The 67,541-nt window shown below is 38.9% G+C and overlaps 1 protein-coding gene across 6 annotated transcripts; it reads left to right on the top strand.

Moving 5' to 3' along the window:
- Positions 1-13,343: 13,343 nt before the first annotated feature.
- On the top strand, positions 13,344-58,369 carry LOC127806115 (putative ABC1 protein At2g40090). Of its 6 annotated transcripts, XM_052343158.1 has the most exons (14): positions 17,036-18,847; positions 18,931-19,049; positions 37,506-37,660; positions 37,854-37,979; positions 38,125-38,220; positions 38,348-38,448; positions 38,943-38,993; positions 39,081-39,117; positions 40,020-40,238; positions 40,603-40,714; positions 55,926-56,017; positions 56,104-56,283; positions 56,495-56,608; positions 57,753-58,369. In XM_052343158.1, exons 4-14 carry the CDS (start codon positions 37,887-37,889, stop codon positions 57,972-57,974), a joined length of 1,317 nt encoding a protein of 438 aa, XP_052199118.1. In that variant the 5' UTR covers positions 17,036-18,847; positions 18,931-19,049; positions 37,506-37,660; positions 37,854-37,886; the 3' UTR covers positions 57,975-58,369. The 6 variants fall into 6 exon arrangements, with proteins under 6 accessions (XP_052199114.1, XP_052199117.1, XP_052199116.1 ...); XM_052343154.1 differs by lacking the exons at positions 17,036-18,847; positions 18,931-19,049 and adding an exon at positions 13,344-13,668; XM_052343157.1 differs by lacking the exons at positions 17,036-18,847; positions 18,931-19,049 and adding an exon at positions 13,344-13,668 and having other exon boundaries at positions 57,700-57,843.
- The last annotated feature ends 9,172 nt before the right edge of the window (positions 58,370-67,541 follow it).

The raw sequence follows: 67,541 nt of genomic DNA, 5'->3' as shown, positions 1-67,541 counted from the left end.
TTCTTGACTATCTCTATAGTCAAAACTTTAATCAACTAAGAGTTATTTGTTAATAGAGAAATATTTTTTTTAGTCGAGTAACATATTCGAATACTTGAGTAACATTTTTAAGTAGTAAGGAACTCAAAAATTAATCGATTAATAGTTATTTGTTAATCAAGTAATATTTTTTTCTAATCAAGTAATGTATTTGAATAATCAAGTAATATTCTTAAGTAGTAAAGTATTCAAAAAGTTAATCGACTAAGAGTTATTTATTAATCGAGCAACATAATCTATACTTGAGTAACAATTCTTGGTCAATAAGGTATTTACAAAGTTAATCGATTAAAAGTGATTTTTAATCTAGTGATAAAATTCTTTAATCGAATAACATAAATATATAATCGAGTAACATTCCTAAAGTTAAAGAGTTAATCGACTAAGACATGTTTTAATTGAGTATTATTTCTTTTAGTTGAGTAATCAAAATTGAATACTCAAGTAATGGCATATATGTCTAGTAATCTTAATTGAGAAAGAATATTTAGTAGTCAAGTAATAAATCACTTAATCGACTAAATGCTAAAATCACTCGAGTAACCTCTGATCTTAGTTGAGTAACACTTAATCTTACTTGAGTACTCGAGTAACCTCTGATCTTACTCGAGTAACACTTAATTTGAAAAATATAGTTATTGAGACTGTATTAAAAGCAATTGTTTTTTATTTTAAGACAATAAGATCTTTATTAAATGTTGTATAAACATTCTTTCATTAAAATTATCTATATTTGAGCTTCAAAATCAATGCTAACTATTGGTATGGACAAGAAATTGAATGTTCTTTACAGGTTTTTAGGTTAAAAGTTTTATCTATTGGATAAATTGCCAGGTGCATTGAAGAAATAAAACTTTAAATATCAAGAGCTTCAAGACAATATATATATATATACATATATGTTGATCTAGAAAACAATATATTGAAGTCTTGATCAAAAAACTCAAAAGCTCTTTCAAGCTATGTCTTTTTACCTTTGTTTCAAAGAGTTAGATCTAAATGTCATATACCTTTATTCTTTGAACCCAAGTGAGAAGCCTATTTTCATATAGTGTGCGAAATACCTGATAGTTTTTCTTAGTGTTTTCTTTGAAAACCTTTATCATTCTCTTTGTTAAAGGTTAAGTGCATGTTCCTAAAAAGACACAAATTGTAAAGGTTCATACTTTACCTCGTTAAAAATTGTGTAAATGTTATATCTTAACTTGTAAAAGGTACTGATAGTAAGTTGATTAAAATCCTTAACAATGTGCAAGTGTTAGATTTGTATAGCAATGGCACTAATACCCAAGAGAAGGGGTAAATTGGGTTGTTTTAAAAATTTGATTGAACTTGAAAATCCTTTTGATGAAAAACGAGATTTTAGAGTAAGTGGGGATTATTGAAATGCTTGGAATAATAAATGAAAGAAATAGTATAAGCAAAAAAGATACACAACAATATATTGTGATTTGGCTTAAACCAAGCCTAATCCACTACTTTAGCTCCTCACTAAGGATTTTTCAACCAATCCACTAAAAATCTCCTATCTCTCCAGACAGGCCTTTTAGCAACAAGTTAGGAATTTACAATCTCTTGCTTAAATAAGTAAGCCTTCTAGCACCAACCTAGGTATTTCTGTTAGGTTTGTATAGCAATTGCACTAATACCCAAAAGGGGGTGAATTGAATTGTTTCAAAAAATTTGATTGAACTTGAAAATTCTTTTGATGAAAAATAAGATTTTAGTGCAAGTGATGATTATTGAAATGTTTAGAACAATAAATGAAAGGAAAATCATAAGCAAAGAAGCGACAAAGTGATATATAGTGGTTCGGCTTAAACCAAGTCTAATCCACTACTCTAACTCCTTACTAAGAATTTTTTAATCAATTTTCTAAATACCTCACATCTCTCTAGATAGGCCTTCTAGCAACAAACTAGGAATTTACAACCTCTTGCTTAGACAAGCAAGCTCTCTAGCACCAAACTAGGTATTTCAACCCCTTGCTTCAATAAGCAAGTCCTCTAGCACAACAAGCTAGGAAAACCAAGAATAATACAAAATGAGAGGATCTAAGAGTAGATACTCTTAGTTACAAGATCTCTCAATATAAATACAAGATTTGAACAAGATAATACAAATGATAATCAAAGCCTTTAGAGAGAAAAATGAAGAACAAATGAAAAAATGAAGCACTTGAAGAATAAACACTTGTAAGCTTGTAATGATCTCTCTTAGTTTTTTTGAATCACCCATTTGTCTTGTATTTATAGTACCTTGAGAGCCCATTCACGAATCTTGTTGTTGGTAATGGAAAAGCCACTTTGAGAGAGTGGATGAACTAGCCGTTACATGCTGTCTACGATGAACCGGTCGACAGGTTAATAATACCGATCAATAGGTCGTGATGCAGAGGCAATCGACAGCAAACAATTGAGAGCATGTCGAGCAATCGGTCGACAGGTCCATATAGCCAATCGACAGGTAGGAACAAACGGTCGATAGATTTAAAATATATATATTAGATTTGCTTGATGATACAATTCATAGCATGTATACATTAGAACATATTTACATTTCTTTAGTTTAAGTAAATGTCCTCATTTTCTTTAATATATATTTTACCTTCCATTTACTTTAATACATAAATGTAAAAAAGAAACTACCCCCAATTTGAATTCAATAAAAATATCTAAAAAATCAAAAATTCATAACAATAAGAAAATAGAATTTTGGTTTTAGTACAAACTCAGAATTTTGTGATTTTACCACCTCTAAAATACATATTTTTTAATTCTTAAAAAATTCATTAAAAATAATTTTAATACCAATGGATATTAGCTATCGAAATACCAAGAGATAGTTTTTCAAAATAAAAATATTTTCAAAAATATGTTCTAGTTGGTCTTTGTTTTAGAATAATTTTAGCTTTATTTTGACTAACGATTTCAAGGCTAATTTTGAAAAATATTTTAGGAGATTTTTTTAAATCTTAATAGTTGTTTTCGCTAATCTTTATATGTATATGAATGAAATTAATTTGGTTTTCATTTGAATAAAATAATACTTGATATTGAAATTGATATATGTTGAAAATCATAAATTTGACTCATGACTTGGGGATCAAAACCAAATGTTATTTTTCATCATCAAAACTAATCACAAGTGTAAAACAAAAATTTCAACCCCTTGCTTCAATAAGTAAGTCCTCCAGCACAACAAGCTAGAAAAATCAAGAATAATACAAAAGGAGAAGATCTAAGAGTAGACACTCTTAGTTATAAGATCTTTCAATATAAATACAAGACTTGAACAAGATAATACAAATGATAATTAAAACCTTTAGAGAGAAAAAAGAAGCACAAATGAAATAATTAAGCTCTTGAAAGATTGAAATCAATCTTCTTGGTTGTCTTGACTCATCCCTTTGATCTCTATTTATAGAGCTTCACGAGATCTTTGAAGAATATGGCCGTTGATAACTTGAATAATGGAGAAACTAACCGTTACATGCTGTCTGCGACGAACCGGTCAACAGCTTCATTCAACCAGTCAACAGGTTAGTTCAAATATTTGAACACCGGTCGACAGGTGGATCAATGCGGTCAACAACTACTTCAGATCAGTCAACAGGTAGTGATGCAGAGGCGGTCGACAGCAAATAACAGAGAGCATGTTGAGCAATCGGTCGACAACATGATTAGAACTGGTCAACATGTCCATATAGCCGGTTGATAGGTTGGAACAAATGGTTGACAGATTAGAATATGTATTAGAATTGCTTGAGGATACAATTCATAGCATGTATACATTATAACATATTTATATTTCTTTAGTTTAAGTAAATGTCCACATTTTCTTTTATTTATATTTTATCTTCCATTTACTTTAATACATAAATATAAATAAGAAAATACCCCTCATTTGAATTCAATAAAAATGTTCAAAAAATCAAAATTCATAAAAATAAGAAAATAGAATTTTAGTTTTAGTACAAATTCAAAATTTAGCAATTTTACCATTCTCAAAATACATATCTTCTATTTATTGAAAAATTCATTAAAAATCATTTTAACAACAATGAATACTAGCTATCAAAATACCGGGAGATAGTTTTTCAAAATAAAAATATTTTCTTATATATCTCCTTATAATGTGTTAATCTTCCAGATTTAGAAAAAAATATAGATCATTTGGTTTTCATTTTCATAAAAATACTTGAAATTGATTTTATTTGAAAACCGTAAATTTGACTCATGATTTAGGGATCAAAACCAAATGTTGTTTTTCATCATCAAAACTAAACACAAGTGTAAAACATCATCAAGGTAGTGAAGTAGTTAGTTAGGTCTGAATCACTCTAAAAATTGTGTTCTACATTCTTATCTTCTTTACATTTAGGTAAATATTTTTTTGGGTGAGCTTAATTCACCCTCCCTCTCTTAAGCTAATCAATCTTTCATTAATCACTAGAGAGTTTCACCCTTTATTCATTTGAAAATACAAACATTTATTCTAAAATCATGACTAAGGGCAAAAAAAAGAGGTTCAACACATCTAAACATGTTTAGATTGAACATCAATGATATTATCATTTTATATTATTTTTTTAGTCATCTTTAGTCCATCCATAGATTTAAGAGACTCCTAGAGTGTTTCTTTATGATTGTTGTTTAATATTACATTGAAGTCAAATATTTAAAATATCCAAATAATCAAAATAAATTCAAACAACTAAAACACTCATAAGGTAACCTTATATAAAAATATCAACCTTAAAAGACATCATTTAACCATTCAAAAAATTATACAAAATTGTTTGTTCATAGTTTTGCTTTTACCATGACACATTTTTGTACATTACGTATTTAACTAATCAAAAAATTCTCGAAATCTTTTGTTTTGGATAGTCTGCCTTGCTTCAATTTTTGGGGAATAAATAACTTTCTTGGGCACATGATTGGAGTATGATGAGAGCCATTGATGGGCTAAGTGATGATACTTCTAGTTGTAATTCCCTGAACGGTTTGAAGAGTCTTATTGAGCATTCTTGATGCATTTTTTTATTCACTAGCCAAGTAGGGCTTGTTACTCCTTACATTTCTTTGTGGAATGATGCCGCACTTTATTGGGATAGGTTCCAGATGGTCGTTGTTGGGTGGGTGTTTGTATTTCAGTTTGTAGTTATATTACATTACATTGTGATATGGGGTCATGGGTTGCATTCATTGGGGGTCATGCAATATATTTGTTGGGAACGTGAGCATTGACATGACACAGTTGGCCTGTGAGTGCTGACTCACATGTGTTAGGCGAACATATGCATGTAGAGCATTTCGCATGTGTGAATTACTATGTGGGCGTAACATGGCTTGATATTTGACTTATGGGGGCATTGTTATCACGTTTATGCTACAAGAACCATTACATTCCTCATATGTTGCATTACATGGTGAGGAAGTGAGTGATTAAATTGAGGGAAAGGAAGCGCAGCTTCCGTGATCTTGATATACGAGCAGAGGCTTGATGTGATATTATTGTGAGTGCTTTGGCACACGTTGATGATGATAGCAGGGGTTTGGTGTGATATGGTGTTGATTTGGTAACATGTTCATGACTGCTAGTAGGTTTGTATACAAGGTCTTAGGCACCAATGTGTGCATCTTATGTAGGCTCCAAGTACCATTATGTGCATATTTATTTATGCGTTTGTTGCATAGCTTGGAATTCATGGTTTGGATGTGTATATGGTGTGCATGAGTCTTGCGAGTAGCTTGGGCTATTTCCTTTCCTACACTTATGTATATGTGGGACTGGTGTATGTGTGTGTTCATGGCATAGTATGCATGATGTTTTGGGGAGATTCAATCCTTAACCATTTCCCGTTCTTTCTTTATGCTTGCTGACTCTTGTAACTCACTCTTGCTTTCCATCATTCTAAGTAAGGGCAGAATGATCGTTGAGGGTGGGTTCAGCTATGTTTGATTTCTTATGGGTAGTGTCATGACTTGATTTCTTATGGGTAGTGTCATGACCTGATTTCTAATAGGTCATGACCGGCATTATTCCTTAGGCCCAACGGGCCCACCGTGGATTAGTAAGCCTCTTCTCTAGCTTGATTTGCTATAACCATTAATACTACTGACAAAATATAGAAACATGAATTAAAATACTATATCAACTTCTCACAAAAATCTCAATATCTCATATACAACAGCTACAAAAAATGAATATCCATCATCCTGCTGTCATAAATACATATACAATCCCATATCACGGGCTTTTGACAGAAATGTGTACCACAAAAATAAAGTACAAAAGGATAGACTCAATAATAAGTGTGTGTCTCCACAGAGCATCCTATATCAAATCAAGAATCAAAAGAGGTCTGACATTATACCAGAAGATTTATTGGACTAGTATTCAAAAGAAGAATCTCTTGAAAATATTTTTTTTTAAAAAATGGTGAATCTTGTGGACTAACAAGTATAAGGTATGTCATGACCACCAAGGGCGGACCCAGCTCATGGGCAGGGTGGGCTGGAGCCCCCCCCCCAGTTTTTTTTAAAAAGTAAATTTTTTAGTATTAAAAAAATAAATTTTTTTCTGAGCCCACCTTAATAAATCAGCCCAAATATTTTTTTTCAAACTTGCCAATCAACCAGCCCAAATATATTATCAGCCCAAGCCCGAATGCATTATCAACCCAAACCTAAAATAAATCCCTAATATTTTAACACTCAAATCTGAAAATTAAACCTAAGCTATTCCTTCAAATTGGCTCCTACGGCGGTAATCAACTTTCTTCTTCAATCTTGCCTCAACAATTAACTTTCTAACATCTTTCGGATTCAAGATTTCTCAGGTAAGCCATCTATTCTTTCTACTTCTTCTATTTATATATTTCTATTTAATAAATTGAATGGGGGGTTTTTGGGGGATGGTTGGGGCGGGTGGCTGCTGCTTCGTACGCCGGCAGCCTGCATCACCCCTCATAATATATTTGGAGATGTTCTGATGCCGACGACGAGCAGCCTGCATCGCCCTTGCTTCGCCATTACTTCTGACTTGGGAGCATACATAATGAACACCATTCATGATTGATTGGCTTTCAATCTAGCTAGGTCTCTCTAGCATTGTTGCATACCCAAGATCTCCATATACTATTCCAACTTTTATTTTTATTTTTTTGGGATTGTTAGAATAGCAGTCTTCATCAAAGCCAATCCATATTCAAAGATTAAATTTTTTTGGGTAGAGAATCTCCATATGAAGACCACAATTTCTAATTCAATTTATGTGGGTAGAATAACATTTTTGTTCATAGTTCATCTTTACTTTGAGCTTATTCTAATATAAAACTAAACTTTACATTAGAATAGCATTTATGGGTATATGCTGAAAATTCTTGTTCTTGGCAAGTAGGCACTAGGCAGTAAGTATCCCTTCATACTTTAAAGACTAAGAGACTAAAGGTAAGTTAATTTATTTGATTATGTTCTTTTTTCTTTTGCCTAATTTAACACCTATGATGGGTTTATGAATTAGGACTTTAGGGTTTAACTTCTACATTTGACTTTTTGTTAATTGTTATTTGACTACTGCATTTAGTTAAGAATTGCCTTAATTGAGATTTGTTAATTGTGATTGAATATTTGAATTGCCCTAGCTGGGATTTGTTATTTGTGTTTGAATATTTGAATTGGCTTGGTTGTGATTTTGTTAATTATGATATACAGGTATATTAAAATGCACAACCAAAATATCTTCCAATACTTCACTAAGAAAACCGATAATCAATCATCAAGTAACCCAAATGGTCCCCGTAATGCTCCTTCTTCAAGTTCTATATCACCATCCAAAACTAAAAGATCAAAACCTTCAGATGAATGTACTATTGAGCCACTTGAAAGTAAAACCTCATATTATGAACGTGATCCTGGAAAACGAATTCCAATATCACAATATCTATTAGACAAACAAGATGAGGTTCAAAGAGCATATATCGATATGGGACCGTGTCAACCTATTTATGAGTATCCTCATGTAAAATTTGGGGCTCAAAATCGTTGATTTCAATCCACTTGGTTCACACAACATCCATGGCTTGAGTTTTATGTGGAGAAAGAAAGTGAATTTTGTTTTCTCTGTTATTTATTTGAAAGTAATGCATCACAACCTAAAACATTCACTGTCAAAGGGTTAAAAAAGTGGAAGAGAGTTAATTGTAAAGATTGTCCATTGAAAAAACATGAAGGAGATGGTAATTCACTACATTACATTGCTATGGGAAAATGGGAAAACTTGAGACATCCAAATCAATATATTGAGAGAAGGATACACAAACAGACTGAAAAAGAAAAGAAACATAATCGTTTGCTTTTAAAGACCTCCATAGAGAGTGTGAAGTGGTTAGCATTGCAAGGTTTTGCATTTAGAGGTCATGATGAGTCTCCCAAGTCTACTAACTGTGGGAATTATATTGAATTAATCAAATTACACGGAAGAGCAGACAAAGAAATTGATGATGTTGTTCTAGAAAATGCAGCTAAAAATGCCAAGTACACATCACCACGTATTCAAAAAGAGATATTAAAAATTATTGCTGATTGTGTGCGACATAAAATTCATGAAGAAATTGGAGATGTTAAATTTTGCATTCTTGTTGATGAAGTAGTTGATGAATCACATAAAGAACAAATGGCTATTATTTTGAGATATGTTGATGGTGATGGATTTGTTAGAGAACGATTTTTTGAAGTTGTGAGTGTCAAAGATACAAATGCTTTGACTTTGAAAAAAGAGATATGTACTGTATTAAACCAATACAATCTGTTGGTTACAAATTTACGAGGTCAGGGGTATGATGGTGCTAGCAACATGCGGGGATAATGGAATGGATTGCAAGCGTTATTTCTTAGAGAATACCCATCTGCTTATTACATTCATTGTTTTGCTCATCGTCTACAGTTAGTTTTAGTTGCAGTAGCTAAGGATGTACATGATGTGTGGTTATTTTTTCAATCATTAAGTTCTATTATCAACTTTGTTGGTGCTTCTGCTAAGCGTCATTCTCAATTAAAGTCAATTTGAGAGGATGAAATTATAGATTTGATAGCAACAGGAGAAATTCCAACCGGTACTGGGGGCTAATCAGGTTTGTACTTTGCAACGAGCTAGAGCTACTCGTTGGAGTTCACATTTTGCCTCTGTTAAAAGATTGATTGAGATGTTTGGTTCTACTTGTACGCTTCTTGCAAATCTTATTAATGAGGGGTCGAACAATAATATACGTGGGGAGGCTAAGGGTGCTTTGAAAGTTATGAAAACATTTGAGTTTGTATTTATCTTCTTGTTGATGGATGAAGTGTTGGAAAAATATGATATTTTGTGTCAAGCATTGCAAATGAAAGATCAAGACATTTTGAATGCAATGAATTTTATCTCAACTACAAAGATTCTTCTTCAAGAGATGCATGATGATCGCTGGGAAAGTTTTATTTGGTATGTGGTGCAATTTTGTAGAAGTAATGATGTTGATATGCCAGAATTAACTGATCGTTATATGGATGGTACAAGACGTTCTTGTCAACAGAAAAATAATATTACAATGGAGGACTACTATCACTTTTAGATATTCAATATTGTAATAGATTTTCAGTTAATGGAGTTGAATAATAGATTTACCGAGAAAACAATAGAACTTCTTAAGTTATGCGAGGCTTTAAGTCCTACAAATGGTTTCAAATCATTCTCTATAGATGCTATTTGTGGTTTAGCTAAGGAATTTTATCCTTTGGATTTTAATAATGAAGAGATAAGTGATTTGAGGAGACAGTTGGATCACTACAAGTTTGATGTAATTCGGCATTCGCAGTTTCAGAATCTTAATTCTCTTCCTCAATTATGTGGGATGTTGGTTGAAACGAATAGGTCATGTCATTATTTCTTGATTGATAGATTGATTTGTCTAGTATTGACTCTTCCAGTTTCTACAGCAACAACAAAACGGACTTTTTCAGGGATGAAACTCATCAAATCATCACTTCGCAATAAAATAGAGAATGACTTCCTAGAATCGTCATGACTATCTACATTGAGAGGGAGATTGCTCTTGGTATTGATACATAAGTACTCATTGACAAGTTTAATCTTTTGAAGAATTGCAAGTTGCGGCTTTAAATAGTTTTATAAGGTATTTGTATTGTATATTTTTTGTATTTTTTGTTTTCTCCTTTTAAGTTAATAAATTATGTTAAATATGCATATAAAATTTGTTAAACTTTTATTTTTATCTTTTTATTTTTTCTATTGATAAAGCTCATGATTAGAAAAAAAAAATTTGAAGCTCCCCAAGTAAAACATTTTAAGTCCGCCCCTGATGACCACTAGGAGAGTATGCAACAAAAATGCTAGGAAGAACATCATGGATATAATAACATAATAGTAAGAAGAACAACAAGTATATGTATCATAAGTTTGCATAATCTAAGGTTCAAAAGAAAAATATAGTGCAGGAAAAATAGGTGTCTAAAGACAACTCCCATAGGTTGCTCACCTTACCACCTAAGTTTCCTATATTTTTTATATGCGATGCATGCACCGATTCTGAGGACCCACTAGTAGAAATTGGCTTAGCACTAATACACACATGCCCATAAGTACATATACTGGCACATACATCATTATCACATTATATTACCATAATAACCCACGTGATAGTAGTGCTAAAATATACTATCCGTGTCTCTCATGGCCTTGGCATGTCAAGCCTCATAGTACCATGATCTTTTCCTGCTGTGAGTCACCAGGGAATCTACCAGTTAGTCCTCTAATAATGCAAATGATATTCTACTTAATGCACAAGTCATAACCATTTATCATTTTTATGTGGTGCCTAAAATGCACCATATCATTTAAGATTTCTCATACTCAAAGACAAGAAATCAGTTAGGGTATCATTTATTCATTTATAATCTTTATGCTTATATCTCTTCTAGTAGGATGAAAATATTTTATGCATTTTAGAAACATTTAAAAGTATTTTTCTATAATCCTCATATAAAAATCATGTACAAGTTATGCATAAACAGTATATATGTGCACAATATAAGGTAAACATAACATATCCAATCTACTCGCCTAGGAAAGAATGACTCAAGTCCGAGTCTGGGGAGAAGATTAAACGAAATCCTGAGAATCCAAGCCTACAATGAATAGAACATGGGGGTTACCTTTGGGTAATAAAAGTAGTGACGTAATAAAAATTATCGAAGATTTTAATCATTGCCTAACACCCTAAATCGGTTATTAAATACCTTAACCCGCACAATTTTTGAATTTGGTGTCATGAAATTCGTCGAGCTTAGCCATTGACTACGTCATCATGCCTTGTCATGCATGTTACGGGTAGTGGGACTACGATTACACACCCACTTATAAGCTACAATAAGAATAATATATATATATATATTCACCCATAACTAGATTTCTTTTAATTTAGATAATATTTTAAAGTTTTTTCAAAAATACATATATATATATTTATGACTTAATTGGTAAATTTTTAAAAGCGTAACAATTAATTAATTAGTGATTTAATAAATGGCTTAAAAAAAGATTTGCAATGTGCTAGCCTCAAAATAAAATGAATCCATCATGAATCAGGATTCAGGATAAACCCAACTCATCATCATAGGCTAGCCTAGAACACACTTGGGGTCAGTCTTGCTCGGTCTCGAATCATTTAATAGGGTATCGTCCTTAGAACTCTGATTAACAAAGTGACTCATCAATCCTTAAGTAGTCAAAATTGTATGAGTGACTCATGGGAAGTTCACGTAGACCTATCAGGGTAAGTTGATTCGATCCTTCTATCGCTCGATACGATATGTTACAGTTATGGAGTATGTAAGTTTTATCGACCCCATGGTGGGTGTCAAATGTTCCTTTTGGCCCAAAGTGGTGGTCAACCAGAGAGCTTGAGGCAATGATAGTCTGCACAACGGGGGTGGCACTTGTAAGCACTCTGACACTCAAGTTAGTGAGAATTCAAAATGGTAGTTTCTTTAAGGTTAAAAAAAATATACATCGACTGGTGATAAGGTGAACTTATATGGGGAAGGGGCGAAGAACCCAATCCCTATGTAATTGCCAACCGCTATTGAAGGATGAGGAGCATAGAATCTTGTAGCCGCTGAGTCCTGTTGCAGGGATCTCGGACGTTATTGAATGAATGAGAATGTTGTTGAGTTAGTGTGAGTCGAGGTTGGGTCTAGAGATTGGCCTGGTGCTGGGTTATGGACCTTATGTCTAGTTGGGCTTCTTGTGGTTAGTACGGTCCAGTATATATTTTTTAATAATATATTAATATTGAATAGTTCTAATTTATTGAATAATTAAATTTATTGAATAAAATGTCATTAAAAATTTATTCTTAAAATTTTAAATAGAATGCATTTTTAATTTTTTATTTTGAGATTTTTTTTTTCAGAATGACAAACACAACGTGTATTTAGTTTTTTAAAAATAAATTATCAAAATAAAAAATTAAAAATAAATTTAAAACTCTAAATTAAAAATTAAAATACAAAAAGAACGGGTCTAAATGTTTGTGGCACAAGCATATATTGACCTACAAATACATTATTGAAATAAACACACATATACTACAAATTGACATTTATTTTAATCACCATATATAATGTATATTAGAATGAAGATTCATATTATAAGCGTTAATTTGGTAGTCAAACAAACCCTCAAACCACGTGTTCATGTATGGTGAAAGTGTATTTGTCCACACATGGTTTTTAAATAACACGTATTTATTATAATTTATTATTAGATTTAAATACTTTTTATTAATTTGTTTTATTATAGTGATAAATGTATTTATTTTAACACTAAAAATAAAAACAGTTAAATTTAAAATTAAAATATAATAATTTTTTTTATCTAAAATATCTATTTATACTGTTATATAAACAAAAACCAGATTTTGATGTTATAAAGTCTATCAATAAAGTATTTTTTTAAATATATTTTATTATTTTCTTAAAAAATAAAAATAAACTATATTAACAAGATTTAAACTCAATCTTTAAACAATAATTAATTTTTTAAATAATTTTATTTCCGTATCAAATCTCCTTTTATTAAAAATTTTACTTAAAAAAATTAAGAAGTAAACTGTCATTGGCAAGTGCCATTATTATAGAATAATAATATTTCTAATTCGTGGTCTTTGAAGCAATTAGTTAAGAGTCAAATTATAATAATAATATTTAAAAAATAAAAACACTCGGACAAATGCTGTCGAAAGTTGAAACCACAGCCCCTAAAATGGAATCGTCGGTTGGTTGGCATCGCCGACTCTGAGAGAAAAGCGGGCAAGGGGTGAGAACCTGGAACGTTCCTTCTCGTCTCTTGCCCTTCCGGAAGATCCCCGCTGGCCGAAAAAGATGACCGCCCGATACTTGTGGCGCGCCACAAAGAAGCTAGCCCTGGCAGCCACAGCCGCCTCGGCCGGAGTGGGGGCGGCGGCTATTGTTACCTCCGATGACCCCGCGACCGCCCTTAGGCTCTGCACCACCGTACCCGTCCGCCTCAGCCGACTCTCCCTCACTGCCGCCGCCATTACTTTCGGTACTGTTACCCACAAACCTTCATGCCTCTATTTTGGGAAATTTATTTGGATCGAAATTCGTGTTATGGTTAGGGTTCTGCGAACTTTCTCATCAACTTGGTTTGTTCATTCCATTGGTAATTGAAGCTATTACAATTCCTAAACAATTCTGATTGATACCCTAACTTTAGATTTTGGAGAGGATCGTGTATGTGTATTTTAAGGAACTGATTGATATATATATCTATATATCTATAGAGGTTTAAGAATCTATTTTATGCATGTTCCCGTAGCTTTGTTGAATTTATCTCCTTTAAAAACTTAAGTTGTTAGATAAAAGGTTAACTTTATCTTTTATATTATTATTTTTACTCTCTATATGTGGCCTCATATATGGTCAGGTTTCATTATATGATTAGTTCAAACTAGTGCTACAATTTGAACATGTGTTAGTGTGAGGTTTAAACTTAGGATTTTTGCTTGCTCTGATACCATGTTAGATTGTTAACCATTATCTTATCTAAAAACTTAAATTGTTAGATATAGAGTTAACTTTTATCTTTTATATTATTATTTTTATTTTCAACAATATAAGGATAATTGGGGTGTGAATTTGGTACACGTACTTATTGTTATCTTCTCATAGATAAAGTACCCTAAAATAAAAATAGAAGCAAAATGTGAAGTTTGGGTGTATCATGTATCTGATAGTTTTCTTTTGTCAAGGTAAGAAGAAGCATAGTATGGGGTGCTCAAATTTTCTTTTTATTAGGTGATGCTATATCTTGTAATCGGTTGAATATTAAAAGTGGTGTCTCCAAATGTGCTTCACTAAAACAAGTTAGACTAGATGACCTCGGGTTGTAACTTTGGTTGGTGGACTATAGCAGAGCAATCCTTTCCTTCTTTATTCTCAAGAAAGGGTCTTCATCTTGTCATTGAGCAATCGCATCCATCAAAGTTGGTCGAGCTATCAATTGTGTTATGCTATTGGTCCTTGACATTGAGCATCCAATGTTAATCTGCTGAAATCATCTAGCATCTGCCACTCACTAATCGTCAAACTTGCTAATGTTCTCACAAGGGATCTGCTTAGGTGATTAATCACTACATTGGCCTTCCCTAAATGATAGAGATAGAGAAGTAAGTCATAATCTTCGAGAAATTCTATCCATCTCTTTTTTCTCATGTTTGGCTATTTTTGAGAGAACAAATCTATCAAATATGAGATTGGTATAAAGCTCAAACTACTCCCCATATAAATAATGGCTAACTCCAAGTCATGAGTAGGATAGTTCTATTCATGCATCTTCAATTGCCTAGATCCATAGGCCACTCCTTGACCGTGCTACATTAGGACACATCCAAGTCCTGTTTTGCAATGCATCACTATATATTACAAGTCCTAATCCTTCAGGTACGATTATAATAGGTGCAATGTGTTAGCTCCTTGAGGATTTGACTAGAAGGATCAAGAGAGAAAGAGGAAGAAATGAGAGAGAATTTAGGGAGAGAAGAAGATAGAAACGAGGGAGGAAGAGAGAAAAGAGAGAATTCAGAATTTTTGTGTATTTTCATATATCCTCTGTGGGAAGGGATCAATTGTATTTATAGCTGATCCTAACCTCCCCCATGTGTGGGTAACTGCTTACATGTGCTGGGAATGTACAAGCTGCCAATGCAGCAACAAACTTAGTACAACCCCTTACAACATACTTTGCTAATATACTACTCTCCCTCTCTATTACATTCTAATTACAATATTTTCCCCCCTACTTTGTTGGTACATGACAATTACCCCTCCTTTCAAAATTTTCTTGTCCTCAAGAAATATTGAGGAGGCTTGTCACTCGAGGAAACTGCTTGAGGATATCTGGAAGATACTCGCAAGTATTATTATCTAGATGGAGGTTAGACCACTGGATGAGAACTTGAGTGATGGGAGCTCCTTGGCTGTAGATTACCCTTCTATCCGCTATAACTGTAGGTTCCTTTATACTGTCACTAGTTTTGGGAAAAGTAGGCAGGGTTGAGTTCATTGGTTGTGCTTCCACTAACTTTTTGAGAAGTGAGACATAAAACACTAGGTGGATGTTGGAGCCCTTCGGTAGTTGCAACCAGTAGGCCACATTTTGCACCTTTGCTGTAATGGGAAATGGCCCATAGAATCTTGGGTTTAACTTTGAGCTGGGGTTCTAGAGTTAGGCCTTTAGGTGACCTAGTTTGAGCTTTAAATACACTACCTCGCCCACTTGAAATTTTCTTTCACTCCTTCTTTTGTCTGTAAACTGTTTTATACGATTCTTGGAGTTAGCCAATTCAGTCTTAAGTACTTGCAAGGCTTACTGCCTTTGCTGTAGGTAAGCATCTAGGGCTGCAACTATAGAGGAGTTTCCCAAGGCTGGTAGTAATAGTGGCTTGTAACCATAAATAGCTTCAAAGGGAGACCTTTTTTTGGAGCTGTGCTGGTTGGTGTTGTACCACCTCTGAGCCATGGAAAGCCATTTGTGCCAAGTCTTAGGCTGTAGGAAATAGCAACACCTCAAGTACATCTCCACACATTGATTGACTCTTTTTGTCTGGCCATCTGATTCAGGGTGGTAGGCAGTGGACATATTGAGCTTAACCCCCAATAATTGTGTCAACTCTTTCCACAATAGGCTGGTGAAAATTTTATCCCGGTCAGATACTATAGCTCTAGGGGTCCCATGGAATTTTACTACCTAATCCAAGAATACTTTTAACTATTTCTTGAGTAGTGTAGGGATGGGTCAACCCAATGAAATGGCCATATTTGGTGAATCTGTTCACCACTCAGTGTTCGAAAATGCCGCCTAAGCGCTGGGCGGCCATTGGCTGTGGTGATTTAGGGCTGCTTGGCAGCCCTATGCGCTAGGCCCGACTAATCGGGCTGCGGCGGCGCCTAGTCGGACCAGGCAGCGCCTAACCGCTTGGGTCGTGCGCGGCCTGGGCCACCTAGGTCGTGCGCGTCTTGGGCCGACCTTATTTCCCCCTCCCTTTCTCTATTTCCCCTTTCCCTTTCTTTCTCTGGTCGTTCATCGCGACTCCTCTCTCTCTCGCCTTCGATCTCCTCTTGGTCATTCGCCGCCGCCATCGATCTCTTCTCTTCGTCTTGCTCTCTCGTTGCCGCCGACCTCACCTGTTGGTCGTTCTCTCTCATCGCCACCAATCTCATCTGTTGGCTGTCATCTCTCGTCGCCGATCTTGTCTTGCTGCAGTAAGTATCCATCTTCCTCCGCCAATGCAAGCTTGCGTTGCTGCTTGTTGCAACAGCAAGCAGCAATGCAAAGCTGCTCGCTGCAGCAACTGTTGATTTCATTAGATGTATTTTTAATTAAATTTCAATGTCAATTATTCAATAATTAGGGAAAAAAAAGAAAACAGGAAGTGAAATGAATGATTCGGATAGGACTGGAAGTACGGGAGCATCGTCTGAGGCCTCCTCAATTCTTGAAAGGAAGTCAAATGATGTCGGATGAGAGTATGGAATGTTAATTGATCCGAAGAATATGGATAAAATTAAATGTAAGTTGTGTGGTAAAATTATGTCTGGAGGTGTTTACAGAGTAAAAGAACACATTGGCCACATTTTTGGAAATGTTTCTGCATGTCCAAAATCTTCTCCGACTGATTAAGTCAAATGTAAGAATGCTATTGCCGAGGCAAAGAATAAGAGGAAAAATAAGGAGGAGGAGGAAGATTTGATGAGATCAACTGTTAATATCTCTGAAAGGGTGGAAAGGGATGATGATGATGAATTGCAAGAGTTAGGTAGCAGAAAAACGTCCCGTACTCTTGGCCCTATGGATAAGTTTGCTAGCTCCATCAACCCTGAAACTTGTTTGAGTGCGAGAATGACCCAAAGGCAACAAACTATTAGTGAAACACTATTTAAAGAGAGAACACAGTCTATTTGTGAATATTGTGCTAGATGAGTGTATGAAGCTGATATACCTTTCAATGCTATTGACCATGATAGCTTCAAATTGTTTGTTGAGGCGGTTGGTCAATTTGGGTCGGGCTTCAAACCTCCCAGTCAATACCAATTGAAGAAACCGCTATTAAAGGGGGAAGTTGACAGAACAAAAGAGTTATTGAAGAAGCATGAAGAAGAGTGGGCACGAAATGGGTGCTCTATTATGACAGATGCTTGGACAGATAGAAAAAGGAGGAGCATCATGAACCTATGTGTTAATTCTAATGCAGGTACTGCTTTCCTTTCTTCCAAAGAGTCTTCAGATGAAGCACATACAAGTGAACTCATCTTTGAGTATGTGGATAAGTGCATTGAGCAAGTTGGGCCACAAAATGTCATCCAAGTAGTAACCGACAATGCTGCCAACAATATGGGAGCGACAAAATTATTGAAGGTGAAGAGGCCAAATATCTTTTGGACCTCATGTGCTACTCACACAATCAATTTGATGCTTGAAAGTATTGGAAAACTGCCAAAGTATAAGAAAGTGATTGATCAGGCCAAGAGTTTCACAATCTTCATTTATACACACCATAAGACCTTGTCCTTAATGAGGTCATTTACAAAGAAGAGGGATATAGTGAGACCAGGAGTCACTAGATTCGTTTTTGCTTTCTTGACTTTTCAGAGTTTGATGGAGAAAAAGGCCCAACTGAGGGCAATGTTTACCAGCTCTGAATGAGAGGAGTGCAAATGGTCGAAGATTGTTAAAGGGAAAGCAGCCTATGCTACTGTGATGAGCATTGCCTTTTGGAATGGTGTGACTATATGCCTTAAGGTTTTTGCACCTTTGGTGAAGGTGCTTTGAATTGTTGATGCGGATAGAAAGCCTTCTATGGGCTTTTTATGTGGAGAGATTAAGCAAGCAAAGGAAGATATTAAGGAGGCCTTAAATAATCTTGAAAAGAACTATAAGCCTATTATGGAGATTATTGAAGCAAGGGTGAAAGATAGGCTAGATAATCCACTACATTTTGTAGCTTATCTTTTGAATCCCTACTACTTTTTCAAGGATATGGATATACAACTTGATAATGAAGTGATGGATGGGCTTTTTAACTGTGTGGAGATGTTTTATGATGGTGAATTGCAAGGCCATGTTATAAATGTTGAGTTGCCAAAGTATACTCGTAAAGATGGAGCTTTTGGAAAATCGTGGGCAACTCAAGGGTGTGCGAAAAATGATGACAATTATAATCCAGGTATAAAATTTCTTTAATCCTTTCTATTGTGTATTAGTGTATAAATTAAATTTGTTTACTTTATACTTGTTTGACCTATGTAGTTACATGGTGGATGACTTATGGAAATCAAACTCCAAACTTGCAACGAATGGCGAGAAAGATTATCTCGTTAACCACTAGTTCATCCGGTTGTGAAAGAAATTGGAGCACTTTTAAAGGGGTTAGTGTATATATGAATTATATTTATTTACTATCAATTAGTTATCCTTATTCAGTTATCATTTATATTGATATTGCTTTTATTTTATTTATGTAGATACATACGAAGAAAAGAAATAAACTAGACGTGAATCGATTGAACAATCTAGTCTATGTTCAATTTAATGCAAAATTGATGAACAAGCACAAAAGGGAGAAGGAAAGGAATGTTGATGTTTCTTGCTAGTGATGCTAGTAATGCACAAGGATGGATCGTTGATGGAGAAGATGATGAAGAAGTTGAGCCTGGTACGGGGCTCACTTGGGAAGTAGTTGGTGAAACATCAGGAGTAGACGAGATGCTTCAAGGTCGAAGAAGTTCTAGGATGAGAGAGCTTCATGAAGATGATTTTCAATCAGAAAAAGAAGATGAGCAAAAAATCAATGAATTTGATTTTGAGTCCGATGAAGATCGTGTATTGGAAGAATATGGAGAGGAAGAAGACCAATTAGATAGTTAGACTTAGATTCTTCGGATATGATTTATGTTGTATTATTGCTGCTTCTACCTTCTTGAACTTATAACTAATATAATAGTTTAGTTTCTGAGTCTTAATTCCATTATTTCACTTGTCTTTTCAACTTTGATTTACCTGAAAATAATATCAAATTACATCAAAAGGTTTTCAGAAAAAAAAAACATCATTTTTCCTAGTCGCCGCCTAGGCCTAGGTGTTAGGCCCTAGCTTGGCGCCCGACTAGCGCCTAGCGTGTTTTTGAACACTGCCACCACTACCATAATGCAATCTTGCCCTTCTGATTTATGGAGTCCCTCAATGAAGTCCATCGAGATACTCTCCTAAGGCCCTTCTAGAATATCCAAAGGTTGCAATAGCCCTGGAGTAGGTACCTTCTCTGACTTGAACCTCCCACAAGTTTCACATCCCAACACAAATTCCATCACATACTTTTTTAGCCCTAGCCAATGGAAGAGCTGTATGACCTTGTGATAGGTGTTCACAATGCTTGAATGTCCTCCTATGGGAGAATCATGTAGTGCTTCTACTATTTCCCTCCTTAGTTCTTCATCATCCTTTATCACCAGCTTCCCTTGATACCTGATTAAGCCATTGGTCAAGGTACACTCGGGCCTTGCTGTTGGATCCACTACTAACTGCTGAAGAAGCTCTTTGGTTTTTCCATCTGCTTCATAACTAGAAACCACTTCTTGGCACCAATAATCACTATTGTGATTGCAACAGAGCTTCCCTTCTCATAACACCTAGACAATGCATCAGTTGCTAGGTTTTCCTTTCCTTTCCTATACTGGATTACATAATCCAATCCCATCAACTTAGTCATTCCCTTTTGTTGCAATTGTGTATGCAACTTTTGCTATAGCAAAAATTTCACACTCATGGTTTGTTTTAATCACAAACTTACCTCCTTTTAGGTAATGTCTCCATTTGTCTACAACCATCAGTACTGCTAGAAGTTTCTTTTCGTAGATGTTCAATCCAAGATGTCTAGGAGCTAGTGCCTGGCTAAGAAAAGCCAATGGCCAGCTCTCCTGCACCAATACAACCCCAATTCCATTAGCACTAGCATATATTTCAAGAATGAATGGCTTATTGAAGTCTGGCAGCCCTAGGGTTGGCACCTAACTCTGATGGAATCCCAAAATCGATTCACTGAAAACTGAATGCAAATAGTCCGATTACAAGAAGAACTGGGCGTTCGAGAGGCCCTTCACTCTTCCAAAACTCAATACAAGAAGTTGATATCCCCCCTCTTTCATTCCCCCCCCCCCCCCCCTACATATTCTTCCCTCGCTCCTTCCCAACTAAATTCTGTTACACGCGCTTGTTGGGTTGTTACACAACCCAGCAATTTCCCTTCCCTGCCCTTACGCAACATGGCTGGCTGTTATGCCAGCCATCCAATTTACCCCCTTGCCCCTACCCCTGCCCCTTGGACCTTCTTTGGTAAGTCAAGAAAATCGGGGGCCTATCATTACTTCCCCCCCCAAACTTTCACCTTGTCCTCAAGGTGGAAAAAAAGGAAATTGCTGTTGGATTAAGTGGTAAGGTTCCCAAGTAGCTTCCAATGGGGGTAGCCCTTTCCATTGTATGAGCACCTCGAACTCTTGTAAGTTCTTTCCGGATCTTGATCGCACTCCCAGCACTGCCTCCGGTTCCACCAGCATCTCAAGGTCTTCAGTAAGCTGTTGAGGAAGCTCCACATTAGCTTCCAATGCCCCTCTTGCCTCCCGTAGATGTGATACATGAAATACCGGATAAATTGGACAAGGAGATGGAAGTTTCAGCTTATAAGCTACTGGACCTACTTCCTTCTCAATTTGAAATGGACCATAATAGCGGGCAGCCAGCTTTTCATTTGCACGGGCAGCCAACGATTTTTGTCGATAGGGCCTTAACTTCAAATAAACCCAACCCCCCTCCTTGTACTTTACCTCCCTTCTTTTCAGATCTGCTCTCTTCTTCATCACAGCTTGTGCTCTCATCAGTTGGGTCTTCAATTCCTCAAGAATTAAGTCTCTCTCAACCAGCTGTTGTTCCACCATTGAAACAGGGGTGGTTCCCTTCTCAAACCTCAATAAGTGTGGTGGTTCTCGCCCATGCACTGCTTGAAATGGAGTCATCTTGGCAACAGTGTAGTAGGAGGTGTTATACCATAATTCAGCCCAAGGTAGCCATATGTACCAAGCTTTCAGTTTTGAGGAAGCAAAACAACGAAGGTAGGTTTCTAAGGTTCGGTTAAGTACCTCAGTTTGCCCATCCGTTTGAGGGTGATAGGCTGTGCTTCTGTTGAGTTTGGTACCTTGTAGTCGAAACATCTCCTCCCAAAATTTGCTCATGAAAATTTTGTCTCTATCCGATACTATGGACCTTGGAATTCCATGAAGTCTCATCACTTCTTTAATAAAAATTCCAGCCACCTCCCTAACTGTAAACGGGTGCTTAAGCCCAATGAAATGCCCGTACTTACTAAGTCTGTCCACCACCACCAAAATGGAATCCATCTTGCCCGACTTCGGCAACCCTTCAATGAAGTCCATAGCAATGTCGTCCCAAATTTGGGTTGGGATTGGGAGAGGCTGCAAGAGTCCCCTGAGGGCTAAAGCCATATACTTATTTTGTTGGCAAACCGAGCAATCCCTTACGTATTTGTGTATTTCCTTCTTCATTCCCCGCCAACAAACATTTGCTGCTACCCTCTTGTAGGTTTTTAGGAATCCAGAGTGTCCCCCTATGCTGCCATCATGCCCCTCATGAAGTAACAATGGAATGAGGGTGGAGCCTTTGGGTAAGTACAACTTGCCCTTGTAAAGGAGAAAACTGTCTACTAGCTGGAAGTTAGGGTGTGAATTAGAATCAACCTGAAGCTCCCGAATAAGTTTTTGCTGTCTTACATCAGCCTTCAATTCATTGGCTAACTTATCCATTTGGACCACTTTAGGCACTGTTAAGGCCATTAGTTGTGCTGGCTGGCAGATCCTAGATAACCTATTAGCAGCCTTGTTTTCCAATCCGGGCCGATATTGTATCTCAAATTGAAACCCCAACAATTTCACCATCCACTTCAAGTATTCCGAACTCACTACCCGCTGTTCCATTAAGTATTTGAGACTCCTTTGATCTGTTCGTACTACAAACTTCCGCCCTAACAAGTAATGCCTCCATTTTTGGACAGCAAACACTATGGCCATTAATTCCCTCTTGTAAACAGATTTTTTTCTCCCCAACTGATTGAAAGCATGACTGAAATAAGCAATAGGCCTTTGCTCTTGCATTAATACAACCCCCATACCGTGTCTCGATGCATCAGCCTCAATAACGAAGGGCTTCCCAAAGTCCGGTAAGGCTAAGACGGGTAGGGATACCATTTAGCCTTAAGTTGTTGGAAGACCTGCTCGGCTGCCTCATCCCAAAAGAAGTTATTCTTCCTCAACCTATCCGTTAGTGGCCTTGCTATCCTGCCATAATCCCGCACAAATCGTCTATAATACCCCGTAAGGCCAAGGAACCCCCTCAATTCCTTAACCGATGTAGGAGTAGGCCACTCTAGCATGGCTTGTATCTTACTTTGATCAGCTGAAACCCTGAGATGAGATATAATGTGGCCTAAATATTCGATTTCCAACTGTCCAAAAATGCATTTCTTCCTATTGGCAAAGAGTTGGTTGTTCGCTAGTACCTTTAAGACACAACGTAGATGATGGGCGTACTGTTCGAAATCCCTGCTATACACCAATATGTCATCAAAGAACACCAACACAAAACGTCGTAAATAATCTCTAAAAATATCATTCATCAAAGATTGGAAGGTGGCTGGCGCATTTGTCAGCCCGAATGGCATTACTAGGAACTCATAATGCCCGTCATGAGTCCGAAAAGCTGTCTTGGGAACATCTTCCGACTTAACTCTAATATGATGGTAACCAGATTTTAAATCGAGCTTGGAGAAGACCCTGGCACCATGCAACTCATCAAGTAACTCCTCTATCACAGGTATAGGAAATTTATCCGGTATAGTGATCTTGTTCAAGGCCCTATAGTCCACACAAAAATGCCACCCTCCATCCTTCTTTTTAACCAACAAAACCGGACTCGAGAATGGGCTGGAACTAGGCTGTATAATTCCAGCCGCTAGCATCTCTCCCACCAGCTGCTCAATTTCATTTTTTTGCAAATAGGAGTATCGGTAGGGCCTTACATTCACTGGTGTGGTACCTGGAACCAGGTTAATGATGTGATCCTTCCTCCTGCAAGGTGGCAGCCCCTCCGGTGTCGAAAAAACCTTCTCAAACTCAGCCAACACCCCCCCCCCCCCCCCCCTAGCACTTCTGGAACTGCCTCTTGAGCTTCTTTGATCCTTGCTGCCATGGTTCCCAGCTCTAACAGCATTCCTTCCCCATTTTCCCTAAAGGCCTTCGCCATTGCCTTCAAGGATACCAAGGTCTTACTCAAGCTAGGGTCCCCTCGTAAGGTGACTGTCATGCCTCCTACCTGAAATTTCATTGTGAGAGCCTTCCAATCCACATTCATTTTACCAACAGCCGCTAGTCACTTCATCCCTAAAATCACATCCGAACTTCTCAAGTCCAGAGGTAAGAAATCCTCTATGAGTTGCAGATTTTGGAGATTAAGCTTCACTCCCTTGCAAATTCCAGCCCCTTGCACTGCTATTCCAGTCCCCATAATTACTCCATAACCAGCTGTCTCCTCCCTTGGTAATGCCAATTGCCTCACCAGCTCGCTTGCTATAAAGTTATGAGTTGCCCCACCATCTATGAGCACCACCACCAGCTGCCCCTTGATGTCTCCCTTGAGCTTCATAGTTTGTGGTGTAGTCAAGCCCACCACCGAATTCATGGAGAGCTCAATTACCTCCCCAACCTATCCCGGCTCTCCTACTAACTCTTCCAACCTTTCGTCCCCTTCCACCTCTTCTACCTCTTCATCATATATCATCATTACTTGCAGCTCTTTATTTTTGCACTTGTGGCCTATAGTATACTTCTCATCACATCGAAAACATAGGCCCTTATCTCTTTTTGCCTTCCACTTCGCCTCACTAAGCCGCTTGAAGGGTGGATTACCCCCTCGCCCATAGGTTTGTGGCCGATTTGGGTTAGGAGGATGGATTGTTGTCAGTTTTTGGGGCTGTTGTGAGGGTGGTAGAATTCCTCCTCTCTGAAAAATTGAGATTGGGTTTGGCCCAGCCGATCCCTTGTTTGAACCTGCTCCAACCGCCCCTCCCCGAACCACTTGATTACGCTCCTCTATTCGTTGGGCTAAGTCCATCATTTGCCCCAAACCCCTTGGCCTCAACACCCTCAACTCAGCCTTGATTTCAGGTTTTAACCCATTTATGAAATGCCCCTCTAGCATGGCTTCCGGCAAGTTTTCAAGGGGGGATGCCAATGTCTCGAAGCATTGGCGGTACTCCATAACAGTTCCCTTCTGCCAGAGGGCTATAAACCTTTGCTCAACAGAGCCTTCTTGGGTGGGTCGAAAGCGACTTCTCAACAGTAACTTGAAGTCCTCCCAGCCTCTAACCCGTCGCCGCTTTTCCTCCCATTGGAACCACGACAGAGCAGCTCCCTCCAAACACAAAGCCACTGCATCTACCTTCTCCTCATCAGTCATCCCCGTCACCGCAAAATATCGTTCGGCTCTGAATATCCAGCCGTCCGGATTGTCGCCTTCGAAGAGAGGCATCTCCAAACGTCGCCCTCTGATTTCCGGCCGCCAACTCCCATCGCCACCACCTGTCTCGGCGCGCTGTATTCCCACATCCGGGGTCGCCTCGGAATCTTGAAAGAATTCCGTAGGCTGGCTTCCCATCTTCTCTTTGCTTTTCCGCTCCCGTTCTTGCTCTTCCCACTTCGTTCTCATCCATGCAAACTGCTCCAACAGGTTCGCGACATTCTTCTCCACCGTTTGCATCTCACCCCTCATGGCCTCCACTCCCAGTTGCATGCCTTCCATCCGCCCTTCTATTTCTCCTACTCGGTCAGTCAAGTTCACCATCAAGATCGGTGATGCTCTGATACCAAAATGATGGAATCCCAAAATCGATTCACTGAAAACTGAATGCAAATAGTCCGATTACAAGAAGAACTGGGCGTTCGAGAGGCCCTTCACTCTCCCAAAACTCAATACAAGAAGTTGATATCCCCCCTCTTTCATTCCCCCCCCGTACATATTCTTCCCCCGCTCCTTCCCAACTGAATTCTGTTACCCGCGCTTGCTGGGTTGTTACACAGCCCAGCAATTTCCCTTCCCTGCCCTCACGCAACATGGCTGGCTGTTATGCCAGCCATCCAATTTACCCCCTTGCCCCTACCCCCTGCCCCTTGGACCTTCTTTGGTAAGTCAAGAAAACCGGGGGCCTATCAAACTCATAGCCTGCTTAAGCTTACAAAAGGCTTTCTTTGCCTTAGAATCCCAATGGAATCCATCATTCTTTAATAACTCGGTTAGGGGTTAGCTAATGATGCCATAATCTTTAACAAACCAGTGGTAGTAACCGGTTAATCTCAAGAAACCCCTAAGGCCCTTAATATTGTGAGGCCTAGGCCAAGTAACCATTGTTGCCTCCTTACTAGGGTTAGTACTTACCCTTGGATTGGATATAATGTGGCCCAAGTACTCCACATTTCCCTGTGCAAATGCACATTTTTGACTCCTTAACATACAATTTATTGAGCCTAAGAACCCCAAAGGTGGTTTTTAGGTGGTCAGGTGTTTGGCAAATGAAGGGATGTGGATTAGGATATCATTAAAAAACACTAGGATGAATTTACGCAAATAGGGCTAAAAAATCTAATTTATCAACGCCTAAAAGGTAGCTGAGACATTGGTGAGATCAAAGGGCATAACTATGAATTCATAGTGCCCTTGGTGGGTTTTGAAGCCTATTTTGGGAATGTCTTCAAGCCTCATCCGAATTTGATGATAGCCTGATCTAAGGTCTAGCTTAGTAAAAATGCATTAGCATGTTTAAGCTCATCAAGTAAGTCCTTTACATTAAGTATGAGAAACTTGTCTTTGATGGTTATGGCATTTAGTTGACGATAGTCAACACAAAACCTTCATGAACCATCTTTCTTTTTGACAAGTAATACGGGTGATGCTAAAGGGCTGTGGCTTGGTTAGATAATAGATTTTTGTAACATGTCTTTGATGATTCTTTTAATTTCAGTTTTCTGTCTAAGTGAGTATCGGTAGGATCTTACATTGACTAGCATTGTGTTGGGTTTAAGATTTATAGTGTGGTTATAGGGTTATAGGGTCTCTTGAGTGGCACAGAGTTAGGTTTAACAAAGAGGTGCCTAAACTCAATTAAAAGCATATTAAGAGAGTCAATTTCATGTACCTTCCTTGATCTTGGGAGTGGTTGGTTGCTCACAGTCATTGCTAATTCTCCTTCTTGCTCCAAGTTATCCCCTCTTGGTTCCATGGCATGAATGGAGAATAGCTGTGCCACTAGGGAGAACTTACTCTTGAACATCCTCTGTAACTTCTTTCTTGAAATCATCTTGCACACCCCTGATTCATGGCTACTCGTTAGGGTCCTTCTTCTTCCATCTTTCTCAAAAGTCACCTCCATCTTATTAAAATCGAAGCTAATTGGGCTTACCCCCTTCATCCAATCCACACCAACCACCACATCACAATCCCCTAACTTCAGTGATCTCAAGTCATCCATGAAATCCCCTCCATTCATCTCCCAACAGAACCCCATGCATCATGATGACTAACTTAGGACCTTGTTGCCATTAGCTATTGTTACTAATAGGGGGTGAGAGTTAGTGATCTCTCACCATAGCTTCATTCGAGAAGCTACCGGTACTCCCACTGTTAATGAGTATCATTAAGGGGAAATTGTTTGCTCTTCCTTCCACCTTAATAATCTTGTTGTTGGCCCACCCCTTTTAATGTATGCAAGGAGATCTCTCCTTTATCCTCCCCTTCAATCTCTAAAGGTTCCCCTCCTTCCTCTCCTTCTCCTTCCAATAATAGTAACTACCTTTTGCACCTGTGCCTTGGAAAAATACTTATCCCCACACCTATAACACAGCCCTGGCTTCACGTCTTTGTTCCATCAACTTTCCTCTGGTTGCAGGAATAGGGGTTGCAGAGCGTAATGCTAAGACACCCTTGCTACCATGCCCCATATCCATATCCCTTCCCAACACTCTGTTTCTTGGCTGCTAGCCACCTGGGATCACTCCTTTTGTTTGACCTTTCTGCTTCTTCATCAAGGCTTTGATGGTCAGTTCTTGTAGTCTTGCACTTTCAACTGCTTGCTTGACGGTTTGAGGTTGCATCATTTTCATCATTGGCCTCACTTCATCCCCTAGGCCATTAATAAAACTCGATGCAAAATACTCTTAAAATAAATGGGGGTTATGCACCATCTTTAGAGGCCTTAGCTCTTCGAACTTGAGCTGGTAGGCCTACACTGTCCCTTCTGTTGTGGGTAATTATCTTTTGAGTCAATGCATTATCCATCAAAGTTCTTGTATTGATACTCCTCAACAAAATGGCATTGTCGAATAGAAAAATTGACATATCCTTGAAGTTGCCCGGTCTCTCATATTTCCCACTCACATTCTAGCACATTTTTGAGGGGATGCTATTTTCACTGCCACCTACTTAATTAATCGGATGCCTTCTCGAGTCCTTAAGTTCCAAACTCCTATCCAATCTCTTCTCACTATCTACCTGAATTCTCAGTTTGTGTCCATTATTCCTCTTAAAGTATTTGGTTGTTCAGCCTTTGTTCATATTCATTCCTCTACTCATGGAAAATTTGATCCTAGAGCCCTCAAATGTATTTTTCTTGGATACTGTCATCATCAAAAAGGGTATAAGTGTTTTTCTCCTTCCACAAGAAAATACTATCATTCTATGGATGCTACTTTCTTTGAATCTCAGCCCTTTTATCCCAATCCCCCCATGAAATCCTCCCATTCATGGGGAGAGTGAATTCACCATGAGGGACTGTCAATCTTGGGATGTTGAGAATTGTCCATTATCATTGTTGTCTCCTAATTCCATTGTCATCGTTATCCCATCTCTAGTCCAATTAAGTGACACCCAATTTGAGTCTCATTTTTCTCCTAATCCCATTGATTCACCTAATCCCATCGATGTTGACTTACCAACAACTACAAAGCTTCATGTCTACTCCAGGTGAGGAACTGCCTAAGATCAGGGAGAACATTGATCACAGATCGATTCTAACCACCTATCCAATTTGGATTCAATGAATGAAGGTAATACTAATTCTGAAAATATTGCTAGTGAGACACTCGAGAATAATCTGGATTGGCCAATTGCACTAAGGAAGGGGGTAAAATCATGCACGAAACATCCGCTTTACAATTACATATCTTACAAGAGTCTTTTACCAAAGTTCCGAGCATTTGTTACTAGTTTGAATACAGTTTAGATTCCTACTAAGTACTAATATTCAGGAGGCTCTCCCTGATCCATTATGGAAAGTTGCGGTGTTGGATGAAATACGGGCATTGGAAAAGAATCAAACTTGGGAAGTCACCACCTTGCCTTCTTATAAAAAGCTCGCCTTGTTGCAAATGGATCTTTACTGCAAAGTATAAGGAAGATGGAAGTACTGATAGGTATAAAGCTTGCCTTTGCAAAGGGATTCTCCTAGTCTTATGGAGTTGATTACCAAGAAACATTTGCACCAGTGGCCAAATTCAATACCATACAAGTTCTCCTATCCCTAGTAGCAAGCTTAGACTGGCTGCTATTTCAACTTGATGTGAAGAATGCATTTTTGAATGGGGACTTAGAAGAAGAAGTGTATTTAAAGATTTCCTCAGGATTTGAGACACAGGCTACAAAGGATTAAGTGTGCAAGTTAAAAAGGTCACTATATGGCCTTAAGTAGTCACCAAGAGCCTAGTTTGATAGATTCACAAGAGTTGTAAAATTTCATGGATGCTCCCAATGTCAAGTCGCTTATACTCTATTCGTGAAAATATCATTTGAAGTTAAAATGTCAATTCTGATTGTATATGTTGATGATATTATTGTCATAGGAGACTTCACAGAAGAAATGAGTGGTTTAAAGAAAATTTTTGCCAAAGAGTTTGAGATCAAAGACTTAGGAAATCTCCAGTATTTCCTAGGAATGGAGGTGGCTAGATCTAGTTGTGGAATCATTGTGTCTTAGAGAAAGTATGTTTTGAATCTAATAAAGGAATGCGGGATGCTAGGGTGTAAACTTGTTGACACTCCAATGGAAGTCACCGCCAAACTTGGAAGGGAAGAGAAGAGTGCTCTAGTTGATAAGGATCGATACCAAAGGCTAGTAGGTAAACTTATATGTCTTTCTCATACCAGACCTGATATTGGTTTCTCAATTAGTGTTATTAGTTAATTCATGAGTGATCCACGGGAAGTTCACATGGAGGCAGTTTTCAAAATCTTAAGATACTCGAAGCTAACCCCTGGGAAATGTCTCTTCTTCAAAAAAGGTTCCAACCAAAAGATGGAAATCTATAGTGACACAGACTGGGCCAGTTTATTCATAGATTGGAGGTCTACATTCGGATATTGTACCTTTGTGTGGGGAAACCTTGTTACCTGGAGTAGGAAGAAACACTTGGTAGTCCCCAGGAATAGTGCCGAAGCATAATTTCGTGCCATGGCTCATGGGATTTGTGAAAGCATATGGATAAAAATGTTACTTGAAGAACTTGGACTGAGAATCAAAGGACCTTTGAAAATCTTATGTGGCGATCAATTTGCCATTAGTATTGCCAAAAACCCAGTTCATCATGACATGACTAAGCATGTGGAAATCGTTCGCCACTTCATTAAGGAGAAAATTGAAGGGAATGTTATCAAGCTAGTCTACACATCAACGAGTTCTCAAGTTGTAGATATCCTAACAAAAGCATTGCCATTAAAATGCTTCGAAGATCTAAGTTCCAAGCTTGAGGGGGAGTGTGGACATATCTTATTTTTCAGCATTTAATTCTTTGCAATATGTACAACTAGGAAGATTTACAACTAGGAAGATTTTTCAGTTATTTGATTTGATTTTATTAGTTTCCTTATTTGCTGATTGATTATTCTTTGGAGATTGATTGATGATTCTTACGAGTCCAATCCGATAGGGATTTGATTGGATTCTTCTTGTATATATATACCCTTTTTGTACAATGAATAGATAAGAAATTCTTCCAGTTTTACACATTCAATAGCATATCCATCATCCTTAGGGGCTTAATCAAGCTATCTAAGTGAAGAACACTAGAAAAGGAGTGAAGATCTTAGCTCAAAAGTCCCCTCTTTCTACTTTTCTTCCTCCTAGCCAATATTCCTCTCTTTTTCTTCACTTTCTTTGGTTGATCTTCTTGCTTGTTCTTGTTCTTGATGATCCTTTCGAACACCTTCTTCACTTGTCTTCAAAATCTCCTGTCAAGACCCTAGTCCCTAACCGATGTTTCCTTAGAAGGTAGAATTGGAAATTGAGGGAGAAATAACAAGGATTGAGGGAGGAATGGACTGAAATTAGGGAGACTAACAGAAAGTAGGAGGGGGGGAAACAAAGAGAAATGGGGGAGAAATCTGGCAGAATTGAGGGGGAAATTAGAGAGAATAATAAGGGAAAATGAGAGAATTCAATAAATTCTTGACTGCCAATTAGAATAAATTCTTGATTGTCAATAAATTCTGTTAGGGTCGATTGTGAAACTGGCAATTTGAAAATCTGAAAAATTTATTGTCAGACAGGGCTTGGTAGCTATTGTCGTGTACCTAAGGGGGAATAATTGTAATAAAGAGAAAGGTTGGTAGGGTAATTGTAATTGCGGAGAATTTAGACATTTAAATGTGGAAGTGACAATCATTTCTGGCGCCGACTTTCCGCTAGGGCTAAGTATATAAGCTCGCCTTGTTTCATTAAGAGGATATCAAATATCATTTGAACAATTTCCTATTCCATTTCCCTCTCAATTCTCTCTCCCTCTCATTTCCTCTTCAAACTCTTCTCCCTATTTCTCTAATTTCTCTTCCCCTTACACAATTCCCACCAAGTTCTCTCTATAAAACGAGAGAACATCTTGCTGAATCCAAAGGATTCAACAATTGGTATCAGAGCAATGATCTTGGCCCTAGAATTCTGACGAGTTGTGACAATGGTGGGCGACACTCGTATGAAGCAGATGGAATTGTAGCTTCAGTAGGTGACAACCACTATGATGGACATGTAAACTAGAGTCGGATCTATGGAGGACTCGATTGGATTGGTGGTGGATAAAGGGATGGAGGAAGCCTCAGATCGATTGCGCATATCATCGGTATCAGAGCAACGATCTTGGCCCTAGAATTCTGACGAGTTGTGACAATGGCGGACGACACTTGTATGAAGTAGATGGAATTGCAACTTCAGTAGGTGACAACCACGATGATGGATATGCAAACTAGAGTCGGATCTACGGAGGACTCAATTGGATTGGTGGTGGATAGAAGGATGGAGGAAGCCTCAGAATGACTGCGCGGGGATATGCACAATTAGATCATAGATGAGATGAGAGAACAGAGTAATATGCTATGTGATCAGATGCAACAATTTATGCTCATGTTTTCGAGCCAAGTGTAGGTGAGGATGTCTCTAGATTTTCCCTCGTGAGAAAGATCAAATCTGATATTGCCGAGAGCAGGCACTAGTCAAAGGGTGGTAGGATCTTCGAAGGTGGAGATTGATCCAGTAGCAATGGGGGACAATGGAGTGGATAGGAGACCGGAGATCTAGGTAAATTCGACCCACCACAACTTTCCTGTTCCAAAATTGGAACTACTAGTATTCGATGAGGCTAAGCTGCAGTGGTGGATCTGACGATGTGAGAAGTTGTTTGGGATACATCAAGTGGCCTAGGAGTAGAAGATTAATCTGGCGGTGGCCTACTTGAATGGCATAGGGGACATATGGTATTAGGGATGGTCAAGAGTGAGAGAAGAATGTAGTTGGAGTGATTTCGTGAAGGGATTATGTGAGAGGTTCGGAGAAAGGAGAACTATGGATATAGTTGAGGAGTTTAACAAAATGAAACAGAGTGGATACAAGAGTATCAACTCCGGTTTAAGGAGTTAAAATCTCTGATGCTTAGTAGGAATTCCTACCTGATCGAAGATTATTTCGTGTCGAGTTTTATTAGTGGGCTGGGAGAGGAACTCAGATTCGCGATCAAGATGACAAGGCCAAGGACAATCCTGGAAGTGGTGGAGAGTGCTCTACTCTAGGAGTTAAATGTGGAAGCATTTATAAAGAAATAGAGGAATCAGGGCAGGGGGAACGACTTGGGTTTCTCACCGCCAGTGGGGAGGATGCAAGGAAGGGAGATGTATAGGGTTGGGGCAATGCTAAAGCCACCAGCGCTACCACCACCTACCAATAAGGAAGCAGAGGAAACGAACAGAGGAGACCCCCGGGGTTATGTTACAGGTGTGGGGATAAATATTTCCTCGGACACCAATGTAGGAGGCAATTGCTCCTGTTGGAAGGAGGAGAGATTGAGGAAGATGTAGGAGAAGGGGCCATGGTGGTAGGGGAGAAATGGGAGGAGAAAGACAATGGTACTATATCCCTCCATGCCATAAGAGGAGTGGCTAGTAACAAGAGTATCAAGGTTGAAGGGATGATGCAAGAAGGAATACTCACGGTCTTAATTGACAATGGGAGTACCCACAACTTCATTGACGAAGGGATAGCCAAAAAAATGAAGTGTGAGTTATCTAACACCCAACCTTTAGCAGTAACAGTGGCTAATGGAAGCAGGGTGTTAAGCAGATTGGCCTGCATGGGATTTTGTTGGACAATGCAAAGGGAAACGTTTGAAGCCGACCTCGGGTTACTAAAGCTGGGGGGGTGCCAAATAGTCTTGGGGGTGGACTGGATGAGACGGGTAAGTCCTATCAGCTTCGACTTTAATAAGATTTAAGTTACTTTGTAAAAGGAAGGCTGGAGAGTTACACTTCAGGGAAATGTGGAAACCGGGTCCTGCAAGCTGATCAAGGGAAAGAGGCTGCACAGACTGCTCAAGTGCAAGCTTTCCCAAGTGGCTCAATTATTCTCGATTGAAACCAGTTAGGAAACTAAGGAACAAGGGGAATAAGAGGGCCAATGACCACCAGCAAGCCAACCACAAACCTATGGTAGGTACATGAGATGGCCTCCCTTGATGCATTACTTATTGAGTTTAGGGATCTATTTGCAGAAGCTAAGGACCTACTGCCTCAAAGACCATTTGATCACTCTATTCCTTTACAACTAAATGCTGCACCAGTTAATATAAGATCCTATAGGTACCTACCAAAGCTCAAAATTGAAATTGAGAAATTATTAACTAAAATGCTGGACAATTCTATAATCCGTACCAACAAAAGCCCATTTGCATCCCCCGTTCTTTTAGTAAAAAAAAAGGATGAAACCTAGCGTTTTTGTGTTAACTATCGCCAGCTAAACCACATCACAATTAAAGATAAATTTCCTATTTCTATTATTGATTAAAGATAAATTTCCTATTTCTATTATTGAAGACCTCTTAGATGAACTAAACCATGCATCCGTATTCTCTAAACTTGACCTAAGAGCCAGCTATCATCAAATGTGGATGAACTCAATTGATATACCCAAAACTTCCTTTAGAACCCACCATGGGCATTATGAGTTTACAATAATGCCCTTTGGATTAACTAATGCACCAACAACATTTCAAGCCCTAATAAACCACATCTTTGAGCCTTATCTTCGAAAATTTGTTAGTATTTTTCGATGATATATTAATCTACAACCCAACTTTTTCCCAGCACCTAGAACACCTTAGAATTGCATTTAGTATCCTTAGACTCAATCGACTATGCATCAAAAATCCAAATGTGACTTTGCTTAGAAGTAAGAGGAGTATTTGGGGCATGTGATTTCTTGTGTTGAAGTTAGCATTGACCCCAAGAAGATTTCAACTATGGTAGCATGGCCTAAACCAGAGAATATCAAATCCTTAAGGGGATTCTTGTGGCTAACGGGCTATTATAGGTGTTTTGTAAAAAAACTATGGAGTAATAAGCAAGCCATTGACATAATTATTAAAAAAAGATAACTTCAGATGGAATTAAGAGGTAGAAATTGCATTTGGGCAATTGAAGCAAGCCATGTGCAAAGTGCCGGTGTTAGGGATCCCTGATTTTAGTAAGCCGTTCTTCTTGGAGACTGATGCACATGGAACTGAGGTAGGAGCTATGTTATCTAAAGAGGGCCGACCTTTGGCTTTCATGAGTCAAACTTTAGCCCCAAGACATCAAGGGCTTAGCACATATGATAAGGAGTTATTGGTTGTGCTGATGGTAGTGGAAAAATGGAGGCACTATCTAGAAGGGGGACAGTTTATAGTTAGGACGAACTATGAGAGTTTCAAGTTCCTTACACCACAAAAGTTACTAATTTGCAGAAGAAGGGTATGGCAAAGCTGTTGGGGCTGGATTTTGTGATTCAGTATAGAAGAGGAAAAGAAAATGTGGCTGCAGACGCCTTATCAAGGCGTTATGAGTTTTATCTCCTTATGAGTGATATGATAGCATGATGCGACCACAAATTTCTTGAGGTGACAAGAAATGACTTGAGAATGGTTATCTTGAAAGAGTTTGGTGTGAATGACATTAGCCATGGCTTGTAAGGTGAAGTCATATGTTGAAAAGTGACTTGAGGGAGGGAGGGTGGGGTTTGGTTGGATTGAGGCATGAGGTGAAGTCATATGTTGAAAAGTGACTTGAGGGAGGGGGTTTCTCTTAGCAAAGGTACAAAGTGTATAGTTTCCAAAATAAATGATTAGTGAAAAGTAAAATAGAGGCAAAGGACCATTTTGCTCTTTTATTCAGAGTAGTATAACAGGAGGCCCAACATTCTCATTTCCTCCATTTGTCTTTTGAAAGAGAGAGAAAGAGAAGGAGAGCCTTGGCCAAGTGGGAAGAAAGGAAAGAAGAAAAAGAGAAGGAAAGAAACAAAGGGAAAGAACAGAAGAGAAGGGGAAGGAAGAAGAAAGTCTCGGCATTTGCGGACATTCTTTGAAAAAGCTTTGTAAAGGTAAGGGTTCCTTTTGAATTGATACAAGAAGTTAATTTTTTGTGTTAAATGAGACCATGCCCATGTGTCACTTGCGTTTTTGGGAGTTTGGTTCATCGCTGTCCATTGATATCACTCACACTCCTCACCTGAACAATGGGAGTCTAGACAGGCGATGAATAGCAATGAAAGATTGGTTTGGCTCCTCTCTTAGACAAAGTTGTTTATTTCATGTTCAAGCATTCATTTATCACAATAACCATAGCATAAAAATGTTTTTAACCCTTTACTAGGCTTCGCCACTCGCCATTTGCATTCAACATTTAGTTGATTTAGCAAGCTCTTCAAAGGGCAAGGAAGAAATGGAAGTTTGAAGATGGATTTTCTTATTTTGGAGAAATTTGCAATTTTGGGTTGCAAATGAACAAGTTGATTGTTCTTTTGCAGGCATGCTGTACATGTTCAATTTTGTGATTGTTGGTAGGAAGTGAACTGTCACGACCCTTGGGTATTATAGGGGCAAAGCTGTAATTGAGTTACAATTACAATTAGGGGTTTTTTTTGTAATCTGGTTGCAGCACATGGGTGCTATTATTCTGTTATTCTAGAATATATTGTTAGTTAGATGCTACCTGATGCCTATAAAAGGCTACTTGTAGTAGGTGGGGAGGCATGTGGATGATAAATGAAATTGAATTCTATTCTCTCTTAATTTTCTCTCGGTTCTTCCTGTCTCTCCCTTCTTTCTCCCTAATTCTGCTCTATCTCCCCCTCCAATTCTTCTCTGTTTCTTCCCTGAATTCCTCCCTCAATTCCTTCCAATTCCTCTTCTAACCTATCATGAACCCTAGGTTCATGACATGAACTAACATAGCATGTATGATAGTATTGTTTTTGGAGGGTATGCGGATACACATTGATTGGATGTATTCATCTATATTAGTAGGTTTAACCTTTGCATTAATTCGCTTCCAGAGTTCTATAGTACCCATGACAACCCGACCCACCCCGGGGCATTCTCAGTTTATTTACTAAGTGATTTTTCTTCCATATCACTTAAAATCCTCCAAGAGTTTGAGTAATCTCTTTATCATAGCAGGATCCACCTGAAGTCTTCAAAATGTTTAATTAAACTCTTTGTTTTAACTTCATCTTATACCTTAGAGGCATAAATGAGTCACCCTTATTAAATTCTGATTCTTGTTGTTTGGGCAGTTGACCTCTGACAGTTGACTGTCACACTGTCACTTGACTGCCTAGCCTCTAGAGATTCTGGAATGACAGATTGTCAACTGATCACCTGGGCATTCTAGGCATCCCCAGCCAACCCACAATTGACTATCAACATGGCAGTCAACTCGTGGAGGTTCTAGAATCCCCCCATCTGATTTGACATTCAACTGTCAACTTGCCAGCCAAACTTCTGGGCATTCTAGAAGCCTCCAATCGACAGTGGCCTTGTTTGTTGAGGCACTATGGACTTTTTCCAATCACTTCTATACCTTATTATTTTTTTTAACCTCATTTAACTTTCACCTACTGACTTCTCCATCATAACCATCAAGGACTTGTGTTCAAAAATCAACCATGCTTGTATGTTGCAACAGTGCAGACCCTACTGGTTCCGGTTGAGGTCATTCATCATCTAAAGTACCTTATTTTTTTAACTTAATCAGGGAGGCACATTTTGTTTAGTTTAGAGAGTACTCTGTTGTGGCTTCTGAAACTTGCTTTACTGCATTGGTCTACATAGTTGTAGCCCTATATGAGTGCTAGTAATTTATGAATTTGAAGAAAGTGCAGTGATATGATAGAGGCCCAACTTTATTCCCTTTTGTTCCCTTGTCAGATTATGAATATTCACTGTGGGGGCTTCCAGAAGATAGCATTGAGAGAGCACGAATAAAACATGAAGTCCACATCAGGAGTGCGCGTAAACTTGAAGAACTATGCTTTAAGAACGGAGGCATATATATCAAACTTGGTCAACATATTGGTCAGCTGGTATACTTTTGTTTCACTCCCTTTATTATCCATGAAGGAAATTGGAACACTCCCCTACGACTGTTTAAACATTGTTTTGGAGTTCCTTATGATGGATAAGTAATTATTTTTAAAATGAAATAATTCTCCTTTTTGTGACTTCTGGCTGTTATTCTTTTTGTGAGCTTTTGGGTGTCATTTTCAACATGTACAGGAATACTTGGTTCCTCAAGAGTATGTCCAGAGAATGAGGGAATCTTTGTTGAATAGATGTCCAGTTTCTTCATTTGATCAAGTGTGTGAAGTTGTCAGCAAGGAACTTGGGGGGAAGCCAGATGAAGTATGTATGCTGTTCACCCATTTTCTCTGAAATATTTGAATTACATTAATGGGCTTTTAATGGGCTTCTAATCTTTTGCTCCTTTTTTGCCATTTGGTTCATTCACTTCATGTGTCAAACAACTGATAAGCCTTCTTTTATGCAGATCTTTGATGAGTTTGATCCAGTTCCAATTGCAAGTGCTTCCCTTGCCCAAGTTCACATTGCTCGCACTCATGATGGGCAAAAAGTAGCTGTGAAGGTGAAATAAATGCATAATTATCAAAACAAGGACTTCATAATGATTCCTGTGGATATATATAGTTGTTGGATATAATATTGTTTGTAATAGTATTTTGTTTCTTTGTCAATTACTTTTTCCAATCCAGGTTCAGCACACTCACATGACAGACACTGCAGCTGCTGATTATGCCACAGTGGAGTTAATTGTCAACACCTTGCATCGATTCTTCCCTACTTTTGATTACAGGTGTGTACTTGGTTTACTTTCAGCTTCTTTTTTGTAAGTAAAAAATATCATAAGAAGAAATTGCCCTAAGGATGATGGGAAGGAGGATGAGGAAGAAGAAAGAGAAGAGAATCAAAAGTGGCCTGTAACAGGTTATCCATGAACTGCAGAAAAGAGGACACAAAAATGGACTATCTTCTTTACACCAAATAAACAAGGATTCTTTTCAGCACATTATTATCTGACATTCTATATTTGGAAACAGCTGTATGGTCAAGACAAATTATAAGCATGTTATATTTTGTAAATTGCATGCATGTTATATGCAAGGATGTTATATTTGTCTGTATTGACATGCATGGTCACATGGATGCATTTTCAAGCAGGCATGTGTTTAATTTTTATATTTTTCTTCTTTCTTTTGGTGTGCATATGCACAAATGACATTCCAATACTATGTATGCTTACACATAAAAATGCTCCTAATTTTTTGTCTGTATGTCTGGAAATTATAGGATGCGAACAATAATATTAACTTGGCTTATTTCTTTCTTTCCTTGCAAAAGGTTTACCCCTCTGGCAGCTTTGTTATTGAATTTGCTCATCAATTTTGTATATGTATTGATGTAACCTTTATTGATATCTTCTTGCAGGTGGTTGGTTGATGAGGTGCATGAAAGTTTACCTAAGGTTTGTAGTTTAGCAACTTGCTTTTTACCTCGTATTTTGTCATTTATCTCTTTTGAGTGGCAATATGCCATCATAGTTGGCATCTAGAGGTTGCTCTGATACTTTGGAAACCCTTTTCCTAGGACTATAATTATTTGGTCAAGATGCAACTTTTTTAGCAGTTGTTCAGCAGCTGCATATATAGCCCATTTTAGTTGTCATCAGATTCAGTAGTTGGAAGTGCTCCCACCAAGCAAGTATTAAGTCATTCTTTATTGTTTTATAAGCAAGCCAAGACTGAGTCTTTACAAACTGATGGCTGCAATTTTTGTTTTCAAAATTCGTATAGCATCTACTTAATCCATGATATTTTATGCCCAATATCTGTAAATTATGTACAGGTTCCATATTTAAAGTTCTCAGATGACAGAAATTCACATGGACAACTATAAAAGGAAATGCCATAATCTTTCATTACACAAACTTTATTAGATAAAATAAATTACATAGTACTTATGAAGTTACTGAGGTGATAGTATGATGGCATACTGCTTGGTGATGATACGTATAAACTATGTTTACTTCAAAACATAGGTTTGAAGTTGGATAATCTTGTCATTGTATGGGTATGCCATTCAGAATCCTTTGAACATATACATGCTGATGTTTCTTTATTGAATTCAAACTTTTTGCTCAATATGCCTGGTTTGTCCAGCAGAATGTGCTTTTAGTTATTTTAATCTATTTATGTGTTACTTATTAATGAAAATTAACACATTACATTATACTGGTATTTTTTTATTTTATTTCAAGTATGCAATGTACGGGCACTATTCTGTGATAAGTATTTATCTATTTTGTTGATATGGAAGCTGCCTTGAAGGTCTAATATAATCTTAATAAATCATAGTTGTGGTTATCAGGAACTAGATTTCTTGGTTGAGGCCAAGAACAGCGTAGAATGTATGGATAACTTTCGGAAGTTATCTCCTCATATTGCAGACTATGTATATGCCCCAGTGGTGTATTGGAATTTGAGCACCTCAAAATTGCTGACCATGGAATTTATGGATGGTGTTCACATAAACGATGTGAAGGAAATTCAAAAACTTGGAATTCAGCCAAATGATGTAGCAAAACTGGTAAGTTTAAGTGCTTCAGTTCTCCATTTTTCTGACATCTATTTACATGGTAATGTTTTTGCATTGGCATGCAAGCATTCGGAGTTATCACTTCAGGTTTTCAGGTGAAAATATTAACTGTTTCCAATCCTTATACTTTGGGGTTCTCTATAGATCGGGACATTTTTTTATACGTGGTCAATAACTGGTTGCAGTGGTCTATTTTTGTTAGTTTTCTAAAGTCTTGACTGCTTGTAGGCTTCAAACTCTCTGCTTGTTGACTTTGTGTCAGACTATATATCGCATGCATTAAAACAAGGCTTTTTACATATTGAAAATGTAGCTTGTTTGAATGACTGATCAAGGTTGATTTTATGTTTTATAGGTTAGTCAGGCTTTTGCTGAAATGATGTTCAAACATGGGTTTGTTCATTGTGACCCGCATGCTGCCAACTTACTGGTTCGTCCATTGCCTTCTAGCAGGAAGAACATTCTTGGTGAGGCCTTTGTTTATGTTGATATTAGCAACTGAAGAATTAATTTTTTTTACCCAAAAATAAAAATGAAGAATCTTTTATCTATACACATCTTTTTATTAGTTATATGACAAGGCCACTCGAATGTCAAGTCTCCAAGAAGAGACTTGAAGTTACTGTGAGTTTAGAAGACTTGAGAGAGAGAGAGAGAGAATTTGAAGGGAAAAGGAAAAGAGAGAAGAATTGAATTTAGAGGGAAAGAGATTATCATTCAAACCGGATAACTCCCATCCCCCAATACATGGCCTTATATAGGCTCTTTCCACGGCATATGATCATAATCGTGAGGCTTCTCTCTAACTACTTACATGCAAGTGGCCATGTGGCTACTTTTATTACAAAAATTGCAATAATACCCTTGGGTCCTAACATTTCCCCACCTCTAGAAACAATTCTTCTCGCCAAGAATTTAAAGTAGCCCTGTAGCTCGTGGGAACTGATCGAGTAACTCCGGTAGGTACTCCCATGTCGTGTGGTTGGGGTCTTTCTATATCCATCTCACCAGCATCTGAGTCAAGGGCACTGAGCCGTAATATAATACCCTTCTATCCAGAATAGCTTGGGGTTCTACTACTCATTCTTCCTCTTCATTCATCTGTGGTAGGTCGGGACTGATAGTAGCATGGGGCCCAATAGACTTCTTTAGGAGGGATACATGGAACATCGGGTGCACGTTGACTCCTTTAGGTAATCTCAGCTTGTAGTCCACCTTCCCAATCTTTGACTCCACCTCATAGGGCCTGAAGTACTTGGGGCTTAGCTTAGATGCTGGGATGATTGTAAAAGGTTGTTGTAAGAACCTTTTCAACCTTAAGAAGACCCTATCCCCCACCTCAAAGGACCAATCACTCCTTTTTCGATCAGTGTGTTGTTTCATTCGGTTCTGAGCTATGCTCAGCTCCTTCTTGAGTATCCTTAGAACTTCCTGCCTTTGCTGGAGATACTGTTCCACCGTGGCTATGGTGGCTGTGGCACTAGATAGGGCTGGAATTAGAGGGGGCTTGTACCCAAATGCTGCTTTGAAAGGGCTCCTGTTAATGGCACTGTGGTGGCTTGAATTGTACCACCATTGAGCTAAAGACAACCATTTACACCAGCTCTTAGATTTAGCGTGACACATGCATCTCAAGTAGCCCTCTAAACATTGGTTGACTCTCTCGGTTTGGCCATCTGTTTGTGGATGGTAGGCAGTAGACATGTGTAATTCCACTCCCAATCCCTTAAATAGCTCTTGCCAGAAAGCTCTCATAAAAATCTTGTCCCTATAAGAGACAATTGACTTTGGCACCCCATGGATCTTCACCATCGAGTCCATAGACACCCTTGCTACCTCATGTGCATTAAAGGGATGGGTTAGATTGATGAAGTGTGCAAACTTGGTCAGTCTATCCACCACTACTATGACCACATTTCGCCCTTCTAATTTTGGTAACCCCTTAACAAAGTCCATGGATACTCCCTCCCATGCTTGCTTTGGAATTTCTAGGGGTTGTAGAAGACCTGGGTAAGATACATTTTCATGCTTACACCTCTGACAGATTGAACATGATTAGACAAAGTTCACTACTCCTTTTTTTTGTCTTGGCCAAAAAAATAAGAGTCACTTTGTGGTAGGTTGCCCTGATGCTCGAATGTCCTCTCACTGGTGATTCATGTAAGGTCGTTAGTATCCTCTTCCTCAATGCTTCGTCATCACCCATCACCACTATTTCCTTGAACTGTAAGGGTGTACCCTGAAGGTCCTGATGATTGCATTGCCAGACTTGCCATTAGGTCTTTGATCCATGGTGTCTGTTTATAGCTTCCAGCCATTTCTTTCATTCACTTTGGAATTACTGCCTATATGGCTTGACATTGTCCAACCTCTTCCTTCCTCGATAGAGCATCTGCCACTACATTTTCTTTTCCTCTTCAATACTCAATGGAATATGTTATGGTAGCTAGCAAGTGATATATATAAATGTCTAATTAGGCTATTAAGTTTAAGCATAGTTGGTAGAATGTTCCAATATGCTAGGACAAGTTGTAAGCACACATGGGCTCAGGGCAAATCGTTTTTGGCGCCCAAGTTTCCAGATTGGTATAAATAATCGATCCAACGCTAGAACAAATTATGTTGAATGAAATTGGAAATGAGTTTCCTTCCCATTCTCTCTAAACTCTCCCTCTAAATTCTCTTTCTGTTCTGATTTCTCTTTCTTCTCGAATATCTTCCCCATTCTCTCTTAATTCCCATTCTTGATTCCTCAAGAATCCTACTGTCAGTTTGTAATATGACAAATTGGTATCAGAGCAAGGATCTTGCTTTTCGTTGCGAATTGATCGAGTAATGGCTAACAATATCGGGATGCGACAGATGGAGGCACAACTATAGCAAGTTTCGGCGTTCGTGGCCAAGATGCAAGGCATAATGGATTCAATGGAAGAGAAGGTTGGATTGTCGATGGATAGGAAGCTGGACGCACTGGCAGAAAGGCTTAGGGGTGATATGCGTATGCAACTAAGGGAAGAAATGCAAGAAGTAAGGGATCAAGGGAATTTGTTGCGTGATCAATTGCAACAGTTTATGAGGATGTTTGTGGGTCAATCACAAGTGAGGATCTCCCCTGACTTTCCACCAAGGGAACGATTGGAACCAATTCTACTGGGAATTGGTGGTAGTCACTGTAATGTCAAATTATCGGTGTCGGAAGGGGAGCCAGCCACGGTTGAAGAATTAGTGTCGGAGAGAAGGCAGGAGGTGCCAATCCGCCTGCATCAAACCGAATTTCCAATACCTAAACTGGAACTTCCGGTGTTCGAAGGGGTGAAGCCACAGTGGTGGTTGAGGTGATGCGAGAAATTATTTGAGATTCATTGTGTAGGGGAGAATCAGAGGGTGGCCTTAGCTGTGGCATATCTCCATGATGCGGGGGATATATGGTTCCAAGGATGGTCTAGGGTGAGAGAGATATAATTAGGATGACTTCACGCAAGGGCTGTGCGAGAGGTTTGGAGAGCGAGGAAGATGGGACGTGGTATGAGAATTCAACCGCCTAAGACAAGAAGGAACGGTGCTAGAATTTCAAGCAAAATTTGAGGAGCTCAAATTTAGGATGCTAAACAAGAATCCTTACTTGAATGAGGAGTACTTCGTATCTAGTTTCACAGGAGGATTAAGTGATGAGTTGAGATCAGCAGTACAAGTCCTTCAACCTAAGATGGTACAAGAAACAACAGAGGGGCTGCTTTGTAGGAGATGACGTTTGAGGCACTACTGAAGAAACAAAAGATTTTGAGTAAAGGAGTACCGTTCGGAGCTATATCGTACGGGAACCAACCTACGGGAAGAGAATTGGTCAAATTTGGTACCAACAACAAGTATCCAACCTCAACCCCAATCTCTCAGAATATGCAAAACAGGGACATATTGATAGAGCAAAGGAGAGTCGTGGGATTATGTTTCAAGTGTGGGGAGAAATACACGTCAGGGCACTAATGTAAGAAGCAACTATTACTATTGGAAGGAGGAGATGAGGAAGGAGATGGAGAAAGAGAAGCTGCAGGGGAAAAGGAGGAAGAAGATGGTGGAACCATGTCCTTGCATGCTATCAAAGGGGTATCCAATAGCAAGATTATCAAGGTAGAGGGGAAGATACATAACAACTACCTCATGGTTTTGATAGATAGTGAGAGCACTCACAGTTTCATTGATGAGATGACCGCTAGGAAGATAAAATACCCAACGGCTAGTACCCCACCAGTCTCAGTAACTGTAGCTTATGGGGACAAGGTAATCAGTAAATCAGCTTGCTTAGGATTTTGCTGGGAGATGTAAGGGGGGGAATTCCGAGCTGATCTGAGATTGCTCAAATTGGGAGGATGCCACATCGTGCTGGGAGTAGATTGGATGCGTGAGGGCCCTATCAGTTTCGATTTCAACAATTTGGAAGTTACACTTGAAAAGGAGGGTAGATGGGTGGTGCTATAAGGAAACGTGGAAGTGGGGACTTACAAACTGATGAGGGGAAAGAAACTGCAACAATTATTCAAGAAGAAGATGGCACAAGTGGCTTAGTTATTTTCAATTCAAGCCACTGGACAACAGGAAAAAGAATCGGGCAAGGGATACTCCAATCAAACATGGCAGGTACATGAATTGACCCTCCTTGATTCTTTATTGATTGAATACAAGGACCTCTTTGTAGAACCTAAAACCTTACCTCCCAAGAGACCACTAGACCATACCATGCCCCTGTAACCTAATGTTGGACCAGTAAACATTAGGTCATACTAGTACCCACCCAAACTTAAATCTGAAATCGAAAAAATGGTCGGAGATATGCTAAACCAATCCATTATCTGCCCCAGCCACAGTCCCTTTGCTTCCCTTTTCCTATTAGTTAAGGAAAAAAATGGCACTTGACGCTTCTGTATTGATCACAGACAACTCAATGCCATCACCGTTAAGGACAAATTTTCAATCCCAATTATTGAAGATCTACTAGATGAACTCAAACATGCAACCGTATTTACCAATCTGGACATCCGTTTAGGGTACCATCAAATTAGGATGGACCCGAACGACATTCCCAAGACTGCATTCCGGACACACCATGGCCATTTTGAATTTAAAGTCATGCCGTTTGGTCTCACAAATGCCCCTGCTACATTTCAAGCCCTTATGAACTAAATTTTCAAACCTTACCTCAGAAAATTCGTGTTGGTCTTCTTTGATGATATCTTAATCTATAGCCCTTCATTCGATCAACACCTAAACCACCTTAGAGCTACATTTGAGATCTTATGATTCAATCAGTTATGCATCAAGCGGTTGAAGTGTGCATTTGCACAAACACATGCAGAGTACCTTGGTCACATCATATCAAGGGCTGGAGTGGGGACTGATCCAAAGAAGATAGAGGCAATTGTAACATGGCCTAAACCTGTAAACATCAAGGCTTTGAGGGGATTCCTAGGGTTTACCGGATAGTATCGAAAGTTTGTGAAGAATTATGGAACAATCAGCAAGCCTTTAACAAAGTTGTTGAAGAAGGAAGGCTTTTTTAAAAGGAACCCCAAAGCAGAATAGGCTTTTGAGCAATTAAAAGAAGTGTTGAGCAAGGTTCCCACGCTTGGCTTATCGGACTTGAGTAAGCCATTCACCCTGGAGACGGACGCCAGCAATGCAGGAATAGGTGCAATACTATCACAAGAAGGCAGACCTTTAGCCTTTCTTAGTCAAGCCCTAGCACCTAGACACCAAGGCCTTAGCATTTATGAAAAAGAGCTGATGGCAGTACTAATGGCAGTGGAGAAGTGGCGCCATTACTTAAAAGGAGGACGGTTTGTGATCAAGACAGATCACAAAAGTTTAAAATTCTTGTTGTAGCAGAGATTACACACTCAGTTACAAAAGAAAGGAATGGCCAAACTCATGGGGCTGGATTATGTAATTTGTTTCAGGAAGGAGAAGGGGAATGTGGCAGCATACGCCCTATCTTGCTGCCATGAAGAGGGGATGCATGCAGCAATTTCCATGGTGATATCGGACTGGCTTCAAGAGGTCACGGATAGCTACAACAAAGGGGACTTGGTTAAAGGACTACTAGAACAATTGAGTGTTAAAGAAGACAGCAGACTCGAGTACACTTTGAACGATGGAGTAATAAGATACAAAGGCCGGTTGGTTATTGATGATTGTGAGGAGTTGAAGGCTAAAATAGTGCATGTATTACATGGATCACCAGTAGGAGGGCACTAAGGCATTCAAAATACCTACCACAAGGTCAAACAAGTATTTTGTTAGCCCAATTTAAGGAAATATATATGGGATTACATCTTGAAATGTGATGTATGTAGAAGGTGCAGGCATGAAACGGTAGCCCACCTCGGCCTCCTACAACCTCTAGAAATTCCAGATCATGCTTGGACCAACATAACAATGGATTTCATAGAAGGGTTGCCGAAATCAAAAAGGAAAGATTGTATTTTTGTGGTAGTAGACCGGTACACTAAATTTAGTCACTTCATAGGGTTGTCACACCTGTTTACAGCACAAGTGGCCAGGGCTTACTTGGAGAATGTACTAAAGTTGCATGGCATTCCACAGTCCATTGTATCGAACCGAGACAAGGTATTCACCAATCTCTTCTGAAAAGAACTCATGAGGATATTAGGCACCAAACTTCTAATGTCTACTGCCTACCACCCTAAAACAGATGGGCAAATGGAGCGAGTTAATCAGTGCTTGGAAGGATACTTAAGATGTTTGAGCTTCTTATAGCCTAGGGGATAGAACAAATGGCTAGCTGTAGCATAATGGTGGTACAACTCGAGCTACCACAGCTCTATCAAGATGATGCCCTTCGAGGCCCTTTATGGCTATAAACCAGACTTACTACCAGCCTTGGGAGGACACACGACAGTAGCAACAATGGAGGCTTGCTTACAACAAAGGCAGGATGTAATGAGGATAGTGAAAACCAAATTGGGCAAAGCCAAGAATAGAATGAAGCAACTGGCAAATCGGAAGAGGAGTGAATGGGATTATACAATAGGTGAAGAGGTATATTTGAAGCTTAACCAATAGTACCTCAAGACCTTGACCAAGCAGCCCATATCCAAATTAAGCCCCAAGTACTATGGACCCTTTCCCATTTTGGAGAAAATTGGTGCTGTGGCCTATCAGCCACAACTGCCTGAAGATGCTAAGATACACCCCGTTTTCCACATCTCCCTCCTCAAGAGGGCTGTGAGAACATAGAGATCGACCACTACCTTGCCTCCTATGGTGGGAGAAGTATCAGAAAACGCTGAACCCACAACTATTGTTGACAGAAGGGTAATCCACCGTAATGGAGTGCCTCTTATTGAAGTACTTGTCCAATGGTCCTTTCTTCACTTGGATAATAACCAGTGTTCGAAAATTCGGCCGCCTAGGCGTTAGGTGGCCATTGGCCGCGGCGAAGAAAGGCTGGTCGGCACCCTAGGCGCTGGGTCCGATTAATCGGGCCACGGCGCCGCCTAGACGGCTGAGGCGACGCCTAACTGCCTGGGTCGTGCGTGGCCTAGGCCGATCTATTTCCCCCTTCCCTTTCTCTATTTCCCCTTTCCCTTCCTCTCTCTGGTCGTTCATCGCGGGTCGTCTCTCTCTCTCTCACTGCCGATCTCGTCTCTCGGTCATTCGCCGCTGCCGTCGATCTCGTCTCTTGGCCGGTATGTATCCATCTTCCTCTGCCTCCGATCTCGTCTTCGTCCGCTATGCATGCTGCAACTGCTCGTTGCAGCAAGTAGCAACAACTTGCTGCTTGCTGCTTGTTGCAGTAGCAAGCTTGCGTTGCTGCCAATGCAAGCTTGTTGCTGCGACAAGCTTGCATTGGCAGCAACGCGCAACAAGCACCAAGCTTGTTGCTTGTTGCCAACGCAAGCTTGCTGCGTTGCTGCTTGCGGTGGCAGCAAGCTTGCTGTTATATATAATACATTAAAACCAGTTCATTAGATAATTCATTAGAAAAAAAAAAAAACAACCATTTTTCCTAGTCACCGCCTAAGCCCCGCCTAGGCGCTAGGCCGCAGTCTGGCGCTCGACTAGCGCCTAGCGCCTAGCGCGTTCTTGAACACTGATAATAACACATGGGAATACTTGTCGGAGTTCCTCCACCTATTTTGTAATGCAGCAAGCCTACTACACATTTCTTGTGGACAAGAAACGTTTTAAGGGGTGGGGATTGTTATGGTAGCTAGCAAGTGATATAAATAAATGTGTAATTAGGCTATTAAGAAATTGAGTTTCCGTTTAAGCATAGTTGTAGAATGTCTCAGCATGCTAGGACAAGTTGTAAGCGCACATGGGTTGGGGCAAACTGTTTTTGGCACCCAAGTTTCCAGATCGGTATAAATAACTGATCCAACGCTAGAACAGATTATGTTGAATGAAATTGGAAATGAGTTTTCCTCCCATTATCTCTACTCTCTCCCTCTAAATTCTCTTTCTGTTTTGATCTCTCTTTCCTCTCGAATATCTTCCATATTCTCTCTCAATTCCCATTCTCGATTCCTCGAGAATCTTACTGTTAGATTTGTAATCTGACAAAATAGTCTAGCCCCATTAGCTTTGAGACCCCTTTCCTTTGTAGCTGAGTGTGCAATTTTTGCTGGGATAAAAATTGCAGACTCTCATGGTCGATTTTAATTATATAAGGGTGGCTTTCAGGTAGTGCCTCTATTTCTCAATAGTCCCCATTACTGCTAGTAACTCCTTATCAAACACCCTCAAACCCAAATGCCTGGGAGCTAGTGCCTGACTAATGTAAGCTAGGGGTGTTCCCTCCTGCATTAACACAACCCCTATTCCTTTGTCACTTGCGTCTGTCTCCACCTCAAACTTCTTGGCAGTGAGCTAAAACGCGGTCTAGGCGGCCGTTGGTCGCCGTGATTATGGCCAAATCGGCCACCTTAGGCGCCAGCCTGGTTAATCGGTACCAGGCAGCGCCTAGGCGGCCAAGGCGGACGCCTAGCCACGTGAACCGCTTGGCTGATTATGGCCTAATCGGCCGCATGAACGGATTAGTATAAATTTATTAGGGTTTTGTTTCCCCTTACCCGTTACCCCTTCTCTCTCGTCGATTTCCCCTTCTCTCTCACATGCACCGCCACCGACAATCTGTTGCAGAGTCCCTGTTGCCTCTCTCGTGCTTGCACGCCGCCACTGTCTCTTGCAATTGTAGAGTCGCCGTTGCTGCGGCCATTGTCTCTTGCAGTTGCAGAGTTGCCGTCGCCACCGTCTCGTGCTCGCACGCCGTCGCCGTCGCCTCTCTCGTGCTTGCTCGCACATCTTTCTCACTCACCCTGTAGGCGCCCCTAGCCAGGGACCCACAACAAGATGACATAAAAGCCAGAACCCATTAGAACATTATACACCATCATTGACAATGGAAGCCACACTCATACATTCTTACTCATATACAACATAATGGTGCCCACATGCTCACAAAAACAAAAGTAATTCAATATTACACACCACATTAGGGCTCATAAATCCACCATATCCCTTTGGGGTACAACCTGAAATATAAACAAACATGACTTAAATTTTATGCACCCCAAAATACCCCCAAAATAGGAGATGAACTTGTAAACATGAACTTGAGAAAATGGAGAAACTGAACTTGCACATTAATAAAAAATTTGAGGTCTTGCCTCTTAATTGAAACAAAGAGGAAGAAGAACTTGCCTTTAAATGACCGATTCTCGTCCTTATCAAACTCTTGCTAAAAAATAATGAGATCATGACTTTAAAATAACTAGACTTAACCGCATAAAATTTATAATAAAACATATCATACTTCTAATAATTTATCTACTAAACTAACCTACTAAATAAATAGTTTAAGTAGATTTTCTACCTCGAGCTGCCGATAACTCAATAGCATAACGTCAATACTCTCAAAATTCCTTATGAAATCATATATAACCCAAATTAATTAAATAGATCTATGGCAGCAATTCTACTGAAATCTTCCAATGAATTTCCACTAGATTATTTTACTAAGTTAAGTCGTTAGTTTAGCTAATACACTACTTTCACTAATTCCCAACACTATTTATCAAATCAATTCGCTAATTGATTAACTTCACAACTTAATTAATGATAAACTAATATTAACCATACTTTCTTGCAAAAACTCCTCCTCAAGTTCACGATCACTGCTTCACTTCCTCTTATAATTGCACACCCCTACTTCCTATTTATACTTCCAATTGTTGCCCTCAATTCAATGCAACTCCATTGAATTATTCTCTGCACCATTCATCATTTAATTCTTTGCAAAGCCTCTCAATTTATTCCCTGCAAAGGCTCCTTATTAGAGAACATCATCATTAGATTTATTCCCTCAAATTCCAAGAAATTTTGCATTAAAATTAGAGAGCTAATGGGTGTGGCGGACAAAGGTAGGGGGCAGCCTAGCGGCTGCCACCTGGCGCGACCAGGAGGGTTGCGCGGCCACGTGGCCGCACCCATGGCATGCGTGCGGCATGGTCGCCCGCGTGCATGGGCGCCATGCGGCCTCGAAACAGCGTCGTTTGGTGCCCTGTTGGGAGCAAAAATCCCAGCCTATTTTCCTTTCCTCCCTTTCCTAGCATGACTCGAACCCGCGCCCTTTGCTCAGAAGTCCTCACGCATGACGTTGGGCTGGCTGCCACCCTTGATTAATATATCACCAAATTAATTCTTAAGCTGATTTTCTCCCCTCCAAGTTCCATTATTTCACTTACACCCCAATTGTCCCAAAATTCACTAATTCAATTCACTTCATTACTTCCACAATGGCTTCCAATTAATTTAATTTATTGCCTTAATTCCTCATTTCCTCAAAACATCAAAAATACTATCCTCCCTAAATCTCCAAATATTCAATAGTAACCTCAAATACCATAAATAATTAATTTTCTCTGAAATTTTCAAATAATAACCTCAAATAATTATAAATACATTATTTTAATTCCAACAACATACCAAATTTAATATAAACTTCACATAACTCAATAAATCACCCTAAAACCCATGAATTAAATATTTTTCTTAAATCCTCGAATATTCAATAATCACTTTAAATATGCCTCCTCTGGTAAGCAGTCAGCAAGTAGCAGCTGTTGCCTCTCTCGCCAAGTGTTGTTCTTCCTCCGCCACGTTTTGTTGCGTTGTTCTTCCTTCGCAAGTGTTGTATTTTGTTATTGTTGTATTTTGTTATTATGTCTTTATTTGATTCTATTATTTCTAATGCCTATAAATTGTGTTTCACAAATTCAAGAGTCTAAACTCTAAATTTAATAATCTATATTAATATTTCATAATCTTTGTTTAATTTATATATGTATTTGGGATAATATGAATTTTAATTTGTATGTACATTTAGAATAATATGAATTTTAATTTTAAAAATAGTAGTTTTTCTAGGCTCTGCCTTGGCCCCAGCTTGGCACCCGACTAGCGCCTAGCGCGTTTTAGAATATTGCTTCTTGGAGAAATATGGGAGGGCTAGCACAGGGGCCTTCGTCATGGCTTGCTTAAGGGTCAGAAAGGCATCCTCTGCCCGGGAGTTCCATTGAAAACTGTCTTTATTGAGGAGCTCTGTAAGGGGCTTGCTAATGAGCCCATAATTTTGCATAAGCTTTCTATAATATCCCGTCGAACTCAAGAACCCTCTTAGCTCCCTTACTGACTGTGGTCTAAGCCACTTGACCATAGTCGCAATCTTTTGAGGGTCGGTCCTCATCCCTTCCCCTGAGATAATGTGGTCTAAGTACTCCACCTCTTTTTGAGCAAATGTATACTTGGATAGCTTAACATACAGTTTGTTAGAATTCAGGACCTCAAATGTCATTTTTAGGTGAGTTAAATGCTGGTCAAGGTCTTTGCTATATACAAGGATATCATCGAAGAAAATTAGGATGAATTTCCTTAGGTAAGACTGAAATACTTGTCCCATCAAGGCTTGAATGGTAGCTGGTGCATTGGTGAGCCCAAAAGGCATCACCATAAATTCGTATAGTCCTTGATGAGTACGGAGGGCTGTCTTACGTATATCAGGTGCTGACATCCGGATTTGATGATATTCGGATCCTAAGTCCAATTTGGAAAATATTTTGGCCCCATGTAACTCATCTAAAAGGTCATTAATGAGGGGTATAGAGAATTTGTTTTTGATGGTATTGGAGTTGAGTTGACATTAGCCAACACAAAACCTTCATGTGCCATCCTTCTTTTTCACAAGTAAGACGGGAGATGCAAAGGGGCTTTGGCTAGGGCGTATGATGGTTGAGGAGAGCATGCTAGCCACTTGTTTTTCAATCTCCACTTTTTGTATGGGAGAGTATTTATAGGCTCTCAAGTTCATTGGTTCAGAGTGAGGTTTAAGGAATATCGAATGGTCTAAGGTTCTTTGGGGTGGTAGGCTGTGAGGTTCAACAAAGAGATCCTAAAATTCCTTTAACAGTAAAGTTAAGCTATTCAGAAGTGTTACTTGAGTGGTGGATTGGAATAGTGCCCAACTTCCTTTCCATAGAGGATTATTTTCTGTATCCTTGCCCTCTGGTTCATGCTCTTCCATTGCGTCGATTGAATACAATTAGGCTATTTGACCCCCTTTAATCTTCATCCACCTCTGTAGTTTCTCTCCCCTTATCCATTTGCATTCTCCTTGCTCCATGTTCCATGTTCCCTTTCAAAATGAGCTTAGAATTTCCCCTTTCCACTGTGACTTCTAGTTTATTGAAGTCAAAGGTGAGAGGACTAACAGTCTTCATCCAATCCACCCCCAACACTATGTCATAATCGCCTAATTCCAGCACCCTTAGGTTAGCTTGGAATGCATGTCCTTGCATCTCCCAACAGAACTCTTCACACCTTTTATGGCTATACATCTTACTCTCGTTAGTCACTGTCACCGAGAGAGGAGTTGTAGCTATTAATCTACACTTTAATTCCATGGCAGTAGCTTCATTTAAGAAGCTATGGGTGCTGCCACTTTCGATCAATACTAATAACCTCTTTTGTCCCACCTACCCTTGCACCTTTATGATTTGACCCATAGGCCCTCCTTTCAAAGCATGGAAGGAAATTTATCCTCCCTCATGCTCCGTTTCTTCCTCCCTCACTAGTCCCACTACCTCTTGAGTCACCTCCTCTTCCTCCTCTAAATCGTTTGCATTATGCTCCTCCTCCCCTTCCATGTTAAGGAGCTACCTCCTGTACTGGTGCCCAGCATGATACTTTTCACCACATTTAAAACATAGCCCCATAAGTCGCCTCTGCTCCATAGTTGTAGCACGGGAAGGCAGAGAGCTAACCTTAGGACCCCTAGAAGGCCCTCCTAATAATAAGTCTGTTATTCCCTCCTGCAGGGTAATTAGGAATTGACATTGGTCTAGTAGCCACCTTATTCCTTTTGAATATCGCCTCCAGCGTCAATTCTTGCAACCTGGCCTTTTCTATCGCTTGCCTAACCGTTGTCGGCATCATCATTTTTACCATGGATCTCAACTCATCCTTGAGGGCACTAATGAAGCTGGATACGAAGTACTGATCAGTGAGAGTTGGTTGAGCACTCCACATTAAAGCTCCTAACTCCTCAAACTTCTCTTGATATTCGGCCACCGACCCTTTTTGTTTGAGTTTATTAAACTCCTCTATCACATCCGCCATATTTCGTTCCCCCGAAGTGAATACACAATTCTTCCGCAAAATCGATCCATCTAGTCTCTGTTCCCCTTGATTTATACCACCCTTGTAACCAAGCATCAGCCATATCATTTAGATAGGTTATGGCTAGATTGATCCGCTGATTTTCAGGGATTTGATAGAACTGAAAGAACCTCTCACACCTCCGGATCCACCACCTAGGCTTGGATCCTTTAAAGAGAGGAATCTCCAACCTCGGCATAGAGCCTTGGTGAGAACGAGGAGAATTGAATTCTCTTACCGGTTCTATAGTGTCCTCGTATGATGAATTCCCCATTTCTGTGACTCCTTGGGGTTAGGGAAGAATTCCTACTCCCACCATGCCAACTTTCGGAACTGACCGGGGAGGAAATTTTGGCAGCAACCGAAATTGAGGGAGAGTGGATAGTATGCTGACCGCACTGCCTATCCATTGCCCGAACTGATCTAACACCTCCCTCTACCTTGCCAATTCTCTCTGAACTCCTCCTTTGGAAGATATCATCTCCTCCCTTAATTCATCGCGGATCGCCCTGGTCTCTTCCCTGCTCTACGCTACTGCTTCCTGAGTTTGAGTCATTCCGAACTCCATTGCTTCCAAGCGATTCTCCAGTTGTTTCAATTGAGTTCCTTCTGCCATCTCTATCTCTGATCACTTTGCCTCAATCCTACCAATTGAACTGACTACTGCGCTCGGAATCACAACCGAGGATGACTGGCTTTGATACCAATTGTCAAGTCTTCGAGAAGAGACTTAAAGTTACTGTGAGTTTAGAAGACGAGAGAGAGAGAGAGAGAGAATTTGGAGGGAAAAGGAAAAGAGAGAAGAATTGAATTTAGAGGGAAAGAGATTATCATTCAAACCAGATAACTCCCATCCTCCAATACATGGCCTTGTATAGGCTCTTCCCACGGCATATTATCATAACCGTGAGGATCCTCTCTAACTACTTACATGCAAATGGCCATGTGGCTACTTTTATTACAAAAATTTCAATAATACCCTCGGGTCCTAACATCGAATTATTTCATGGTAAGCTAATTGCCTAGTCATCAATCAATCAGAGAAAAATAATGCTGCTTTGTGTTGTTTCTTTACTATGTGACCATCTAAAACTCTAGAACTAATACAATTTTGGTCATTAGAATAGATTGGTATAAATGTGATCTGATTTTGTTTTCAAAATGTAGACATTATAATATTGTGTACTTTAAGGGAAGGATACCAAATCTGTAGGCACCAGTCATGGTAATGGCCCTCCATATCCAGGGCAAGTGATGTAAGCGCTATTAAAGCTCTATCAGGAAGAGGAAATATTTATGGTGATTACACCAAAATCTCTACAAAGGGGACCAACCTCCTTTTACAAGACAAAATAACCTTTAAAGGTGCAAGCCTTGGAATAGGTGAACTATTGAACAAGTATCTCAATCCATTTTTACTTCTGGATATCTCTATCCATTTTTGCTTCAGAATTTGGGGACCTTCCACTAAAGTAACTAACAGAGTTGAATGTTTGACTACATTCTTACAAAAATTCTTATTGGTCAGATTTCATTCTGTGCAAAGATGTAGTTTTGTGATAATCATGTATTTTTATTATAATCAGGTGACCCCATCCAGTTTATCGAATTCAATAAAATACTTAAAAGAATTGCTCATTTTCCTAGGATAAGCCTGCAAATTAGCTCATTTTTCTGAACGTGGGATTGCTGTTTCTGTGATCTTATGGTTCAAATACTGAACAAAACTTGTCTGTTAGATTAAAATGTCTTTTACCCTAATGCCCTGACAGGACGCTGTTAAAAGTGTTTTCTTACATGGTTTCTTGCATATCCTGCATTTATGGTATTCCCAGTGAATCTGGATGGGCTTTTAGTTTTGATAAGAAAAGGTGAAGCATATAAATCATACCAGCACGGAGGTTTGTTCTGTCTGATGCAAGTCTTTGCTCCTCTTTTCATTTACAGGCAAGAGAAAACCACAATTGATACTTCTAGACCATGGGCTGTACAAGGAACTTGATCTCTCAACCAGGACCAACTATGCTGCACTCTGGAAGGTGCATTTTTCTTTCTTGAATGTATTTCATGCTAGTTACTTTTGGTTATTATCTCTGTTGATGGTGTGCATGAACTTGTCATGCAGTCATTGATATTTTCTGATGCTCAAGGAATAAAGGAAAACTGTGTGAAATTGGGTGCTGGAGAGGATCTGTATGCATTGTTTGCAGGTGTTCTTACAATGAGACCTTGGAATAGGGTCATTGACCCAGCTGTTGATCATCTGGTTCTACAAGGTGATGACAATGATCGTTCAGAACTCCAGGTGATCATTTCTAGAGATGGGGCTCTGTCAAAGTTGTGTACTTATGTAATGTTCTTAATGGTCTAGAATGGTCTCTTTTGAGAGTGGAAAACTACCCTGAAAGCGGGGACCACTAAAGGAGATGGGGAACTTTATCATAGTTTTGAATGTGTTTACTTTTAGGCCTTTGTGAAATGCAAGCTCACGTAGTGTGACTATTCTTTCCTGGCAGATGTATGCTTCTCAATATTTCCTTCAAATCACAGAACTGCTGAGGAGACTTCCTCGTGTTATTCTGCTAATGATGAAGACAAATGACTGTCTACGGGCGGTTAATAATTCTTTGGTATGACATGTTTAACCATTCAAGGCCTTAAATAATTTTTATTTTTATTTCTTTTCCTTTCTTGGCTATTTAGTTCCCGGAATTTCCTTGCATGGTGTTAAATAAAGTTACACTTGAATGTGAAGGCATATATATGCATGCATTGGTCGTTTGACGTGGTCATGATTCTGTTCTAATTTATGTTATATATTCCACAATAGTTGGCCATTTACCAATTTCCTTTTCCACTGTTTGAATTTCTTATAAGGTATGATGTGGGCTTGCTAATTGTGGAAACCTAGCATAAGCTTTATGGCATTTGAATGTAAAATCATTGGACTTATGCTAATTCTTATGAATCCCCTTTTTATGGTGTTTCATCTTCATCTTGGAGCCAAGTATTTCTCCTTCTGCTGTCATTGATTTTCTTTTTAGATGACTTAACAGCTTTGCTACTTTTGTCTTCTTGTCTCTTTGCTTACTGGCATGTTTGACTTTCGGCTTCATTGATTTCTTGATCTGTTTACATACCCTTGCAATTTATACATTTAAACATCCCGGTTTTCATGATGGACCCGCTTTTTCATCTTATGTTATGTAAAAACCCATTTTTTGTTATAAAAAAAAAAAAAAAAAATTGCCTTCTGACTATTTTGTTCATCAATTAGAAAGATCCCCATGTTTCCATTTCTTTTGCATTATTGATTTCCATGTTTCTCTTTTCTTTTGGATCTTCCACGAGACATTTAAATCAGAACAAGAAAAAAAGGTAGGGCTTTTGCAAACCTGAGAAGGCTTTGATTTGGGGAGATGACTCAGATACTTGACTGAACTAAATTATCTTACTGGGAATTTCAGGATCATTTGAGTTGCCCCTAGGGAGTTTTAATTTTTATCATGCTTTCCATACACGCATGCGCACACACACACATATATTTGGTTCTACTGTTTCCATCTTACCTGATTCTGCATTATTTTTGTAGTAACTGTTAAGTGTTATATTCTTGGCTATTTTTCATGAAATACTATCCTGCATGTGATTTCATTAGCTGGTATTGAAACATTAACACTAAACTAGCTTATCAAAGGAGTCCACATTTTTGGACTGGCAGCTGTGAAACGGTTGGATAGAGTTCTTAATTTTCAATTGTGCTTCTTTGGGTAGCTGAAGGGATCTTCTCTGGAGACATTTTTGATCATTGGGAAAGTTTCTTCTAAGGCAGTCATGGAGGCAAAGTTTTTGCAGAACAAGTCAGTCTTATCCCGGATAAGCCTCTGGCTAGACGAGTTGTTGTTAGAAGTGCGGCTGATAGGAATGCAGATGGCCTTGTGGCTTTTACAAGTCAGAGCAGCTTTCTCAGTCTTGCCAAAGCAGTGCATTGCATAGGAGAATATCAACACCAACCAAATTCAATAGCCAATCAATACACAAAGTCGGCTGTTCCCAACTTGCTACAGCCTACAGGTACCAACCAACTTAGATTTAGAATTTTCCGACCCCTCCCCCAGAGAGTGAATAAAATGAAACCCGGCACCTAGAAAAGAGAAAATATAGTAGGTGTTTTAAGTATTCTTTTGTTTATTGAGCAAATTTATTCTTTTAGTTAGTTGTATGCAGTAACAAAATTATGCTCGCTGGCAGGCATCTGATTTTGTTATTCATTGGGAGGGAGTATGATGATGATAATGATTTAAAACTATGTTTATTTGTCAAGAACGAAGCCCACAAACTCTACAACATTTTTGCATATTCAATTTAAATATATTAAGACTCTTCTATTTTTTATTGTGTATTGCGAGTCCATCCGTCAGAAAAGCAAAGAGGTTAAGGCAAGCAACTACGACCTCTTCCTCTCTATGACGAGTAGTGTAAAAAGGATCTCTCTCCTTTGGTGGCTCCTCAATCCTCTTCAATGCCCTTCTGCAATGGCCTTCCAGCGCCAAGCGATGAGACTTTTTTATTCGGTCTTGTACATGACAACCCGGCCATTGTTGGGAGATATGATTGGGAACGGCATCCCGTCAATCACTAGGTTCGATCATCACTTGCCCGCCGGCGCCGGCAGTGCCGTTGCCAAAATGGGGCAGAAGGAGAGAGAGAGAGAGAGAGATGGGGTGGCGGAGAAAGGGAGGAAAAAAGCATTTTAGGTATTTTAAAATTTTAATGACAGTTAAAAATAAATGTAGGGATTTAATTGTTTTATAAATTTCAAAGAAGTTCTTTTAATTTTTTAAAATAAAGAGGAACTTCTTATAATTTCACTTGATTTCAAAAAATGTCAGTCTAACTCGCCCAAAGTTTTAATATAAATTTATATTTCACCATATATGTCTTTATTTACTTTTTAATAATTCAAATTCTTACTCTCCTACACCAACAAAATCTTTTTGGAGGTCATTTTTCAAGTTCTTCTAAGAGTGTGTTTGATTGCAAGTATGCAATTTGTAGAGAAAGAAAATAAATTCTAAATAATTGAATTGCCTATCATGGATATTGTCAATTAAGGGTGTTTAATTAATTTAATTTTTTATCTAGAAATTATTGTATTTTTTAATTTTTGGTGTTTGATTGTCACTATTTTTCTTGAAATTAGTTATTTTTTTTTTAGCTTTGGTTGTTTGATAGCCATTATTTTTCATGAAAATTGTCCATTTTTTTCATGGAAAGTATACCTATTTGAACTTGAAATTTGTCATTTTTTTTCTTTTTTGTGGTATAATTGAATGTCATATCTTGTTTGTTACAATATATCTGTGGTGCTCCAAAAAAATCGAAAGAGAAAAAGTCCAAGCATGGCGGGAAAGCCACATTCGGAAGCTGCTGAGGAAGGGGCTTTGGAAGTTGTTGAGGAAGGGGCTTCAGAAGCCATTCGGAAGGAATTCTTCGGAAGGGGCACGTGTGCTCCCTACTCGATCTCTATAAAAGGCCAAGTTCAACCCTCATAAAAGGATCCAGACATCGGTATTTCTCTCCCACTTTCCGTCTGAAATTTAGTCTTCTTTTTCATTCCTCGCGATTATTTTCCTTCCGTTACTAACTTGAGCATCAAATGGCCTTTGCGGGAGAAAAATCCTACGAGCCTTTTAATCCTTATTTGTCCACTATAGTTCCTTCGAAAGGACCAAATGTCCTTCGGAAGGACAAAAAACCCTTCGAAAGTTGCTGGAGAAGACCTTCGGAAGCTGTCTACGGAAGCGAGCTTCGGAAGCTCCTCTGGACCTTCGGAAGCTGTCTACGAAAGCGAGCTTCGGAAGCTCCCCTGGACCTTCGGAAGCTGCCTACGGAAGCGAGCTTCGGAAGCCTTCCCGAACCATTTGGAAGCTGCCCACGGAAGCGAGCTTCGGAAGCCCATTTGAACCCTTAGGAAGTTGCCCACGGAAGCTACCTTCGGAAGCCCACATTGACCCTTCGGAAGGAAGGCTTCGAAAGCGTCCTTCAGAAGGAACCCTTCAAAAGCCCCCCTTAGTTTTGCAGCCAAATCTTCGATCAAGTCCCGAGGCCGACGGCATCCACGTGTATCCCACTCTTAAAAATTCTAATTGTTGTATTTTGGCAACAACAACATCATTTGAGAAATATGACACTTTTGAATGTGATTTGTAAATTTACAAAGAATGGAAACAGATATCATGTGAAGTAACCACTATATATTACTTAGCAATGTATGTATTTTTCTAAATAAAAGGATAACATACTAAACATCCAAACAAAATAGAAAGGATAATAGACATGTTACAAAACATATAAAAATGTGCAATTATGTCCTTTATAAGTTAAAACATTGTTTTCAACAAATATACTAAACATCGTCCACTAATTAAGCCTTAAGTCAATGGCATCCTAAAGTAGTGGAGGTGAATTATGACCTAACTTCTCAAAAACCAAATCTTACATGAATGCTTCATTAGTCAAGCTCATAATGATTCTAGCAAAATTTTTATCCAATTAAAAGACTTTCATGACTTGTATGATGTTATGCTTGTCTATCTTCATGCCTTGTAGTTTTTCTAGAACCAATTGCCAATTGATGTAATTTTGTGTATTTAATGTTGCTTGAATCTCCATAACATTAGCAATTCTTTTAGACGATTTGACAATGCTCAATAGGGCAACAACATTCTCATCGATGGGTTGGATACGTCTATGTCGAATTTTGTTGATTCTTCCTTCGGCATTATGCTTAGGAGCGTGACTTCTACTTGTATTCATATCTTTGTTTAGACTGTCAACCTCCCTCATTCACACTTTCATCCATTATTAATAAAAAAAATATATAACTTGTTAGAATATTTTATATAAGGTATATTATGAATCATATATTTGTATTATTTACTTTTAAATACCATGAATGGGAGAAAAATTGTCATTGCCAGTTACAAAGCGATCTCTTGTAGTATCATCATTTCTAAAGATAGCCTCCAACTCATCATATGGAGGACAAAGTTTGGTCATCTACTTTCCAAAATCTGGTTTTGCCTAAAAAAAAAAATTGAAAACAAAGAGATATACATTTTATGCTTGTAAATGTCTAAAAGAAACTATACTACTAATGTGTAATGATAAAAATGTTTATTGGTCGATGAAGTATTATATCTTAAGAAACTCCTCCCAAGTCAATGCATCGGCTGTGATATGTCCAGTGTATATTTTGAGCCGACACCACAACTCCACATCCATTGTATATGCTCTCAACTACTTTGGCCACTTAGATATGGTAATACCATTGTCACTTCTTTTATGACCAATCAACACTTGATAAAATAAGCTAATCATACACCCATCAATTGCATCATTTCAACGTACATGACGATTCTTAGAATTAGGATCCACTCAGCTTGAGCAAATATCCTATGCCATGAAATCTGTCTTCCAAAATTAAATGTTGGTCAACCATTACATAGTAACATGTTAAAAAAATTATAACTGACTAATAATCTATCTTCAATTTTAAAAATGCCAATTACAACATGTGAAACACTAGAAAGTTTATGTAAACCATAACATAATAACATGTTAAAAAATAAAAATTCAACAAGTCATGCGTTCAATTTCAACAATGCCAATTACAACATGTGAAATTCAAGTAAGTTTATGTGAACCATTACATGAGGACATAAATAACAATAAAAACAAACAAATTCAATCAAAATCAACTTGAGCATCATGGTCGGGATGATAATCAACCCACATTAAATCAACAATTGTATTCTTATTATTAGACTATGGGTTTGTGCAAAAAGATTTGGTGTTTACCTTCTCGATATCTCAGTTTTTGCAACGAACAACCTCGTTTAGTGTGAAAACGAAGCATCCGGGTAAGTTCAGTAATTTTCTCTTGAAACTCATAGGTTATTATGAATTGTTGTAGAAAGAGATTTGAGAAAATAGTTTAAGAAGTATTTATTTGAATTTTTAGAAGGAAAAATAGAAGAAAAATGAAGGAAAATATGGAGAAATTAGAGTATTCATATTTTTCGTGATAAATATGTTTTATAGGATTGTTATGCTCGAGGATTAGTGATTTGTGCAACTTTTGAGGTTTGGCACGAAAATTTAGGTCGTGCATGCAAATCGAGGCGATGCGCGTTTTTTGAGTTATCCCGAACTTTGAGGTAAAAGTAAGTGGTACTTTCCAACTGGATTTAGTTTTATGAAAATGCTTGGTTTGTAAGTGGTTTGATTCCAAAATCTGATTTTATGTAAATGATGTTATCGTGTTGTCATGTTTTGATATGAGTATGTCATGTAGATTGCATTTACATGTATTGATGATGAAATATGCATATGTACACGGTGATATTATTGATCATGCATTCGCATAAGGGTTTGAGAGTACGGGTCGAAATCGCTGCTCTACCAAGGGTGCACCCATATACCTCGGCCTGGTAAGGAGGCTACGAAAATGGGGAGTAGCAATAAGGTATGGTCGGCTCAAACCGAAATGATATGGAAAATGACATTTTGCATTCATGCACGAAATATGTTTATTGTTCCCTTACTTAGATGATTCATCATCTAACTTAGGTTTTACTCCTGGAATATTCAAACGTTCTAGATGGAGATTGTAGTAGAAACTAGGATGAATGAGGCATAAAATGGCACTTAGAAAATTGTATGATGAATTATATGATGAGTTATGTTATGTAGCCCATGTATTTAAGTTCTGCTACTTTAAATTCTGAACGTTTTGAAAAATGATGATGTATAACTTAATTATGGTTAATGAGGATGTAAGAATTTATTTATAATTAATGACAAGATGTTAGGTTCGATTCTAACTTCTATATTTGATGTTTATGATAATTCTCTTTCGAGATAAATGTATGAAAATTTTGGAATAGATATGAGGAGTGATATAATTTAGTAATAGTTTTTAAGAAGAAAAAAAATGTTATCCTAGAATTATCTTGAGTTTTAACACGCTTGGAAATCGGGGCGTTACAATATCTTCCATCTTAGCTACAAACCCATAAACATCTTTCTCGGGATCTGGCTCCCTAGCGTTAATCCGATTGGCCTAGTGGTCGACTAGCACCTACTCATGAAAGTTCCAGGCCATCCTGACGTTTACCCTAAAATTCATTAGTAATCCTATGTGTAGAACCTTAAATCTCTAAATTCTAATTTCCTCAAGCCATTGCTAAGTCTTCTATTTAGTTCGGTCTGATACCAACTGTAACACCCCACATACTCGAGCATGTTATAACTAGGACAATTTGGGGATAATATTTTTTTTTGAACTAATTTATACATCATATCATTCCTCATCCCAAAATTTCCATCCATCTCAAAGAGAAATATAAACATTAAACGCGGAAGCTAAGAATCGAATCTAATATTACAATAACCATGATTTAGACAATACATCAACGTCTTTCAAACATCAAATATTAAGTAACAGGAACTTTAAATAAATAAATCTCAACATCATAATCATAACTCATCTTGCACTTGCAAAGTGCCGTCACATGCTTTTTCCGTATCTGGTTCTGCTGCAACATCTGGAACGTTTGAATATTCCAGGGGCAAAACCCAAGTTAGATGATGAATTATCTAAGTGAGAATAATAAACACATTTCGTGCATGAATGCAAAATGTCCTTTCCTTTTATTTTGGTTTAAGCTAACCGTACCTTAATGCTACTCTCTATTTTTAGTCTCCTTCCCAGATCGAGGTGTATGGGTACACCCTTGGAAGAGTAGCGGTCCTAGCCCGTATTTTCAAACCCTTATGTAAATGCATGATCAATAATTTCATCGTGTATATATGTACATTTCATCATAACGTGTAATGCAATCTACGTGATGCATAGCATATCAAGGCGTGTCAACATGGTAAAATCAATTTACATGAAATCGTGTTTAGGGTAGAACCACTCATAATAAATCCAGTCTTTAGATAAGAATCCTCATATTAACCAAGGTTATAAATCAGAACACTCACATTTGACAAATTAAGTTTTTCTCGAAATACGTACTTGACTTCGATTTGCGTACCAATCCTCAAACTCGAACCAACACCCAAACTTAGGCCCTAAGGCACCCTAACACCATATTAAATGAATAAATACCATCACCAATTTTCCTCATATTTTCTTCATAATTTCCTTTTATTTCTTTCTATTTTTCCTCACTAAAATTCTAAAATAAATATCTACATCCAATTTTTTTTCAAATATTTTTGCATAATAAATCCTAAAATATTTTTCTAAAAATTATAAAAAAAAAAACGAAGAAAACCTGATGTGCACGTGCTCTCACGCGCTCAGCGCGTGGCTGCGAGTGGGGTACGACGCGTGAAGGCCACGCTTCGGGCTTCTTCTTTGGCGACGGCACACCGGAGCTTAGGGTTTTTGCTTCTAGGTTGACCTCTTCCTTCAGTTGATCATGTTGGTGTGCTTGGAAGCTCGGAAAGGCCTCAACCGAAGCCTTGCACCTTCGGCTAGACCGCCTGCCTCGCTTTCTGGCGACCGCTCAAAACCACTCCAAACGCACACCAAAACCCTCAATTTTCTCTAGAAATGATCCTCACCCTCACTAAAGCAAAACCCCTCTAGCCCTTGCTCTCAATTCGGCCTCTAACACGCTCGATTTTAAGCCTCGATGTCTCAAAACACTGAAAGGTTACTCTACTTAATAATTCAAGGCCTCATAAGGGTTCCGTCGCCTTTTCGGAGGTTCTCTTAGACAATTCGATTTTATCAGCCATAACTGAAGCTGTATCAAAAATTGCCTCGGATTTGATTTCTTTCAGTGCAAAAATGCATATCTCGAATTACTTAATGATGACGTGATCTTCTTTTTGATTGCTCGGGTTTCGGGGTACTCCTTACGATTGACTTGGCTAAATAATAGTAAAAATCTACTTTGAAAACCTTGATTCAACCATTCTAATGCCACGTTTCACAAAACATTTCTTGCATTTATTTAGTTCAAAAACGGGGTTTTACAAAAGTTGTAAATAGTTAAGAAGGTGCGTACGTGAGTTTACATTTCAATTTAGTTTTGGATTTCAAACAACCTTAAATCCATCTTTAAATCATTTTGGAGTCCAACACTTAACCTCCAAGTTTGCTTAGTCTCCAAGCTAAGGACATGTGGCAAGCACTCATGATGATGCATAATAACTCCCTTGAGGTGGCAGATAAGACTCATGATGACCTCGCAAGGTGGCAATGCGTGATTGGTTATAGAAGTTTGCTTACCCTCAAAGTCTCCAAAATTTTATCCTTAAGGACACATGGCATGCAACCATTGGATTTCTTGGAAGTTAAGTTAAGGCCTCATAATGATGCATAAAGAATCCCTTGAGGTGGCAACATATGTTTGGTTAGAGAATTCTATAAATAGGGGCCCAGGTTGATCACAAACCATTCCAAACATCTTTGAGTAGAATCTTTCCCAAATTGAGGGAAACAAAAGGGAGGGTCTTGTTCTTGAGAAAGAATGAAGAATTTTGCAAAAATGACTTGAGGATTTGCATGTGTTGTTGCCAAAATACAACAATCTATTTTTAATTGCGGATAGATGCAAGAGTCTTGGGAGTCATGTCTTTGCTGATGAGAATCTTGACAAGCAATTGGATCTGGTAAAGGTTCAGATCTGACAATCTGATAGAGCTAATGATCTGGTGGCCCAAAATGATTTGGTGGCCTAAAATGATCTGGTGGCCTGAAGATGACGAGTGGCCTTGGTGACGAGTGGCCTTGATGACGAGTGGCCTGAAGATGACGAGTGGCCTTGGTGACCGAGTGGCCTTAGTGACGAGTGGCCTTGGTGACGAGTGGCCTTGATAACGAGTGGCCTTGATGACGAGTGGCCTTGATGAGGAGTGGCCTGAAGATGATGAGTAGCCTTGGTGACTAAGTGGCCTTAGTGACGAGTGGCCTTGGTGACCGAGTGGCCTGAAGATGACGGGTGGCTTTAGTGACGAGTGGCCTTGGTGACTGAGTGGCCTTAGTGACGAGTGGCCTTGATGACGAGTGGCCTGAAGATGACGAGTGGCCTTGGTGACCGAGTGACCTGAAGATGACGGGTGGCCTTAATGACGAGTAGCCTTGGTGACCGAGTGGCCTACAAAACGAGAGCACCTTTAGGACGCGGGTGGGGGTCCCCGCGCAAACCCTCCGATGCTTGAGTCAGATCTCGAGAGAAAATGAGAAAATTGTACTTCAATTACTCAAAATTGCGTACCTTGTGATGAAGGCATGGTCTCATATTTATAGCGGAGGAGAGAGAGAAGACGTGCGAGAATTGGGGAGAGAATCTTGCGGCCCATTTCGATGATTTCGCGGCCCATCCGAGAAGGAAAAAAAGAGAGATTGGCCCAAGCCCACTCGACCATGACCGAGTGGGGGGGCCACTCGGTCATGACCGAGTGGGGGGCCACCCGATCATGCCTTCTTTTGCCCTTTTCCTTGGCTCAGTTTTGAGTGGTTCCCATATCTCAACTTCAAGCCCAATTTACACCTTTATTCCGCTCGAATCTCTCAAAACACAAAACATGAAAGTGGTAGATAATTCTCTTAGCTTTCTATAGGACTTTGAATTAGCTCAATCAGAGCTTGTATGAGAAAGTTATGGCCAAAACACTAAGGCAGTGTCGTACCCACTCGGCATAACCGAGTGGGGTCATGAAAAGTTGTGGGAAATTGATCTCCCCATGACCGAGTGGGGGGCCACTCGTTCATGCCTTCTTTTTGGCTTTTGTCTTGGTTCGGATCCATCTTCCTTCAATACTTGACTCCGAGCTTTGATAGTGCATGTGCATCAACTTCATGCCTAATTTACATCTTGATTCAACTCGAATCTCTTAAAACTCAAAATATGAAAGTTGTAGATAATTCTCTTATCTTTCAATAGGACTTTGAATCACCTCAATCGAAGCTCATATGAGAAAGTTATGCTTGAGAAACCAAAGTAGTGTCGTACCCACTTGGCATAACAGAGTGGGCCCTCCCCACTTGGTCTATGCTCGACCTCTTGCTCCTTCGGCTTATTTCCTTGACCTCCTACAACCCGTTGGGCCTTTGGGCTTCATGTCCATGTCTCACAACTTTTTTAGGTCTTGTAATACTCCAAGTTTGCAGGGCATATCAATTGCTCCATACTCTTTTAGTTGGAAGGTTCAGGTGAAAGAGTATCTTGTCCTGTAAACTTTTGAACATTACTTCTCTTTTAGCTGTTTCATATTCTACACATCCTCTTGAGCTTGTTTGCACACCGTGCTTTTAAATTTCTGGGCTCTAGTGATTTTCAATTCCTTTGCAGAAGTATGAGGTAGATATACTAGTAAGTTCGCTTTTCATAGATGTCTAACTGTGCACCGAACAATGAGTTTGATTCTGCTCCCAGTTATGGTGTTGTGCATAGGATAGTAAATTTGCACTTTCTTTTCCCTTGTTGTCGGGTGGTAACCAGGACAATGGGTTTGAGTTCATTTTTCCCTCGTTGC

This window comes from Diospyros lotus, chromosome 7 (assembly GCF_014633365.1).
Source record: "Diospyros lotus cultivar Yz01 chromosome 7, ASM1463336v1, whole genome shotgun sequence".
In the NCBI taxonomy this organism is placed as follows: domain Eukaryota; kingdom Viridiplantae; phylum Streptophyta; class Magnoliopsida; order Ericales; family Ebenaceae; genus Diospyros; species Diospyros lotus.
The sequence above is the reverse complement of the archived record's forward strand: the minus strand, read 5'-3'. Positions and strand labels throughout refer to the sequence as shown.

Bases quoted from the DNA above. Each gene is read 5' to 3' on its own strand.
- LOC127806115 (XM_052343154.1), top strand. From the start codon at position 13,485: ATGACCGCCCGATACTTGTGGCGCGCCACAAAGAAGCTAGCCCTGGCA. The intron at 37,980-38,124 runs GTATGTATGCTG...TCTTTTATGCAG, and splicing joins TTGGGGGGAAGCCAGATGAA to ATCTTTGATGAGTTTGATCC. The intron at 38,221-38,347 runs GTGAAATAAATG...TTTCCAATCCAG, and splicing joins GGCAAAAAGTAGCTGTGAAG to GTTCAGCACACTCACATGAC.